This window comes from Ammospiza nelsoni, chromosome 9 (genome assembly GCF_027579445.1).
Source record: "Ammospiza nelsoni isolate bAmmNel1 chromosome 9, bAmmNel1.pri, whole genome shotgun sequence".
NCBI lineage: Eukaryota > Metazoa > Chordata > Aves > Passeriformes > Passerellidae > Ammospiza > Ammospiza nelsoni.
In genome coordinates, this window is record NC_080641.1 from 3,082,103 (window position 1) to 3,154,191 (window position 72,089).

General features: G+C 46.9%; 1 pseudogene; it reads right to left on the reverse strand.

Annotated features, from left to right (window-relative positions):
- Positions 1-12,014: 12,014 nt before the first annotated feature.
- LOC132076958 (olfactory receptor 14I1-like) lies at positions 12,015-12,948 on the reverse strand (annotated as a pseudogene).
- Between the last annotated feature and the right edge of the window lie 59,141 nt (positions 12,949-72,089).

The window sequence follows — 72,089 nt, forward strand, 5'->3', positions numbered from 1 at the left end:
AGAAAGGTAAAGTAGGCTTAAGATTTTTAAATGGTAGAAAGAACATGTTATTAAAAGTAATTAAAAGAAAAAATATAGTAATAATTAAAATAAGCTCTTAAGAACACTTTTTTTTACAACTTTAGTTTTACTGACAATGTAAATAAACTAAACTTAAAATTTCTAGTTATTTACTATTTCTAGAATAGTCTTTTTTTAGTTTACTTTGGGAGAGAAGTTTTTCTTGTTAAAGTTATGGAGATTCTTTTGCAAGAGGAAAAAATAGCTTTTTTTCTGGTTCTTAATTTTGTCATGGATAACAGTGGTCTGCGGGACTTTGTTATTGTGAAGTTATTTTTATTACCAGAAGGTTTTTTACAGCTTGTTGATGGGCCATGTTGACTTATGGGGTATTGTTTTAAAAATAGTTCTTTAAAGGTAAAAGTGTTCATAATTTATTTTAAAATTATTTTTATCTCTTGGAATACAGATCTTCTCTTGGGAATACTGGATTACTTTTTTATCCCCTGTTTAAACTTTTTATGTTATTACAGTTATTTTAACAATTCTTTTCTTTTAGCATGGAGGTTTTTCTTTGATATTAATTTGAATTTTTTTATTAGTTTTATGTATTTTAATGAAAAATAGGTTTTTTGGGATTTAATTTCTTCTTTACTGACGTTGATGCTTTTATGTTTGTTTTTTATATGCTTGTATTTTGTTTTTCTTTTACCCAAGGGAAGACTGAAGTATTGAAAGGATTAACACCTGACCTGCCAGTAGCTTGTGGTTGAAGTTGTGGTTGGGTTAGGATTGGTTTTATGGTTCATTTTTGTGGGTTTTTATGTTTAACTTTAGTTCTAGGGTTGAATTTGTGTGCGTTGTAGGTTGTAGGAATTTTTTGTTTTAATTGTCTTGGGGAGAGGAGACTTGATGGTAAGATTTTAATAGCTGTGGCTGGCTTTGTTCTGGTTAGGGGTTTGTAGCCTCTCTTGTTTTCCTGTTTGGTAGTTGTTGACGTTTGGTTTGGTTAGAATGGGGCCGATGGGGGGGGCAGGGGGCAGCCTGGGGAGGTGGGAAGGGGCTCAGCCCGTGGCAGAGTTGCTTGGTTTGGTTTGGTTTGGTTTGGTTTGGTTTGGTTTGGTTTGGTTTGGTTGGGTTGGGTTGCTTTGGATTGGGTTGGTTTGGTTTGGTTTGGGTTGGGTTGGTTTGGTTTGGTTGGGTTGGGTTGGTTTGGGTTGGTTTGGGTTGGGTTGGTTTGGGTTGGTTTGGGTTGGTTTGGTTGAGATGGGGGCTGGGGCCACGGCCTGCTGCTTCTTTGTTGACTGGGAACAAAAGAGGAGGTTCCTGGGTTTTTGTCTTTAACATTTGTCTTTCACAGAGGCGTGTTCAGTATCTTAGTGGTTTAACAGATTTTCAGTTACACAAAAATTTTGTATTACTTTTTAAAATTCTTCTCATGTCAAACTACAACAGACATTCAACCAACAAAACTCTTCTCAAAGCATTGACTTGGCCCATTCAACTTCACAAACTCTAAGTCTGTTCAATTTAATGTTAATCAAAATTTGCAAGAGAAACAGAAGAAGAAGACACAGAAAGACAGAAAGACAAAAAGGATACAGAGAGGCAGAAACAGAGCTACCAACTCCTGGATTCCAGTGGTGTTCAGATGGAAATTCCAAGAGGACGTAGGGTCAAGATGGGTGCTTGCCTTGTGGTCAGCCACCAATACCCCTTGATCTTCCTGGGCTCTTCCCCCAGGTGGGACTTGGGCTCATTTGGTCCCTCAGGAGCTGGGCTGGGGCTGCAGAGGTGGCTGTGGAGCATTGCCTGTGCTGTGCCAGGGACTGGCAGCCACTGCTGGGCTGGGATAGAGGCTCTGGGGGGATTGGGGTTCCAGGGCAGGGCAGGGCTGGGGTCACAGGGCAGGGCAAGGCTGGACCTACCCCTTCTTCCTCCCCCACACATGAAATATTTCCAGCCAACAATGTCCTCCAGTCTGTCACAACAGGCAGTGTTGGAGGTGAAATCCCAATTCTGGGCATGGGCACCTGGCCAAGAAGTACAGTTCTTTCCCATAGGAAGGAAAGCACAGAGCCCCAGTGTTTGGAAGGCAGGTGAGAGCCTCAGTAGGCCAAAGCCATCCAGACTTTTCAGAAATGACATTTTTTGTCTGGGAGCTATCTTTGGATTTAGGGAATTTTGGAGGTGGAAGTCCAATCTCAGCCATGGGCACCTGGAGAAGCAGGACAATTCTTTCCCATGGGAAGGAAAGCACGGAGCCTTCCCCAATGTTTTGGAGACAGATGGGAGGTGACCCTTGTAAAACCAATGCAAGATAGACTTGTCCAACAATATTCCTATGGGAACAATCCCTGGATATAAGGAAATTTGGAGGTGAAATCCCAATTCTGGCCATGGGTGCCTGGAGGAGAAGGAGAGTTCTTTTCCGTTGGGAAGGAAGGCATGGAGCCCCAGTGTTTCATTAGCAGATGAGAAGTGACCCTCAACATGCCAAGGTCAGTTGGACCAGTCAGGCAGTCCATGGGAGGCCAAACCAGTCAGACATGCTCTGTGTCTCCTTGTTTTTAAGAGAACCCATAATGTCACAATGGTGCCTTGATTCCATGGGGTCCAGCAGTGTCATAATGGACCCTTGGTTCAGTGGAGTTGCACAATGTCAAAGTGGCCCCCAGGTTCCAGAAGGCCCCAAGTGTCAGAATGGTCCAAATGATTCCATGAGGCCTCGCAGTGTCACAATGGTCTCTGTGGTTCCCCAGGCCCCACAATAACATGTGACTCTTCTGTTCCATGAGGCCTGAATGTCACAATGGACCTTTGGACCTTGGGGGTTTGCAGAGTCACAATGGTCTCCTTTGACTCGAGAGTGTCACAACGGACGATTGATGAGAGGAGGCCCCTCTGTGTCACCCTGCAGCTTTGGTTGGACTGTGGGAACTGTGAGGGGGGCGGGGCAGAGTGACCTCCCCAGGGACCTCACACAGACCCTGTGATGTCACACAGTCCCATGTGCTGTCACACAGCCATCTCTGATGGAACACACCCCCTGTGATGTCATACAACAGCCTTTGATGTCATACAACAGCCTGTGATGTCACACAGTCATCTGAGACGTCACCCTGTGATGTGATACAGCCATCTCTATGATGTCACAGACGACACTGTGATGTCATAAAGTCACCATGTGATGTCACTTTCTTTTCTGTGATGTCACAGTTCTGTTCTGTGAGTTCACAGCCTGATCTCTGATGTTGCACACCCATCTGGTGATGTCACAAACCAATATTTGATGCCAGAGATTAACACTTTATGATGACAGAGTCGGCTCTATTGCCTCACATCCTACTCTGTGATGTCACAGCCAGCTCTGTGATGTCACAACTGCCTCAGTGATTTCACAAAACACTCATGAACTCAGTTACATTGAAATGCTGAAGTTTCTTGCACTTTGAAGAGATTCCTGTCAGGGACACAACTGAGAAAGTGTCCTCAGGTTCCAGTTAGAGCAGAACACTGGAGGCAGTGATGGCAGCTGGGGAAAAACGGCAAAGGTGTCTCTGGTGCTGAGCACACCTGGATGCGTTGGAGGAATGCAAAGGGCCAAGGCCTGAGCCCCAGCCCCTGGCCAGGCAGATTCTGTCCCTCCCTCCTTGCTCAGGACACTTCCCGGGATGGGCACTGGCATGTATGGATGTGCAATGCCAAGAGCGGGAGCATGGGGCGGCCCCTGCCAGGCTGCTGAGCAGGGACAAGGAGGCAATGAGGCCCCAGGCCTGCAAGGGTCACTTGTCTCCTGCTCCTGCCTCAGTCCCAGGCCCAGCAGCCATGGCCAAATTGCTGCCCAAGTTGGCTCTGGAAGGGCTGTCTTGCAGCTGCTGCCCATCCCTGTGCCCTGTGCAGCCCAGGCTGTCCTACGGTGTCTCTGCCCTGCGTTTCTGTCCCTGCAGGCTGTCGTCCCTGGCACAGTACAGGCAATGCTCCACAGCCATCTCTACAGCCCCCAGCCCAGCTCCTGAGGGACCAAATGAGCCCAAGGCCCACCTGGGGGAAGGGCTCATGAAGACCAAGGGATATTGAAGGCTGACCACAAGACAAGCACACATCTTGACCCTACCTCTTCTTGGAATTTCCATCTGAACAGCACTGAAATCCAGGAGTTGGTAGCTCTGTGTGTGCCTCTCTATATCTTTTTTGTCTTTCTCTCTTTCTGAGTCTTCTGTTTCTGTGCTCCTGCAAATTTTGAATTACATTAAATTGAAGAGGCTTAGAGTTTGTGAAGTTGAATGGGCCAAGTCAATGCTTTGAGAAGTGTTTTTTTTTTGATTGAAAGTCTGTCATAGTTTGACATGAGAAGAATTTTAAAAAGCAATTCAAAATTTTTTGTGCAACTGACAATATGTTAAACTACTAAGAAGGTGAACATGCTCTGGGAAACACATTTGTTAAAGATGAAAAAACGCAGGAACCTCCTCTTTCTTTTCCAGTCAATAAAAAAGCAGCGGGGCCTGGCCCTGGCTCCCATCTCAACCAAACCAAACTAACCCTGCTGTGGCCTGAGCCCCTTCCCCCCAATCCCCCAGGCTGCCCCCCCATTGGCCCCATTCTAACCAAACTAAACCCCAACAACTACCAAACAGGAAAAAGAAAGGTTCTACAAAACCCTAACCACAACAAAGGTAGCCACACCTATTAAAATCTTACCATCAAGTCCCCTTCCCCCAACACCTTTCAAATCATAAACCTCTACAACCTGCAACCCATACAAAATAACCCTACAACTAAAATTAAACACAAAAACCCCAAAAACAAACCATAAAACCAATCCTAACAGAGTCCAAACACAATTTCCATCATAAGTTACTGGCAGGTGAGGTATTAGTCCTTTCAATACTTCAATCCTCCATCAAGTATAAGAAAACCCCAAAATAGAAGCATATAAAAACAAATATTAAATTATGAAAACCAGTAGAGAAGAAATTACCACTCAAATAAAAAAGGAGAAAAAAAAACCTTAATCTTAAAACTAAAACTCTCTTATAAACTCTAAAGAAAAAACTCTTTTCTTTTATTACACATAAAACTAAAAACAAGAATTCAAATTAATATCAAACAAAAACTTCCATACTAAAGTAAACAAATGTTAAAATAACTGTAGTTTCATCAGATGATTAGGCAAGGGAAAAAAGTAATCCAGTATCCCCAAGAGAAGACCTCTATTCCCAGAGGAAAATAAAAATTTTAGAAGTAAATAATAAAAACTGTTACCTTTAAACAACTCATCTTTACAACATTTTAGAATTAAACTAAAAACAAAAAGTATTCTACAAACAGTAAATTAAGTAGAAATTTTAAGTTTACATTCTTTACATTGTCAGTAAAAAGAAAAAGTTGTGGAGAATAAAAAAGTGCTCTAAAGAGTTTATTTTAATTCTTACTACCTTTTGCTGTTAAATTTATTTTTAATACAATTTTCCTTTAAACCCTTTTAAATTTTTCAGCATACTTTACCTTTCTCATAATCCAATCTCACAAGAAATAAATACATAAAGAATTAAATGACACTAAAACCCACCACACTCATCAATGCAATAACTAGGAAATCTCACAATTAGAAAAATCTTAAATTAACAAACCAAAACCACTACAATGTCATAATAAATTTTCTGCCAAAGTTTCTCTGATTTTCTAAAGTTCCCAGTAAAGGCTGTTTGGTGGTTTTGAGTGCCTGAGAACCTCTTGTTGGTATTTTCCAAGGAGTCCAACTCAGAGGAAGCAAACAATTGTAATTCCTTTTAAATGTCTCCTTGAGAGAGTAATCTAGGGGATGGGAGTCAGGGCTTGTGTGTCCTGCTTGGCCCAGCCCAGGCAGGGCTTTCCCAGCCACATTCCACACTCCATTTCCCAGCTGGAGCTGCTGGTGCCTCTGAGTTGTGCTGCCCCAGCCCCAGGGATGCTCTCCTTTTCTGCTCATTCCCCCACGGTCTCTGGGCAGGGATGGCCTCAGTGGGGGCTGCTGACATCCTCAGCACCTTGGAGGCTGCTGCTGAATTTTCCTGCTCCAGAGGCTTGTTCAGCCTTCAGCTCTTGAGTGCAGGAATTCAGTGTCTCAGGGCTCATTAACATCAGAACATCTTAAAAAGCCAAGCCTCTGGGAATCATTTGATTTCAGTTGTCTAATAATTTGTAGTTAAGCAGATCTCAGAAGTGTATTCAAAAACATGATATTTAAAAAGACAGCGAGAAAAGATTTTTTAGGTCCAGTTTAGTTTTGTTTTCCTGTTAATTCATTGACATGTGCAATCTCCAATTGACACTGAATCCAAATACCTCCTCATGCAGTTTGAATAGATATGAAAATCAAGACCCTTTATATCAGACCATCAATCAGACTCTATCCCTACCCCCACCACACCATTTCCCCCATCCAAGCCCTGGCACTCAGAGCAGCCTTGTGCAAATCTGAGCTTCCTCCAGCCCAGGCTGCACCTGCAGCTTTCAGCTCCTTGGCTCCAACTCTCACCAGCTGTCCTTGGAGAAGGAGCTGCCCGAGACACAGAGGGATGTGGAGAGCTTTGTCAAAGAGTGGCTTGAGGAGAGAGGACACAGCCAAATTAATTTGGTAAAGATGTCCCAACTAGGGCAGAGGCTTTTTGCAGGCAGGGTGTCTGTTGGGAATGTAGCTGACTAGAGAATGGAAAAGTACAAGACCGTGGTTAATTCCAAATCTTGCACCTGCAAGATAAGGTGTCCTTGGGCCGAGCAGAGTATGATAAAGAAATGGACAGCGAGACGTGAGAAGTAGAGAACGTAGGCCCAAAGGAATGTGGATGAGTTAATGGTATAATTTAACCAATAGATTGCTTGGCTTACAGAATATTCATGAGCTTATTATTTGCTGTATTAGTGTTTGATGCTTTCTTCAATAAACTGGACCTGTGATGAACCATCTGGTGTCCTGGTCTCCTTATCTCTACAGAGGGATGTTCATTTGTTGTCAGCCAAAAAAGCCAAGGGAAGGCACAGCTCCATCAGATGCAAAAGCCATTCTTCTCCCTGGCTCTGCCTTGCACCTGATCCACACAGCCTGTCCTGTTTCCTTCATCCCTCCTTTGCCAGGGACTTTCTGGGACAAGGGAGCTCTGCTCTGGGGATGGAGGGAGATGCAAGTGCCACCACTGGGATGGGAGCCACAACTCATCAGGTTTGTGTCCTTTGGGGGTCAGGAACTGATGAGACTCAGAGGCACAGAAAGTTTCAATTCATGGCCAACAGACCATAGTTGAACAGGACACAGTTTAACAACAATCACGCTCTTCCCTGAGCTAGGGGCAACATCCCAGCAGTGTCTGATGATTCTGCCATCCACAGGTGATTTCCATACTAAAATTACTTTCAGACAAACATGGTTTTATGATAGATAAAAGCACAATTCAGTTCTTGCATCAGGATGCTCATCCTGGTGTGGTGCAAAACAGCTCAACAATTCCTGATTTGGAAAGCTGTCAGTGGTAGATGGAGAAGGGAAGTCAGGCTGCTTTTGGTGTTGTGGAAATGCTGAAACCAGCCTGACTCATTTCATCTCCTCCTGTCCTGGCTGATCTCTCCTTTCCTCTTCGACCGATTGGCTTTTGTCTCCCCCCAGCCCCATGGTGAAGAGCCTGGCTCTGTGTTCTCCATCCCCTCCTCGCTGGCACTGCCAGGCTGGGATGAGGAGCCCCTCAGCCTTCCCTGCTCCAGGCTGGACAAGCCCAGCTCCCTCAGCCTCTGCTCACAGCCCAAGGGCTCCAGCCCCACTTTGGAGGCCCTTCCCAGATCCTGCTCCAGCTGCCAGACATCTTTCCTGCCTTGGGGAAGCAAAACCAGGCCACAGTGACTGGATAATCCCTGTCCTTGATGTCCTGGTCACACAGCCCTGGCCCCTTTTCCCCATGTCAGGCTCTGGGGTGGATCCTGTGGAACATCCTTTGGTGGAGGCTGTGGCTCCAGCTGGGCCGGGGGGATCCCGGAGGACCCTGCTGGGAATGAACAGCATTGGACTTGTTGGGAGAAACTGTGAGGAGCTGGGGCGGAGTGACCAACCCAGTGACCTGACAGAGCCCTGCTGGGATGTCACACTGCCCCTCTGGGATGTCACAGACTGCTCTGTGATGTCACAGCCCATTACCTAATGTCACACAACTGGTCTCTGATATCACAGCCAACTCTGTGATGTCATATTCTGCTCTGTGATGTCAGATCTCTGCCCTGTGGTGTCATGGTGTCACAGTCGGCTCTGTGATGATGTCTGTGATGTCATACCTGCTCAATAACCTTACATACTGCACTCTGTGATGTCATAGCCCACTCTGTGACCTCATCTAACCAGATGATAAATTGTCTACACCAGGTGAGCTGACACCTGGAGCTTGTTCTCCAAAATCCCAGGCCTATGGAAACCACACAATGCCCATTGTGTGAGAAGGGGAACAGCAAGTTCACCAGCCTCAGTGTCCTGCCAGCTCAGCCAGGCCCACTGGAACATTGGGGTCCATGACCACCAGGGACCACCAGAGAGACCCCTAGGACAGGAGAACACATGAGTTAAGGGGAGGGGAAATATGTTAATGATTTTGGGAAATGATTATCAAAATATGTTTAGTCCAGGAAAATCAATGAATATGTGTGTAAAATACAGAAAATAGACAGAAACTTTCCTGTGGTCAGCATGCAGGGCTTTGGGAGGAGCTCTCCCCTGTGCATCTGGCCAAATAAAGAATGCTGCTTCTTAATGCTACATTGGCGTTAAGGAGTTTTCTGTTTCACCGAATTTTTCGTAGCACTCCCAATGCCAAGGAAAGCTCTGTCTGCTGCTGTTCACAAACAGAGAAGGGCTGGTGGCAGATGTGGGGCTCGGAGGTTGCCTGGAGCACAGTGACCATGAAATAATCAAGTTTTCAATGTTCTGTGAAAGAAGGAAGGACAGCAACAAAACTTCTACACTGGAATTAGGAAGGGCAGGCTTTGGCCTATTTAGGATGTAGATTTGGGGAGTACAGAATCAGGCACTGATTTTTTTTAAGGAAAACATCCCTTAAAAACAAAGGGGTCCAGGAAGGATGGACACATTTCAAGGAAGTAATCTTAAGGGGAAAGGAGCAGCCTGTCCCAGTGTGGCAAAAGATGAGCTAGTGAGGAAAATGACTGGCCTGGCTGGCCGTGGAGATTTTGTGGGAACTCAAGGGTAACAAGAGGTGCATCAGGTTTGGACAGAAGGTCAAGCAGCTTAGGAAATGTTTAAGGATGTTGTGAAGTCGTGCAGAAAAAAAGTCAAGAGGTGAAAGCTCAATTAGAGTTTAACCTGACCACTTCTGTGAAAAAAAAATAGACAATGTTTCCACAATTAAATTAATAGCAAAACATGGGATAAGGAGAACCTCTACTTTTTATTGGATGCAGTGGGCAATATAGAAACTAAAGTTAAGGAGAAGGCAGAGCTACTTAACATCTTGTTTCTCTCAATTTTCAATATTAGGCTGTCCTCAGGACAAGTGCTCTGCTGAGCTGCTGGATGGGCACAGGGAGCAGAACAGCCCCCTGTAATCCAGGAGGGAGCAGTTGGTGACCTGCTGAGCCACTCAGATGCTCACAGGTGTGTGGGATCAGTTGGGATCCGTCCCAGGGGGATGTGGGAGCTGGTGGATGAGCTCCCAAGCTGCTCTCCATCATTTACCATCAGTGCTGGCTCAGCAGGGAGGGCCCAGAGGACTGGAGGTGCCAGTGTGAGCCCATCCACAAGAAGGGCTGGAAGGAGGATCTGGGGAGCTCCAGGCCTGTCAGCCTGACCTGGGTGCCCGGCAAGGTTATGGAACAGATCACCTGGAGTGCCATCACAGGGCACCCACAGGATGGCCGAGGGATCAGAGCCAGCCAGTGTGGATTTCAATATCTGCATTGATGATCTGCATGAGGGGACTGAGTCCAGCATCAGCAAATTGGCAGATTACACCAAGCTGGGTGTGAGTGTGGATCTGCTGGAGGGTAGGAGGGCTCTGCACAGGAAAGGCTGGATCCAGGGCCCAAATCCAACAAGGTGAGGTTTAAAAAGTCCAAGTGCTGGGCCCTGCATGTTGGCCACAACAACCCCTGCAGTGCTACAGGCTGGGGACAGAGTGGCTGGACAGCAGCCAGGCAGAAAGTAACCTGCAGGGACTGATGGACAGCAGGCTGGGCATGGGCCAACAGTGTGCCTAGGGGGCCAAGAAGGCCAATGGCTCCTGGCCTGGCTCAGGAATGGTGCGGCCAGCAGGAGCAGGGCAGGGATTGTTCCCCTGTGCTCAGCACTGCTTGGGCAGCACCTCGAGTGCTGTGTCCAGTCGTGGGCCCCCCAATATAGGAAGGCTATGGAGGGGCTGGAGCATGTCCAGAGAAGGACAACAAGGCTAGGAAGGGGTCTGGAACACAAGCTACCAACTCCTGTGAAGAGCAGCTGGGGGACCTGCAGTTGTTTATCCTGGAGAAGAGGAGGCTCAGGGGAGACAAGGCAGTGTCACGGCACAGGTTGGACTTGATGATCTCCAAGGTCTTATCCAACATTTCTGCTTCTGTGATTTTCTGGAAACACCCTTGGAGCAGTTGCAGGAGGAGCCCTGGGCCTCCTCTTCAGCAGCTCCAGCAGCCCAGGTCCCTCAGCTTCTCCTGCCAGCCCCAAAGCCCATCCTGTCAGTCCTGCAGAGCCTCTGCAGCTCCTCCTCATTGCCCAGAACAGGGAGCCCCAGAGCCAGACGCAGCAGCCCAGATGTGCCTTCCTGGCCTGGGGTGCCTCTGGCAAGGGAGAAGCACCAGGCACTGCAGGAGCCTGCAGACAATTCCTGCAGCACTTGTAGGATGATCCTGCTGCCCAAAGGACATTCCCATGGTGCCAAGTCAGGAACTGCAATGGGGAGTGGGGACAGAGAGGAAAGGGCAAACAGGGATGGGCTTTCTGCAGGGGAGGGGACAGGGGTGGGAAATAAGAAGAAATGTGTAGCAGGAAGCGTAAAGAAAGCAAAGAAATTTGTAGCAGGAAGAGTAAAGAAAGCAAAGAGTAAAGAAAGTAAAGGAAAGTGAAGCCAAGGTAATGCTGAGGGCAGTTTGGGGGGGGCTGCCAGGCTGCCCTGGCTCTGAGCAACAGCATCTCCAGTGGGACAGGAAACTCCCAGCTGATGGGAACAAACTTTCTGGCTGACTGCAGTGGCCAGGACAAAGCTGAGTGGTTTCCCTGGTGTCCCCCAGCCCTTGCTGGCCCCAGGGGCTGATGGCATTTGTGCTCCCTCAGGTTCATGTCCCCACACCAACAGCATGGTGGTGCTCCCCCTGCTGTGTGCAATGCAAACAGGGGCTGCTGAGCCAGTGCTGCCGTGTCTGTGCCTGCAAGGATGGGGCACCTGTGTGAGCTGGGGGAGAGGCCAGGGCTGCAGAGGGGGGATGTTGCTGGCAGCTCCATCAGGACGCTCTGGGACACTGCCCTGGGCTGTGCAGCGCACTGGGAATGGATCAGCCCCTGCTCTGCTGCTCCTTCCCGTCTCCCCCAGGGCCCTTGCAGAGCCCCAGCCTTGCTGTTTGCCCCCAGCCTGGGGCTGCCCACGGTCAGCCTGGGGCTGCTCACGGGGCTTTTCTGTGCTGAGCATTGGCCTGGCCATGTTCTTGAGAGAGCATGGGCAAGGAGCCTGGAGCCCCCAGAGCCTGGGCTGAGCCGTCAGCACTGCCCCAGCAGTGCCCATGGCCTGTCCCTGCTGCAGCCCCGGCACTGCCACCCCCAAGGCTGTGCCCAGCCCTGAGAGCACTCAGATCCTGCAGCAATACCAGGGCCACCAGGGCAGTGGGGCAGGGCCACGGCAGCAGCACTGGCAACACCAAGTTGGCAGAAACAATGACATCACTTTGTAGAAAATATTTAAAATTTTAAACAAGGACAAAGAACCTCCAAAATGGAACTAACAAGAAGTATTAAAGGTTACTTTTATTACAAGTGATTTGCAAATACTGGCCAGCAGTTAATGTTCCTGAAACCATCCAGTCCTCAGTCTCCACACTGCAGCCTTGAGCTCCTGGTTCCTCAGGCTGTAGATGAGGGGGTTCAGGGCTGGAGGCACCACTGAGTACAGAACAGACAGGGCCAGATCCAGGGATGGGGAGGAGATGGATGGGGGCTTCAGGTAGGCAAATGTGCCAGTGCTATAGAAAAGAGAGACCACGGCCAGGTGAGGGAGGCAGGTGGAAAAGGCTTTGTGCCGTCCCTGCTCAGAAGGGATCCTCAGCACAGCCCTGAAGATCTGCACATAGGAGAAAACAATGAACACAAAACAACCAAATGATAAACAGGCACTAACAGCAAGCAGCCCAAAATCCCTAAGGTAGGATTTGGAGCAGGAGAGTTTGAGGATCTGTGGGATTTCACAGAAGAACTGGCCCAGGGCATTGCCACGGCACAGGGGCAGGGAAAATGTATTGGCTGTGTGCACCAGAGCATTGAGAAAGGCACTGCCCCAGGCAGCTGCTGCCATGTGGGCACAAGCTCTGCTGCCCAGGTGGGTCCCGTAGTGCAAGGGTTTGCAGATGGAAACGTAGCGGTCATAGGACATGATGGTGAGGAGGCAAATCTCTGTTGCAAGAAAAAAAAAAAAAAAGAAAGACTTGGGCAGCACATCCTGTGTAGGAGATGTCCCTGGTGTCCCAGAGGGAATTGTGCATGGCTTTGGGGACAGTGGTGCAGATCATGCCGAGGTCGCCGAGGGCCAGGTTGAGCAGGAAGAAGAACATGGGTGTGTGCAGGTGGTGGCTGCAGGCTACGGCGCTGATGATGAGGCCATTGCCCAGGAGGGCAGCCAGGGAGATGCCCAGCAAGAGGCAGAAGTGCAGGAGCTGCAGCTGCCGCGTGTCTGCCAATGCCAGCAGGAGGAAGTGCCTGATGGAGCTGCTGTTGGACATTTGCTGTGGCTGGGCACGGGGACCTGTTCATGAAGAAAGGACAGCAAAGCTTTAGAGGAGATACCTGTCACCAAAATAAAAGCCGTTTCCCATATACCCTCCTCTGGAATAGACAGACACACTCTTTTTTTTTTTTTTTTTTTGGCGTTCTGAGGTTCCTTTAAAAAGCTTCTCCCTTTCTCTGCTGCTGTTCTTGGATATCAGAAAGCCTCAGAATTTCTGCTGCCCCAGGGAAACAGAGTGCTTTCTGTGACACAAAGTGATGAATGGAAAGTGAGGGTAGATGGTCTCTCATTCTGACCTGTTCAGAGTTTCTCTGGGCTTTAACCTTTCTCAGGTGGAGGGGTGTCACATTCCAATGATTCCCCTATAATGTCACCAGGTCCTGGTGAGAGCAGATGGATCCAACACAGCCCAGCTCCACATTTGAAGCCAAAATCTCATATTGCTCATTTCTCCAACCCAGCAGCATTTTCAGTGTCAGAACACCTCTGAATCTCCTCATTAATCTTATAACTCAGAGATGCTCTAGGACAGGTTTGCACCCTGGATTGGAGCTCCCAGCTTGGACTGAAATCTCAGGGACACTTCCAAGTGTCCTTATGATGGCATTGGATGAAGGGAGATGCAGCTCCTTCCCTGGCTGCACTGACAGCATTGCCCAGAGCCGGGCAGTGGGGACAGCGTCACCCTGAGCCAGCTGTGCCCCCTGCCAGAGCCTCCAGGGCCAGGCAGCTGCTCCCAGCCCTGCGCTCTGCAGAGGGAACTGGGCCCAGGGCTGCAGAGCTGCCCCACGGCTCTGCTGCAGCTCTGCCTGCACAGGAGGGGCTGCACGCCTTGGAGACCCAGCCCTGAGAGCAGAGGCTTGGCTGGGGGCACAGGAGGGAAGGGGCTTGTTCAGAGGGAGGGTCTGCACTGGAGGGGGTCCTGTGGGCATCTCTAAACTCTCCCTGCCACAGCATTGCTGGATATTGTTTTCTCTCCTTGCCTGATCTTCCCTCTGCTTCCTGCAGATTTTCCTCCTGCAGGTGTTTCCCTGTGCCTGATCTCTCCCTGCCAACACTCACAGACCCCAAATCTCTGTGCACTCTCCTTGGCCTGACAGAACCCTGCCTGTTTGCAGGGCACTGGCTGGGGCAGGTTCTGTTTGCAGCTGGGAGAAACGACAGCACAGACTGAGTCTGTTGGCTCCAGCAAAGGTGATGCTGGTACTGTCCATGGGCAGAGTGGCTGAAAGCACATTAAGGATCTCCTGTGACCCTACAATCACCAAAAGTAACAGTTCAGATGTCTCAGACACTTGTCAAAATTCATAATTAATAATTCATAACCTACCTTTAATATTTATCCCCCCTCCCTGCCATTCTCCAAAAGCAAGAAACTGATTTCAAAGTCTTAGGAAATTTTCTCATTTTTGTTAAAATCCTTGACTTGGAAATATTCTATGACTGATTAGAACCCCTCATCATATCAGAGTTTCATGAGCATTTCACCTACCCTGCACCAGAAATACTCAGAGTTGTACTCACAGAGTCTGTAGGCACTGGGATGTTCCAGCTTTAGAAGATGGCTCCAGGAGCTGCAGCTGCATTGTCCTGCAGCCAGAGGTTCCTGTGCCAAGGGCTGGCAGTGATTGTGCCCCAGGCACTTCTCAGCACCTTCCCAGCCCTGACTGATTGAAGCTCTCTGTGCCTCTGTGCTGTGCCCGGGGTGGCTGCAGGCAGTGCCCAAGCCCTGCTGGACTGGCAGAAGAGCTGCTCATCAAGAGAAATGTGCTTTTGAAGCTCTTCTTGGTTACCAGGAGCTGCCTCTGTGCCAGGAGCCCAGCCCAACTCAGCAGCACAGACACAGCACAAAGACTTTAATGAGCCCCTGGGGCTTTGTGTTCAGGCGCTGAACATGAGTCCCTGAGAGGGAGCTGAAGAAACCTCTCCAGAACTCCAAGTCAGAATCCAACTCAAAAATTTCTTGGACTTTTAATGGGTCCCACTGAGGGACAGGACAGAGAAAGTGTCCCCAGGCCCAAGGCAGAGCAGAGAACTGGAGGAAGTGCTGACAGGTGGAGACAAAGAAAAGCCAAGTCTTGGTGTCCTGGGGCACAGCAGGGTCTGTGCCATCAAAGGCTGGGAGGGGAAACCTTGTCCTGAGGCCCTGGGGCTCCTGGCACAGCTCAAGCCAGGCTGGGCACTGTCAGCCTCTTGTCCTGCCCTCAGCATCCCCCCCTAGCCCACATCCCAGTGGCCTCAAGGATCTGCTGGAAGGAGTCCCTGGGGAGCCTTGCTCAGCAATGGCCCTGGAAGCTTCTGAATGCTCACAGAGTTTTTCAAAGGACTTTGAGTTTGGCTTTTGCCTTTGAGTCTCTGAGAGGTTTGTGCAATCATGGCCTCCAATTATTTGCTGCAATGAGTCCCTGGAGAGGCTTTGTCTTTTGCAACATTCAGTGGGCTCATTAATGATTCAAGGTACTTCAGTTATTTTAAGGTACTTGGTGTTTCCCTTTTGATACAGACTCTAAGAGAGGTTTCTGCAATCAAGGCCCTAATTATCTGCTTTAACGAGTCCCTTGAGAGCTTTGCACTTACATGTAGTGGGGCTCATTAATACTTTGAGTTACTCAAGATTTTTAAGGTACTCTGGATTTTCCTTTCCACACTGAATCTCTGAGAAGTTTTTGTGCCATCCTGGCCTCCACTTCTCTCCTCCAAGGAGTCCACGAGGAGCCTGTCTAGGGGATTGACCTCAGTGGAATGCATCCATGATTTGAGACACTTTGGGGTTTTCTTCTGACTTTGACTCCTAGAAATGTTTCTGCAATCTCCTCTCAGACCCTGAGGTTCCAGGGCTCAGCTCCAAATGCACCACAGGGCTCATTAGGATCAAACAAGTCCTGACAAACCATGGCTCTGCCTTGATTTCCCTCTGCTCTAGTGCAGTTCATCAGTAATATTTCTGTAGTGATTTTGGTTCACCAATTTGAGATTTCTTGGAGAATGCAGCAATTATTGTGGTGGCTTCAGTGTTGGCTAATTACCAGTGCACTCACTAGAATATACTTACTCATTTCCTCCTGTGTGATAAGATTAGGAGAACGGCAAATCAGGCTCAAACTTTAAGAGGGTATAAGGAAAAGTTCATTAATAGCAACTAAAAGAAAGAGTAATAACAACAAAACTTTCAGAAAACTTCTCGTCTCCCTAAAACCTTTTCTTTCTTACTGACAATATAAAGAGACAAACCTAGAATTTTCAGTCAGTTTACCCCAACTAGAATAGTCTTTCTTGAGTTCTCTTAAGGAGAAGAGTCTCTCTTTCATGCTATGGAGACTTTTCCAGAAGAGACACTTCTCTTGTTGCTCTCAATTTCCATGAATAGCAACTGCCCAGAAAAATCTGCAACTGTGACATCCCTCCCAGTTGTTCAAAGCTCTTTTACAGTTTTGTTTATGGTCCATATCAACTTATGGAGTATTAGTTAAAAGATGAGCTGTGTAAGAGCAAAGGTTCTCCTCATCTATTTCTGAAATCATCTTCATCTCTGAGGACATCTTTTTCTTCTCCCTGTGAAGGCACAGGATCTCATCATGCTATCCTTTTTCCATGTTCAAACTTCTCATGGGATCACAGCTACTTTGACATTTGCTACTTTAGCATGGAGGCCTTTGCTGAACAAGTCATCTCCCCAAATTTTCAATGTGATACTGGGAAAAAGAGAGTATGATGTATCAGTTATATCCTTCTCCATAGCTTTACTAGAGGATTGCAGCCCCAAGATGAGGACATCTCCTCATCCCTCCCATCTGGGACTCAACTTCCTCTTTGTTGCCTTCGGTGTCTTCATGTTACTCCTCTATGTGCCTGCACTTTGTCCTTTTCTCTCACTCGAGGGAGGATGGAAGCACTGAAAGAGTTCATATCTCACCCAGGGCCTGCAGATGGTTCCGTGACCCCGGCTGGGCTCAGTGCTTGCAGCCAGACATGCTCCATGTTCCCTTGGTTCCATGGGGCCCCACAGTGTCCCAGTGGTCCCTTGCTTCCATGAGGACTTGAGGTGTCATAATGCCCCCTTGGTGACACAAGGCCCTGAAGGGTCACAATGGTCTCCATGGTTCCATCAGGCCCCACAGAGTCATAATGGTCTCTGTGTTCCATGAAGCTTTGATGTGTCACCATGGCCCCTTGGTTCCATGGGCTCCAGTGGTGCCACAATGATCCCCTTGGTTCCATGAGGTCCCCACAGTGTCCCAGGGATCTTCCTTCTTTCCCAAGGAAAGAACCCAGCCCCAGTGTTGCAGGGGCATCCACCAGAGGCCAGCCAGACTTGATGGTACTGACAGATTTACCTGGGAGCTACCCTTGGATATACAAAATTTTGGAGGTGGAATCCTATGGAGAGTTTTGTCAAAGAGTGGCTCAAGGAGAGGGGACACAGCCGAATCAATTTGGTAAAGATGTCCTAACTAGGGCAGAGGCCCTTTCGCGGGCAGGGTGTCCTTGTTCACAAAGAAGATGCTGAAGTTATACAAGAACGGAGTGTGGAATGCACAAGTTGCTATTCTTGCTAACCAAAGGAATGTAGCTAAAGACTATATTAGGCGGGGTTGACATGTAGCTGAATAGCCAACCCTGAGCTCAGCTTTTGCAATATGTATGATGCTCATTATGTACTGTATTTAGGTTGCCAAATCAATCAATAAATTAGACCTGTTGATGACCATCCAGTGTCCTGGTCTCCTTCTTTCAAAAAATGGTGACCCCGACATCTGCCTCCGTGTCTTGCTGAAAAATAAAACGGGGGAGGGCATGCCATGGTCGAGGGAAGTTGGAGTTGGGTCCTGATCGCAGCTGGAACGGTGCCAGAATTTTGAAGCACCCTCGAAGTTCACATCGGTGACTTGGGCCAGACGTGTCTGCCGGAGCCTGGAAAGCCGCAACAGTGCTGACGTATACAAATCGGTATGGATAGGCAAGCAGCATATGATCTTTTCGCCGCGTATTTAGAAACGCGAGGAGTAAAGGGGATAGATCTAAAAAAGGAGCTACCAGGGCACAGTTAGCCTATGGCTATGATAAGGGGGTTTTCCTTAACCCACATACGGTCCATGAGCTCATAGAATGGAGAAAATTTGGGGATATACTGTGGGAAGCGGTGTTAGGAGATGATAAGACAGCAAAGAAATTGGGCAAGCTATGGCGGGTGGTGCACAATACACTGCTTCAACATGTCTCTGAGCACAAGGCAGCAGAAAAGGCGACAGAAGCTCATAAGAGAAATATAGGGTATGGTCGTGAGGACGATCCTCTTGCGCCTTCGGTAAACAAGGTGTTAATACCAAAGGGTTCACAACAGTGTGGTATGGAGGATCTTGTTACAGGCGCAGGGGGGCCATCTGCACGTCCTCTGTCGGAGGAGGAGGACGAGTTGGAGGATGGCAGAGAGAGCGAGCTAAGCCCGCCGCCCCCCCACAGAGAGGGCGAGCTGAGCCTGTTGCCTCCCCCACCCGAATGGCCTGTGCAGAAGCGCCAACAGCGCAGAACTCTCGGAGATTCAGATCCTATCCCGGGGCACTCAGTGACCTGTGGGAGGAGATGGCTAAACAGAGGAGGGAGGCTTGGGCTACTCTGGCAAAAGAGGCAATGCAAATGGGAGATGGTGATGCTATGGAGGCCGCTTCTGCTCTTGGCTGTCCGGTTACATCCATGCCACAGTAGGATGCTCAGGGGAACCACACACAGGATCTGGCGGAGTATACCCCTTTAGACTGGAAGTTGTTATCCCAGTTGTGGTCCACAGTTAGTCAGTTTTGTGTAAAAAGCAAACCTGTTAGGCAGATGCTGGATTATCTCTTTAATATGTAGATTGTGTGCCCAAATGATTTGACGGGAATAGTACGGTTAATATTTACTCAGCATCAGCAATTGTTGTTTAATGCGCATTGGCAAGCCTTGGTTTATGAGTTGGTCACGACACAGCGAGCTCAGGGGGATCCGCTGCATGGAGTGACGATAGATGAGCTCATGGGCTTAGGGGCATATTTGCGCACGGAGGCACAGATGATATCAGGAGCAGATAAGCTTAGAGAAGCCATGCGGTTGGTATGTGCTGCTATAGAGAGGGTTAAAGAGCCAGGAGGGCTGCCGGCGTACATGGGCATAAAACAAGGCAGAGAGGAATAATTTGGGAGTTTTATTGACAAAGCAGCTGCGGCCATAGACCAGGCGGGTGTTGCAGAATACATGAAGGGGGCACTATTAAAGCAGTGCACCTTACAAAATAGTTATCTGGCCACGCAAAGGGTGCTAGCCACTCTGTGAGCAAATTGGACCATTGAGGAAGCACTAGAGCGAATGGCATTACAGCCAACAGCCTCACAGGCATTTTTAGTAGATGCCTTAAAGGAATTAGGATTAGGGCTGCAAAAGCAAGCAGAATCCACTCAAAATCAGGTGTTAGCTGCTCTTGCTCCTCTCCAAAACGGCCCAATGGCAGTCACGCAGGGAGGCTCGAGATCACACCTCATGTGCTACCGATGCGGCAATGGAGGACACATGCGCCGAGAATGCAGAGCGACTGGCGTGTGGTGCCAAAACTGCCAATCCAGCTCCCAAAACACCACGGCTTGCCGGCGCCGATCGGGAAACGGGCGGTGGAGCGCAATTGCTGGCCGTGCCCAGACACAAGTTGCCGCCGTGACAACAGCGCCACCTCCTGTCTGCAGCCAGCAACAGCAGGGAGCCTCGGCTTGGACATAGCAGCAGCAGTAGATATCAAGTTAATGACGAACCGGCCTGAAAGGATACCAACTGGAGTAAACGGTCCTCTCTCGCTACAAGGACAAAAATGTGGAGCATTATTACTAGGACGCTCCTCAACATCCATGCTGGGACTATTTTTATTGCCAGGGGTCATAGATGCAGACTATACAGGAGAAATACAAATCATGGCTTACACCCCTTATCCACCACTAAAGATAACAAAAGGTCAACGCGTTGCTCAATTGGTACCATTACCGCAGATGACATCGGGTATTCCATCGCTTACTGGACAGAAGCGTGATGGAAAGGGTTTTGGCTCCACCGGCATTACAGTCCTGACTGTAGATCTACAGGAGAGGCCAAAACAGAGAGATGAGATCACCCATGGACATCAGAGTATAACCCTTTATGGACTATTGGATACAGGAGCAGACACCATCATCATATCGCCAGAAGCATGGCCACAGCATTAGTCCCTGCTCCCATCAACAAACATGCTCACGGGAGTAGGAGGACTTACCTTGGCAAGCAGAACACCGCCTGTGTCAGTGTGCATTAATGGGCAGCAGGTATCTGTTGTGTTTTCAGTTGTTCAGTTGCCTCCTACAGTCTCTTGCCTCATAGGCAGGGACATTTTAACACAGCTGGGGGTGGCGTTGACCAATCACCACCCTTTGGGGTAATTGCCATTGCTTGGACTTTCCCCATTCCACTCACCTGGAAAACAGATACATCGGTGATGGTTAAGCAATGGCCCTTGAAAGGGGAGAGTCTTATGCATGCCCATGAATTGGTGAAGGAACAATACGAGCAAGGACATTTACGACTCTCAACGAGTCCATGGAACACGCCCATTTTTGTGATTAAGAAGAAATCAGGAAAATACCGCCTGGTACATGATCTACGAGCTGTGAATGACCAGATGGAACCGATGGGGGCCTTGCAGCCTGGTCTTCCGAATCCAGCCATGATCCCACAAGATTGGCCACTTCTAATCATCGACTTAAAGGATTTTTTTTTCACTATTGGCCTGCATCCCGATGACATGAAGAGGTTTGCCTTTACCCTACCAGCAATAAATCTTGGGGAACCAGACAAAAGATTTGAGTGGACGTCATTGTCGCAGGGCATGCGCAATTCCCCCACGCTGTGCCAGCTTTATGTTGATGCTGCATTACAGCTATTGGGTCAGCAGTGGCCAGCTACCATAATATATCATTACATGGATGATATTTTGTTTGCACAGCAACAGCCATTTTCCCCTTTACAGGTTGACAGCATCAGAGACACTCTTGCAGCATCTTCACTTGTTATTGCCACAGAGAAAATTCAGACCACGAAACCATGGAAGTATTTGGGATGGACTCTAATGGACCAAACAGTGGTACCCCAAAAATTAGAACTGCACTTGGACATTAAGACTTTACATGATGCTCAAAAGTTACTAGGAGACTTACAGTGGCTAAAACCCATTGTGGGAGTACCAAATCACTTGTTGGAGACCCTACGACCCTTGTTAAAGGGCACTGATCCCTCTACCCCTGTGTGCCTCACGAAGGAACAGCATACCGCCCTACAGCAAATCAGTAATTGTGTACAACAAGGATACGTGTCCTGTCGACAGCTAGATTGCCCTATTGACCTCACCATTTGGAATAGCCCTTGTCACCTGCTTGGCGCTCTCTCCCAATATGAGAACAAAACGGGGGAGATACGGGTATTGGAATGGCTTTCACCACTTCTACAACATGAAAGAACAATATTCTCAAAAATCGAATAATTGGCTGCGTTGATCAAAAAAGGCCATCTCCGAGTTACTGAAGTGGACGGTCAAGAACCTGCCACCATTAGGCTGCCCGTGGAAAAAGAGACGCTGGACTGGTACCTGGTTAAATCAATGGACTTACAGGAAGCATTATTGACATCGTCTGCAAAGGTGGAGACAAGCAAGTCAGTGCCCAGGGTCCTGCAATGGATGACAGAATGGGAGTGGATCACTCGGCCGCTGAGAAGAGAGCGCCCCATAGAAGGAGCCAAAAATATTCAAAATTATCCTAAAGTCCCCAAAATCCACCCTAAAATATCCTTAATCCTTCCTAACATATTTTCAAAATATCCTTAAAATGTCCCAAATCCATCTTAAATTATCCAAAATCCATCCTAAAATATCCCTAAAACATCCCAAAATAACCTAAAATGTCCCAAATCCATCCTAAAATATCCCAAAATCCCCAAGTTTGTTCCCAAATTCAGCCCCAAAATTGGACCCAAATTTGGCCCCCAAATCCCCAAGTTTGGCCCCAAAATCTGGTCCCAAAATCCCCAAAATTTGGCCACAAATTCTCCAGGTTTAGCCCTAAAATCAGCCCCAAAATTGGCTCTAAAACCCCCAAAATCAGCCCCAAAATTGGCTCTAAAATCCCCAAAATCAGCCTCAAAATCAGCTCTAAAATCCCAAAATAACCCCCAAAATCCGCTCTAACATCCCCCTAAATCAGCCCAATATTTGACTCCAAAATCCCCAAATTTGGCTCTAAAATCCCCAAAATTTGGCTCCAAAATCCCCAAGAGTCTGTCCCAAAACCCCAAAATTTGGCTCTAAAATCCTCAAATTCCACCCCAAAAGCCGGCCCCAAATTCTGCTCGAAAATCCCCAAAATTGGGTCCCAAAATCCCCAAATTTGGCCCCAAAACCCCCAAGTTTGTCTCCAAATTCAGCCCCAAAATCGGCCCCAAATTGACCCCCCAAAATACCAAAATTTGACCCCAAAATCAGCTCCAAAGTCCCTGAATTCATCCCCAAAATCCCCACGTTTGGCCCCAAATTTGACCCCAAAATTGGCTCTCAAATCCCCAAAATCAGCCCCAAAATCGGCCTCAAAATCACCAAAATTTGGCCACAAATCCTCCAGGTTTAGCCCTAAAATCAGCCCTAAAATCAGCTCTAAAATCCCAAAATCAGCCCCAAAATAGGCTCCAGAGTCCCTGAATTCAGCCCCAAATCCCCTTTTTTAGGTTTTTTTTTTCTATTTGTTTTTAGGGTTTTTTAGGTTTTTTTAGGACTTTTTAGGGTTTTTTAGTTTTTTTTTTTTCTGCTTTTTTTTTTTTTTTTTTTTTTTTAGGATTTTTTTGAGGGTTTTGGGGTATTTTTAGGGTTTTTTAAGGTTTTTATGAGGCGTTATTGTGGTTGTTTTTAGGCCTTTTATGGCATTTTTTAGGTTTCTTTTTCGATTTTTAGGGTTTTTTGGGGTTTTTTTGTGGGTTTTTTTTAGGTCTTTTCAAGGTGGTTTTTAGAGTTTTTTTCCATTGGTTTTTTAGGATTTTTGTGGGGTTTTTTTAGGAGTTTTTAGGGTTTTTTCCATTTATTTTTTAGGTTTTTTTTTTTTTTTTTTTTTTTTTTTTTTTTTTTCTTTTTAGGGTTTTTGTGTTTTTTTAGGACTTTTCCAGGTGTTTTAGAGGGTTCTTTTCTGTTTCTTTTTAGGATTTTTTTTTTTTGAGGTTTTTGGGTCGTTTTGGGGGTTTTCTTGGCTTTTTTTAAGGCCTTTTAAAGGTGTTTTTCAGGAGCTTTTAGGTTTTATTTTCTGTTTATTTTAGGGGTTTTTTTGGAGGCTATTTTAGGGTTTTTTTGAGGGGGCTTTGGGTTCTTTGGGGTTTTCTTTATTTTAAATTTTTTGGAGTTTTTGGTTTTTTTTTCTGGACTGTTTTAGGGGATTTTTTGTATTTTTGGGGGTTTTTGAGTTTTTGGTGGAGATTTTTGGGCATTTTTTGTGGGTTTTGGGCGTTTTTTGTTTGGTTGTATTTAGGATTTTTTGGGTATTTTGTGGGTTTTGTGAGAATTTTTTGATTTTTAAATTCTTAATTTTCTGGGCATTTTGGGGAAGTTTTCAGGGTTAATTTTTAATTTTTTTTTTTTTTTGTAATTTTTGGGGTTTTCAGGGGAATTTTTCCAGATTTTTAATGGGAGTTGGAGCCCCAAATTTGGGGTTTTTTGTGAAACTTTTTGGATTTTTTGGGGGATTTTGGGGGAATTTTTGAGGGATTTTTGGGAAATTTTTAGGATTTTTGGGGGAGATTGTTTTTAATTTCCCAGGAATTTTGGGGGATTTTTTGTGGCTTTTTTGTGGATTTTTTCCAGATTTTTTTTTTAATATTTTGGGGAATTTGTTGGCGAATTTTTGAGGGGATTTTTTGGGATTTTTTTTTATTTTTGGGGAAGATTTTGAAAGAACTTTTGGGTTATTTTCTGGGATTCTTTTGAGGTTTTGGGGGGGATTTTAAAGGTTATTTTTTGGAATTTTGAGGGGAATTTTTTAGGGTTTTTTTATTTTTGGGGGATTTTTTTGGAATTTTTTTGGATTGTTTTTTGGATTATTTAAGACATTTTGGGGAATTTTTTGGGGTTATATTTTCCCATTTTTGGGGTGTATTCGATATTAATTTTTTGGGACTTTTTAGGAGATTTTGAGGTATTTTTCTCCATTTTTTGGGGTTTTTTTTTTAGATTTTTCTGGGTTATTTTTTGAGATATTTTTGGTTATATTTCCCAATTTTTTAAGGGGATTAAAAAATAATTTGGGGAATTTTTAGGATATTTTGGGGTATTTGTTTCGATTTTTTGGGTTTTTTTTTTAAATATTTTTCTGGGTTATTTTTTGAAAATTTTTTGTGTTACATTTTCCAATTTTTTAGGGGATTTTAAAAAACATTGGAATTTTTTTAGGATATTGTGGGGTATTTTTTTCGATTTTTTTTTTCTGGGTTATTTTTTGAGATTTTTTTGGTTCTATTTTCCGATTTTTTGGGGGTTATAATTTCACTTTTTGGGGGGATTTTTTATTTTAATTTTTGGGGGATTTTTTAGGATATTTTGGGGTATTTTTGCAATATTTTTTAATATTTTTCTGGGTTATTTTGGGGGGGGATTTTTTGGGTTATATTTTCCAATATTTTTAGGGGATTTAAAAACATTTTTGGGATTCTTTTGGGATATTTTGGGGTATTTTTCTTGATTTTTTTGAGATTTTTCTGGGTTATTTTTTGGGGATTTTTTTTAGGTTATATGTTCCGATTTTTTGGGGGTTATAGTTTCGTATTTTTGGGGGAAATATTTTATTTCAATTTTTTTGGGATTTTTTCGGATATTTTGGGGTATTCTGGCCATTGTTTTGATCTTTTTTTTACTTTTTTTTGAGATTTTTTGGGTTATTTTTTGGGTTATATTTTCCGATTTTTTGGGGGATATTTTTTAAACTTTGTGACCCCAAAACCCCCAAATCTCTCAGATTTGGGACCCCCCAAAACCCCCCTACGACCCCCAAAATCCCCAAATTTGAGACCCAAAAATCCCAAAATCCCCCAAATTTGGGACCCCAAAACTCAAAAATTCCCCCAAATTTGGGACCCCCCCCAAAACCCCAAAATCCCCCAAATTTCAGACCCCAAAATTCCCCAAAATTGGGACCCCAAAACCCCAAATCCCCCCAAATCTTGGACCCCAAATCCCCTCTTTGAACCCCAAATTTGGCATCCCCCGGACCCCCCAAAATCGCCCCAAAATTGGCACCCCAAAACCCCAAATACCCCCAAAATCCCCCGCCAAAAACTGCCTGGAACCCCAAATTTGGGACCCCAAAATCCTCTTGGGACCCCCAAAATTCCCCAAAATTTGAAACCCCCAAACCTCCCCGGGACCCCCCAAAATCCCCAAATTTGGGACTCTCCAAAATCCCAAAATTGCCCAAATTTGAGGTGCCAAAATCCAAAAATTCCCCCAAATTTGGTATCTCCCAAACCCCCAAAATTCCCCAAAATCGGGACCTCAAAATCCCCCCCTTGAACCCCAAATTTGGGACCCCAAACCCCAATGGTTCCTTCCAGCCCCGCCCCAATGACGTCACCCCTATGGCCCCACCCTCTTCACGGCCTGAGGGCAACTGGAACCAGTTTGGACCAATTTGGACTAATTTGATCCCAGTTTAAACCAGTTTAGACCAGTTTGGACCAGTTTGGTCCCAGTTTCTCCCAGTTCCCCTCCCATTTTTCCCAATTTTCCCATTTTCCCCCAAATTCAAAAATATTCCCCAAATTTCCCTCTCAAATTCCCAAAAAAATCCCCAAATTTCCCAAATTCCCCCCAAATTTCCCCTAAAATTCCCCAAAATCCCCAAATTTCCCCCATTTCTCCCCCAAATTTTCTAAACTTCATAAATTTTCCCCCTTTCCCTCCAAATTTCCCCCATTCTTCCCCAAAATTCCCCCATTTTTCCCATTTTCCCCAAAATTCCACCCAAAAGTTCCAAATTTTTCCATTTTCCCCAAAATTTCCCCCAAAATTCCCAAATTTTCCCCATTTCCCTCCAAATTCTCCCAATTTTCCCTCAATTTCTGCCCAAAATTTGTCCAAAATTACCAAATTTTTTCCAAATTTCACCCAATTTTCCCATTTCCCTCCAAATTCCCCCAAAATTCTCCCAGTTTTTTTCCCAAAATTCCCCCAATTTTCCCAAAATTCCCCCAATTTCCCCCAAAATCCATAAATTTTCCCATTTTACGCCAAATTGCCCCAAATTCCTCAAAATTGCCCCAAATTTCTTCAAATTTCTCAAATTCCCCAAATTCCTCATTTAAAAAAAAATCCCCCAAATTCCCCCCAATTTTTTCCATTTTCCCAATTTTGCCCCCAAAAATCCCCAAAATTTCCCCCAAAATCCCCCAAATTTCCCCCCGAAATTTACCCCACAAATTCCCCATTTTCTTCCCAAAATTGCCCTCAATTTCCCCAAAATTCTCATTTCCTCCACAAATTTCCTCAAGATTTCCCATTTTCTCCCCGATTCCCCTCAAATTCCTCCAAAATCTCCCAAATTCCCTGAAATTTTTCCCCAATTTCCCCCAAATTCTCCCAAATTTCCCTCAGATTTTCCTCCCCAAAAATCCCCAATTTTATTCCCCCAAAATCCCCCAAATTTCCCATTTCCCTACAAAATTCCCCATTTTCTCCCCAAATTTCCCTCAAAATTTCCCTAATTTTCCCATTTTCTCTCACATTCCCAATTTTTCCTCAATTTTCATCCAAAATTCCCCAATTTTTTCCCCATTTTTCCCATTTTCCTGGTTTTTGCCCCATTCCAGCTCCCTGATCCCAATTTCACCTCAGAATTTACCCCAAAATGTCCCAAAATGTTTCAAATTCACCCCAAAATCCAACCCAAAAATGGCCCAACTTTACCCCAAAATCCACCCTAAAAATCCCCAAATTACCCCAAAAATTACCCCAAAATATCCCAAATTCACCCCGAAATTACCCCCCAAAAATCCCAAATTCCCCCAAAATTATCTCAAAAAAATCCCAACATTCACCCCAAGACTTACCCCAAAATTCCCAAATTCACCTCCCAATGCTGAACCTGCTGTGAGTGACCAAAAACCCCAAAATTCACTCCAAAATATCCCCAAAACCCTCAAAATTTCCCCAAAAATTCACCCCAAGATTCACCCCAAAAATCCCAAATTTACCCTGAAATTCACCCCAAAATTACCCCAAAAAATCTGAATTTCACCCCAAAATTTACCCCAAAATTATCTCCAAAATATCCCAAATTCACCCCAAAATTCACCCCAAAAATCCCAAATTCACCCCAAATTCACCTCCCAGCGCTGACCGTGCTGTGAGTGACCCAAAAACCCCAAAATTCACTCCAAAAACCCCCAAATTCACCCCAAAATTTCTCAAATTCACCCCCATAAAACCCCAAAATTTACCCAAAAATTCACCCCAAAAATGTCATAAAACATCCCAAAATTCACCCCAAAATATCTGAAAATTCACCCCAAAATTTACCCCAAAATATCCCAAATTCACCCCAAATTGCCCCCCTGATGCTGAACCTGTGGGGAGTGACCCAAAAATGTCCTCAAATGACCCCCAAACCCCCAAGATTTACCCCAAAAAGTCCCAGAATTTCTCCAAAAATCCCAAATTGAACTCCTGGCACTGACCCTGCATTGAGTGAACCCAAAAAATCCCAAAATTCCCCCCAAAAATCCCAAATGTCCCAAAATGACCCAAACTCACCCCGAATTCCTCCAAATGACCCCAAAAGGCCCCGAAGTTTCCCCAAAATTAACCCCAAAATGTCCCCAATTGACCCCAAAATATCCCAAAATTGCCCCTCAAATGTCCTCAATTGTCCCCAAACGCCCCCAAATCCCCAAAACTGTCCCCAAAATTTCCCCAAATGTCCCCAAAATGACCCAAATTTGTCCCAAAATTGCCTCAAATTGACCCTGAATTGTCCCCAAATGTCCCAAAATGCCCCCAAAGTTGACCCCAAGTTTTCCCCATAATTGTCCCCAAATTGTCCCCAAAATTTCCCCAATTTGTCCCCAAATTTTGCCGCAAGTTTGCCCCAATTTCCCCCCAGAATTGTCCCTAAAATGTCCCAATTTTCCCCTTAATTTTACCCCAAAATTGACCCCAAATGTCCCCAAAATGTCCCCAAATGTCCCAAATTTGCCCCAAATGTCCCAAATTGACCCCAACAGTCCCAGAATTGGCCCCAAATGGCCCAAAAATGCCCCAAATTTGTCCCCACAATTGACCCCAAAATGTCTGAAAATTGTCCCCAAATGTCCCCAAATATTCTTAAAATTGACCCCAAACTGTCCCCAAGTTTTCCCCCAAATAACCAAGAATTGTCCCCAAGATTGTCCCCAAATTTGCCAAAAATTCAACTCCAAAATTGTCCCGAAAATGTCCCCAAATATCCTGAAAATGTCCCCAAATTGCCCCCAAAATTGTCCCCAAATTTTCCTCAAATTCCCCCAATTTGTCCCCAAAATGTCCCAAAAATTGTCCCCAAATGTCCCCAAATCTCCCAAATTTGCCCCAACTTTTACCCCAAAATTGGTCCTGAAATGTCCCCAAATGTCCTGAAAATGTCCCCAAAATTGTCCCTAAAATTTGGCGGCTATTTTGGGACACTTTGGTGACACTTTGGGGACATTGGGGGGGGTTGGTGCCACTCTTTGTGCCTTTGGTGCCACCTGGTGTCACTTTGGTGCCAACTTTTGTCACTCGGTGCCACTCTGATGCCATTCAGTGCCACCCGGTGCCATTTTTGTCCCTTTAGTGCCATTCAGTGCCACCTGGTGCCACTTTGGCGCCACTTTGGTGCCGCTTATTGCCACTTTGGTGCCATTTTTGTCCCTTTTATGCCACTTTGGTGCCACTCAGGTGACACCTGGCACCACTCAGTGCCCCTCTGGTGCCATTTGGTGCCACCTGGTGCCACTTGATGTCCCTTTAGTGCCACCTTAGTGCCATTTGGTGCCATCTGGTGCCACTTTGGTGCCACTTGGTGCCATCTGGTGCCACTTTGGTGCCATTTGGTGCCATCTGGTGCCACTTTGCTGCCATCTGGTGCCACTCAGTGCCACTCAGTGCCACTCTGATGCACTTTGGTGCCACCTGGTGCCATTTGGTGCCATTTTTGTCACTTTGGGGCCACCTGATGTCCCTTTAGTGCCACTCTGTGCCATTCAGTGCCACCTGGTGCCACCTGGTGCCGTTTTTTGTCACTTTGATGCCATTTGGTGCCACTTTGGTGCCATTTGATGTCCCTTTAGTGCCACTTTGGTGCCACTTTTTGTCACTTTGGCACCATCTGGTGCCACTCTGGTGCCACCTGGTGCAATTTTTGTCCCTTTAGTGCCACTCAGTGCCGCCTGACGCCACTTTGGTGCCACTTTGGTGCCCCCCGGTGCAATTTCGGTGCCATTCTACCCCCGTTTGTTGCCCCTCCCCCAGCTGGGCGTGGCCCTGGCGAGGCCCCGCCCCCCGCGGCTGCAGTGCGCAGGCGCGGGAACTGGGATGAACTGAGAGGGACTGGGGGGAAGAATCCGGGGATTTAACGGTTAAAAATGGGGATTTTCGAGGGAAAAATGGGGATTTTAGGGGTAAAAATGGGGATTTTACAGGGGAAAATAGGACTGGGTTATACTGGTTTATACTGGGAGGGACTGGGGGGAAAAATCCGGGGATTTTTGGGTTAAAAATGGGGATTTAAGGGTTAAAAATGGGGATTTTATAGGGGGAAAATGGGACTGGGTTATACTGGGAGGGACTGGGAGGGACTGGGGAATGAAAATTTGGTGGTTTTAGGTCAAAGTTTGGGGATTTTTGGGTTAAAAATGGGGGTTTTATAGGGGGAAAATAGGACTGGGTTATACTGGTTTGTACTGGGAGGGACTGGGGGGGAAAGTCCGGGGATTTTTGGGTTAAAAATGGGGATTTTAGAGGGGAAAACGGGACTGGGAGGGGCTGGGAGTGTCCCCAAATTTTCTGATTTTTCCCCCATTTTGTGTCCCCAGAGCTGCGGCCGTTCCAGACTCTCAAAAATCCCAAATTTTCCCCAAATTGCCCCAAATTTTCCCTTTTTTACCCAAATTTTGGTGTGAAAAACTCCAAATTTTCCCATTTTCCCCCCATTTTGTGTCCCCAGAGCTGCGGCCATTCCAGCCTCTCAAGAATCCAAAATTTTTGTCAAATTTCCCCAAATTTTCCCTTTTTTACACAAATTTTGGTGTGAAAAACTCCAAATTTTCCCATTTTTCCCCCATTTTGTGTCCCCAGAGCTGTGGCCATTCCAGCCTCCCAAAAATCCCAAATTTCCCCAAATTTTCCTATTTTTAACCAAATTTGAGGTGAAAAACTCCAAATTTTCCCCTTTTTGTCCCCATTTTGTGTCCCCAGAGCTGCGGCTGTTCCAGCCTCTCAAGAATCCCAAATTTTCCCATATTTCTCAAATTTTCCCATTTTTAACAAAATTTTGGTATGAAAAACTCCAAATTTTCCCATTTTAAACCAAATTTTGGTATGAAAATTTCCAAATTTCCCCATTTTTAACCAAATTTTCCCATTTTTGTCCCCATTTTGTGTCCCCAGAGCTGCAGCCGTTCCAGACTCTCAGGAATCACAAATTTTCCCCAAATTTCCCAAAATGCTCCCCAAATTTCCCCATTTTTAACCAAATTTTGATGTGAAAAACTCCAAATTTTCTGGGTTTTTTCCCCATTTCATGTACCCAGAGCTGAGGCCGTTCCAGTCTCTCAAAAATCCCAAATTTTCCCAAATTTCCCAATTTTTAACCAAATTTTTCCCGTTTTGGACCAAGTTTCCCACTTTTCCCCCCATTTTTAACCAAATTTTCCAATTTCAGTCCCCGTTTTGTGTCCCCAGAGCTGCGGGGAAATTGGGAAAAATGGGGAAAGAATTGAAAAAAATGGAAAAAAGGGGGAAAATCGGATAAAATTGGAAAAAATGGGGAAAAATGGGGAAATAATGGGAAAAACAAAAAAAAATGAAGGGGAGGTTCTGGCTCAGAACGTGGTCAACGGGGAGAGAAATTGGGGGAAAAATGGGGAAATTGGGAAAAATGGGGAAAATTTAAAAATTGGGGGGAAAAATCGGTAAAAAACCAAAAAAATGGGGGGAAAAAAGGAAAAAAATGTGGTAAAACAAATGAAAAATGGGGAAAAAATAGGATAAAAACAGGGAAAAATGGGGGTAAAATGTGAGGAAAAAAGTGGGAAATATGTGGGAAAAATAAGAAAACAACAGGAACAAATGGGGAAAAAAACCGAAAAAAAACAGGAAAAAATGGGGGGAAAATGGGAGGAAAAAACAGGAAAAATGTGGGGAAAATGGGGAAAAAATAGGAAAAATGAGGGGACAATGGGGGAAATGGGGAAAAAAAAACAGGGAAAAATGGGTGGGAAAAATGTGGGAAAAATGGGGGGAAAAATAGGAAAAAAACCAGGGAAAACACAGGAGAAATGTGGGAAAAATAGGAAAAAAACAGGGGAAAATGGGAGGAATAAACAGGAAAAAATGTGGGAAAAGTGGGGGAAAAATAGGAAAAAAAACAGGAAAAAATGTGGGAAAAATTGGGGAAAATGGGGAAAAAATAGAAAAAATATGGGAAAAAATGGGGGGGAATGGGGAAAAATAGGGAAAAAAAACAGGGAAAAATGGGGGAAAAATAGGGAAAAAAAGGGGGAAAATGTGGGGAAAATGTGAGGGAAAAATGTGGGGAAAATGTGAGGGAAAAATGTGGGAAAAATGTGGGAAAAAATAGGAAAAATGGGGGAAAATGGGGGAAAAATAGGAAAAAAATAAACAGGGAAAAATGGGGGGAAATGGGAGGAAAAAACAGGAAAAAATGTGGGAAAAATGGGGTGGAAATGGGGAAAAATAGGAAAAAGAGAGGGAAAAATGGGGAAAATTGGAGGAAAAAACAGGAAAAATGTGGGAAAAATGGGGAAAAATAGGAAAAACCCAGGGGAAAATGGGAGGAAAAAATAGGGAAAAATGGGGAAAAATAGGAAAAAATGTGGGAAAAATGGGGGGGGGGAATGGGAGGAAAAAACAGGAAAAAATGTGTGGAAAATGGGGAAAAAATAAGAAAAACCCAGGGGAAAATGGGGAAAAATGGAGGGAAATTGGAAAAAATGGTGAAGAAATGGAAAGAACTGCAGAGAAATGGGAAAATCGGGGGGAAATGGAAAAATTGGGGAAATGGGAAAAAAAATAGGGGAAAAAAAGGGGGGAAAGGGAGGGGAAAAGAGGGAAAAATAGAAAAAAAATGGTGAAAATGGAAAAAGAGTGGAAAAATGGGGAAAATTGGGTGGAAAGTGGTGAAAATATTGGGGGGAAATGGTGAAAAATGGGTTAAAAAAGGGTGAAAATTGGGTTAAAAATGGTGAAAATTAGGGTGGGAAATGGTGAAAATATTGGGGTGGGAAATGGTGAAAATGGGTTTAAAATGGTGAAAATTGGGGGGAAATGGTGAAAATTGGTGAAAAATGGGAAAAGTTGGGTGGGAAATGGTGAAAATGGGTTAAAATGGTGAAAAATGGGGGGAAATGGTGAAAAATGGGTTAAAAATGGTGAAATTGGGTTGAAAATGGTGAAAATGGGGGAAATGGTTAAAATGGTGAAAAATGGGTTGAAAATGATAAAAATGGGTTTAAAATGGTGAAAATGGGTTAAAATGGTGGAAAATGGTGAAAATTGTGAAAATTGGGTTTAAAATGGTGGAAAATGGTGAAAATTGTGAAAAATGGGTTAAAAATGGTGAAAATTGTGGAAATGGTGAAAATTAGGTTAAAAATGGGTTAAAATGGTGAAAATTTGGTTAAAAATGGTGAAAATTGGGTTAGAAATGGTGAACATGGGTGAAAATGGGTTAAAAATGGTAAAAATGGGTTAAAATGGTGAAAATGGGTTAAAATGGTGAAAATTTGGTTAAAAATGGTGAAAATTGGGGTGGGAAATGGTGAAAATGGGTGAAAAATGGGTTAAAATGGTAAAAATGGGTTAAAATGGTGAAAATGGGTTAAAAATGATGAAAATGGGTTTAAAATGGTGAAAAATTGGTTAAAATGGTGAAAACATTGGGGGGAAATGGTGAAAACATTGGGGGGAAATGGTGAAAAATGGGGTGGGAAATGGTTAAAATGGTGAAAAATGGGTTTAAAATGGTAAAATATTGGGTTAAAATGGTGAAAATTGGGTTAAAAATGGTGAAAAATGGGTTAAAATGGTGAAAAATGGGTTAAAATGGTGAAAATTGGGTTAAAAATGGTGACAATGGGTGAGGGACATCAAGATGGAGCCCGAGGACACCGAGGGTGGCAATGCCAGCCCAGGAGTGGCCTTGGGGACACCGAGGGTGGCAATGCCACCCCAGGAACGGCCCCGGGGACACCGAGGGTGGCAATGCCAGCCCAGGAATGGCCTTGGGGACACCAGGATGGGCTGAGGGACACCAAAGTGGCCTCGGGGAGAACGATGGCCCCGAGGTCTCCTCAGATGTCCCCAAGGTCTCCAATGTCCCCAGATGTCCCCAGATGTCCCCAAGGTCCCCAAGGTCTTCAGATGTCCCCAGTGTCCCATCACCCCAACATTTCCAGTGTCCCCAATGTCCCCAATGTCCAAACATCTCCAATGTCCCCAAGGTTTTCCAATGTCCCCAAGATCCCCATCACCCCAACATCTCCAACATCTCCAAGGTCCCCAAGGTCTCCAAGGTCTCCTCACTCGTGTCCCCTCTCCCCCAGGCTCGTCCCCGGTGTCCTGCCACCCCATCCTGGCGAGTGATGCTCTGCTCCTGGTGGTGGCCCAGCTGCCCCGGGTGTTCCTGTGGGGGGCTGGTGGCTTCGCACCGCACGCGGGCATCCCGCACAGGGACATCCCGCACGTGGACATCCCGCACGTGGACATCCCGCATGGGGACATGTGGTTATGGGGGTCCATCAGGGTTATGGGGTCATGTGGTTATGGGGGTCCATCAAGATCATGGGAGTAACCAGGGTGATGGGGTTATGGGGTTCCATCAGGGCCATGTGGTTATGGGGGTCCATCAGGGCCATGTGGTTATGGGGTTATGGAGGTCCATCAAGGCTATGGGGTTATGGGGGTCCATCAGGGTCATGGGGGTCCATCAGGGTCATGAGGGTCCATCAGGGTCATGAGGGTCCATCAAGGTCATGGTGGGTCAGCAGGATCATGGGGTTATGGAATTCCATCAGGGTCATGGGGTTATGGGGGTCCATCAAGGTTTTGTGGTTATGGGGGTCAATCAGGGTCATGGGGGTCCATCAAGGTCCTCGAGGTCCATCATGGTCCTCGGGGTCCATCAAGGTCATGGGGTTATGGAGGTCCATCAAGGTCATTGGGTTATGGGGGTCCATCAAGGCCATGTGGTTATGGAGGTCCATCAAGGTTATGGGGTTATGGAGGTCCATCACGGTCATGTGGTTATGGGGTTCTGTCGTAGGAAGGGGACCAGGACACCAGATGGTTCATCACAGGTCCAATTTATTGAAGAAAGTATCAAACACTTATACAGCAAATAATAAGCTCATGAATATTCTGTAAGCCAAGCAATCTATTGGTTAAACTATACCATGAACTCTTCCTCATTCCTTAGGGGTTACATCTCTCTTTTCTCATGTCTCTTTCACTATTTGTTATCCTACTGCAGCTAGGCCCAAGGACACGCTATCTCACAGGTGCAGGACTTGGAATTAGCCACGGCTTTGTACTTTTCCAGCCTTCAGCAGCTAAATTCCCAACACATCCTAACCTGGACTATTGCAATGCAGCTGTGAAACATGGGAGCTGCCTGTCTATTCAACTGGGGATACAGAGAGTAACTCTGGTCCAGTTTTGCCCTGTCACATTTAATCCAGAATCTTCAACTTCCATTTGAATTTCCTTCACACCTGAGATGTCTAATGCAAAACAAGACAGCTCCTACTGCGTAATACAAAATGATGGCAAACATTGTTCCTGCAGCAATTGGTATTTCTAATCTGAGAAAATTTCTACTTGGCCAACAGCAATTCTGAATAGTTTCTGTTTAGCTATGTAATCTAAAAAAACATGAATCAAAAAATCCCAGAAAGCAGCATTTGAACAGAAAAAACTGAGTCTACTTCCTTTTACAATATCAGTTATTATTATTTGTTTTTACTTGCCTTAGCTGGCTATTTGCCTCTTCTAGGTTTTCAACTAACTGCTTTGTATTTTCTTCTTTTTTCTTACTATCCTAAATAAAGACCCATGTGTCAGCAAAGAAATAAAATTCAAAGTGACTTCTTAAACAATTCAAAGACATCCAAAGCACACTGGCCTGCCTTGTTCACAAGTGTAAATACACTTCCTTTCCAATTCAAACACAAAAAATATCTCAGGTGCTCTAAAGAGCCAAGTCATGTTGCAGCTCATCATCTAATTTGTGAAACTGAGTCATTTGTCAAATTGAATGTTGTCCTTTCAAAAAAGCTGGAAGTTTACAACTTGCCTCTTGTTGTTCATGCAGCTTCTGGAGTTCTGAAGCCACAGCATTTTTCTCTTGTGCTGTTTGTTCTTTCTCTAGTGAAAGCTTACTGAGATACACTGTTAGCTGTTCATTCTTTAACTTAATTTAAACCAAATGGCCAAGAAGGATAGTAAGATGCATTTTGAAACCTCCTTTTAAATTAAACTTACCCATTATCAAATGTTATTCCATGCTGAAAAAAAGTCCAGGCCTTTATCTACAAATATAAGCTTTGCAGCAGAGTCAAAGAGATGTAAAAACGTGACAGAAGAAGGAAAGAAAATCAGAGTCAATTTTTATATAAATATAATGGTTAGTGAAGGTGATGTAGTTCAAAGCAAGATTAACAATGAATTCAGAAACTTTTTCTTCTTGTTAAATAAGTTAGAGAGATATGGAACAACTACATATGCCATAGAATATACACAAATAGAGAAAGTGGAATTTAGAAATGTAAGTATATAATTAATGGCATATATGTGGTTCAAAACTTCCATTAGAAAACAATCATAGTTCATTTCACTGTGGATTAAAGCAACTTCTATATTACACCAAAACTAATTCAATATTATATTTTCAAAATGGTCATACGCCTCTTTTTCAAGATCTGTTTTCAGAGTCACAAGCTTTAAATAATCTTGTTCCTTCTCAGCTGTACTTGTCAGCTGTGCTTTCTAACCATGGAATTCTTTCTGCAAAATGAAAAGGAAGAGTTTTGAGTATCCATGTGCAAACTCCAGGTTTTCAGACATGAACTAAGAGCACAAGGCTTTCAGAAGAACCAAACAACATCCATGCCATGGATTATCCAGATTGGACCTTTCCAGACTCTGCTGGGATCTGGAAGTGGTGTGAGACAGTGAATTGTGACACCAGTGCTGTTCATGTCTGTCCCCTGCTGTGAGTTTCATTACCTGGGCTGCAAAATTAGGGTGGGACCCTGCTCTGGGTGCTGTTTCTCATGTATAAACTTGAATCCAAGTCATGATGTGTAACTTCACTGTTTCTAAAAACATGTTACTATTGCCCTGGTTCAGACCTCTCTCATCTGGAGAGCATTTCCATTTCTCTCTCCGCATTTTTTTCTCTCTGCAAATTTTCTACAGTAGCCTCAAGATTCTTCTGCAGTCAAAGTCCTCCAATTTACCCATTTTAGAAAATGAGTGAAACTCAGTTCAGAACACTCAATGCACAGATTATAACAACAAGCAGACACAGTAAAATGCACACATGATTTCAGACTATCTTAAGTTTAGTTGATATAGATTTTTGTTAGGCTTGTAAATATAAAATCATAATGAAAATAAACCTCTATTAAGAGTGTATTTCATATAGCTTAGACTTCTGTGACAGAAAATGGGCCTGTGTCACAGCACAGCAGGGTTCACAGAGGCCAGAGCTAATTACCTTCCTGGAAGGAATAAAAAATGGGAAAACTTTTTATCCAGAGGGAGTGGCATTTGAATGGGCATGAACAAAGAAGGAAATAACCAAAAACCTTAAGAAGGAAAACCAAAAACAAGGGAGACAAGAAAAACGAAAAGCACAGGAGACAAGAAAAACAGAGGCAATAAAGAAGTTCTTCAAGGAAAACACTGAAATTGTGTGTGAGAAAGTTTAATAGAAATGTTAAGGTAGACTAGATGGAGTTTATTTATGGCATTTAAGATAATTACAAAGCAAGAGGAATTTCATATGAAGAGCATGCCATGAGATGATTAAAATGAACATTTACCAGAGTTTCTGACAGCTCTTCAAGTTGCACTTCTTTATCACATTTTACTTTAGTCATCTCTTCTACAGCACATGGAATGTAAAATGAATGGAACAGAAATGATTTTTCATATTTAGCAGGCAGTATAAAACATTAACCCTTTTGCAATACCCAGTTCTCAAAACTTGTTGGATTAAGTTAAGAAACTGAAAAGCTCATTTAGGACCTAATCTAAATGTAGACTTGAAAAAATGATTCAGACATTAGCAAATCTATATCTGAAGAGAAACGAAATATTTATCTTAAATAAAATTTACAGCCTATTATGTTTTCCACAGTTATAACTTCAAATACACCATGGACTGTAAGACTAGAGTATTCTCCAAGTATTGATGCACCTGCATTGTTCCAGTAAAAAACCCTGAACTGCTGGATATGGTATCACATGGACATGCTGAGAAAAAAACAGTTGTTACTAACTTCCAAATGGTTTCTATGTGCACTTGCACAATTCTGGTATTTTTTGCAAGTATTCAACAGCAAGGCAGAGCTCTGAGTCTGGGGACTAAGGAGCACATCCCTAGAAACCACAGATATCAAACTGATGATATTTAAAAACAACCCCTGCCAGCATCATTCCAGTTCCAGCATGGGGAGGGTCACAGAAACCTCCATGGGAGGGTTTTATCTCTGCTGCAGAAGTCACCCCTGGCACCTGCAGTGCGGCTGCTCTGAGCTGCAAACCAAAATGACCTGCAGAGGAATTCTTGCATGAATGGTCTGACTATTGGAGCTGTGCACAGCACTGCCCTGTGGCTGCTGCCAGCACCAATGAGCCCCAAAGAAAAGGGATAAGCTGAGTAAAAATAAATCCAGGCATTCCTGACAGGTACAGGCACTGTAAAATCATTTCTCCAACTACCAGAGACAGTCCATTTCCAGAAAAGAGCAGAAAACATTTTTATTACTGCCTAGCTCATTTTCTGCCTTTCTACAAGCCTTACCCAGTTCAGCAGATTTATTCTGGAGCTCCAAGGTAAGCAGCTTTGAATTGTCTTCAGCTTTCTTTAATCTAAGAAAATGGTAAATTAAAAATCCCAAATGTAGAGTACAAAGCACTGCATTTGAAACTTACAGGACAATAAGACAAAGTCTTACCACAAGCACTTTAAGAACATTTACTTTTCACCAGGCAGATGATAGATCTGCCTGCAACACACATCAAATTTCACTTTTACAACCTCAGAACAGCAGACATAAAAGTAAACAAATATATACCTACAGAAATCTGTATTTCTTAAAAAGAGAATTATGAAAGTTGGAGGGGGCAAAAGATTACTTTTTATACAGTATCAACTATCACAAACAAAAAAAAATACATTAAATTCTCTGCATTTAGACCACTGTGTGAAAAAAATTTCAGCTTCATTTCCAATTGTTATTGATTTCGTCATAGACTACAATCTGTAAGACCACTCTTGGAATTTAAACTCATTAATTTACCTATTTTGCTCTTCTTGCAGCAAGCTTTTCAAATTGGCAACAGAAGTCTCAAACTCCTCTGTCAGGGCTGCAAGCAAAGCCTTCAGTTTTTAACATTCTTCCTCCTGCTCTTCCTTTTCTCCAGTGACCTGAATTAATGTTTTCACTGTAGTCTGGAATTCAGTTTCCAAGTTCTTCTGAGTAACCTTCAAGACATGATATCATTTCTAAACATGTTTTGCAACAAACAGCTACAGCTGTTTCATGTCCAAAGTATCCATTACATTATTTATGCAAATACTCATCTAGTCTATTTGTACTGTAAAACTATAAGCAAGGGGTACCTCTGCCTTTTGCAATGAAATTTTAGCCTCTTCCAGCTCTGCCCTCAAATGTTCTTTACTGCCCTGGGATTCCTTTACATTTCTTCATTATGCACTAAACAAAAAAAAGTTTATATTTTAAAAAATAGGATTATTTACTAAAAATGCTGCTAAAAATGGAAAATTACACACATTTAAAGAACATAACAAAGACCAATGGTACTGACATCATATACTAAAAAATAATAGATGAAATTTGAATATAGATGGCTTAAAAATATTGAAAATCAACTTCTGAAAAGTTTCCTCAGTGACATCTGCCTGATTGTACATTTGCAAAACTGAAGCAACATATTTTCCCCTTGCAATTTTCAAAAACTCTCACTGCTTGACTCACCCTAAAAACTGCCCTGCCAGTCCTGCTCCCACATGAGCAGCTCCTGTTCCAAACAAAAATAAGGCCTTCAAGGCCCCAAAATTCTGCTGCCAACCAGCAACAGAATAGACTATCATGGCCCTGTTTCCTATGCTTCTATAAACAATTACATATAATAAATAAACAATCATAAACAATCACATTTAAATTCTATAAGCAATTACATTTAAACACAGCAGGCAGAACTCTTACATTTTGCTTCCATTAAGTCAGCAATCTTATTTTGTGATGTCTGCAGCTGAGCCTTGATGTCTTTTATGACATCATCATTTTCATCTCTCTGTATGGTAAGAGCTGAAATCTAGAAAAGTGCAAGAAATATCATCATGAAGTCTGGAGAAGGGTCAGATATTAATTTCCATTTGTACCCAGGTATGATAAGCAGACATTTTGCTGTCATTCAAGTTAGATTAGATAGATAGATAGATAGATAGATAGATAGATAGATAGATAGATAGATAGATAGATAGATAGACAGACAGATAGAAAATATTTGCTAGATATAATCTTAGCTAAATATTGATCAAGTCACATTACTCTAAACAAAAAAGATCTCCAATTCAAAATCAAACCATATATTCCAGTAGACTAAAGGGACTGAAACATCACTAAACTTAGCAGAATTTGACTTAAATGCAGCTTCAGATGTTATTTTGTCTTTTTTACTAATACCCAGAAACACCTCTTGGCTCTTGCATTGCCCCTTTAGGCACAAACAAAGCTCTACATATTAGATGGTAAAATGAGCAAACCTGCTTTTCCTTTTGACTTCCAGTTTGCAATCTTTCTCAAACTTGTCCACTTTTTCTGCTTCTTCTTTTCCTTTGGAGATACAGTAACATCCATATTTAACATTCTAGCTGAAATGTACTCCAAGTTCAATACAACTTCCACTTTAAGATTGCTTGGAATTGTACAGCTGTACCATTTGTTTCCCCAGAGTAATTGTTGAGGCAATGTTTGATTTTATAATCAAAATACAAACAGAAAAGAGCATGTGAAAATGAAACAGGAACACACCAGACTATACATACGCAGAGAGAGCATTTAGCTAAAGTTTCTGTAGTTATACACTAGTGCATTGTCATTTAAATAAACAAACTATGGGAAGTAAGTATTGATCTCTAGACTGTACTTCACAGAAAAAACTTCATTTTTGAGTGACTGTTTGAGAAATAAAGTTCCAGCTTTGGCCCAGTGGAACAGCAACAGAAGGGGCCAGGCAGTGACCAAAGGCAGCATGAATAAAAGAAAGGTCCCAGTGTCTCAGTGTGAGCTGCTCACCATTCCAGCCCTTCACATCTGCCTGCCCTGACACTGCATGTGTAACACAAGCTATGAAGTACAAAACTGAGCCAGCTGCATAAACTAAATAAACAGAATTCTCACATTTGAAACTAATTTCCAATCTGTCGTTCTCTGCTTGCACACGAAGCTCTTCAAATGCCACTGTCATTCTCTAAAAACAAAATTTAATATTTGAAGTTCAATATCGGAAACCCTGGAACTTCTCCAGGGGCTGCTGCCCACCTCAGCCATTCTGAGGAACCAGCAGGGAGGTGAAACAGAGCCCAAAGAGAAGCCAGAAGTTGTGGCAGTGACCCAGCACTAAGCACACATCACCCAGACCATAGCACATATCACCCAGACCACAGGATCTACATCCCACACACTGCTGCACCTTCTCCATTGAATGTGTTTGATATAACGCAAAAATAGCTCTTGAAAAGGGATTGAAAACCCAACTTCCTGCATCACACATGACATGAGACCCACACATGATAGATACAAACAGTATCCCAATATAAACATGGAACTCAGCTCAGCTCACATAACTCACATTCCTTTCATCAAGCTTGCTCACTTACTTCTATGTTGCTGCGAAGTTCCTCATACAATTGTAGTGTTGCTTCCTTTTCCTGTTCATCTATCAAAGCAAGAACATATGAGAAAGTTTTTCTTTTGAACAAGAACGCCAGCTGTCCAAATCATTATACTTAATCAGCATAATGAATTAACAAAGGAATTATCAGCTCCATTCTTACTAAATAAGTCATTATGAAACATGGTGCCAAAAGTTACAAACTCTAGGGAAAATGTGTATTTCATTGAAACGTTAAGCAAGTTCAGCTTTTAAATTTCCTTCCTAAGATATTTTTTTCTGTGAAAAGTGTAATTCTGGATCAGTTTATGCAACCATATTAATTACTATAGTATTAATGCTGTTGAATAATAATGTATCAAAACTGTTAGTATTTATAAACTGTAATCTAGGGTTTAGCACGGAATTTCTTCTTATCAGCAGATACCTATAACCACAGAGCTGTCATTATAAAATTACAACACTCCATGTCCAAATTTTCCTTCTTTCCTTTCACTTTTGTAATTGATACTATTTTTTCCTAAGAAAACAATTAAAAAGAGAACAGTAAAAGAAACAGCTATCAAAAAAGAACAGTACAACTATATACGAGTGTTTCTAGAATTAAGGCTAAAAAGAAGGAGACACTTCTTAAGTATCCAGGATCAAGTTAATAAAATTCTAATGATTATAATAACAATTCTAAATTGCATATTGAATAGAATTTCCAATCAAGAAGATATTTTAAAACCTCAAGAATTTAAACTTCATTAAATTATCCAACTGCCTTGGCTTGTTCAGTTTCATGAGAAGAATTCCAGTTACTCATTATACCTTGGGGCTCAGACCTTTTTTCCCCATAAATGTGTGATGGCTGAAAACAGGAAATGTCAGCTCTGGAAATTTGTTCCAGAGTGCTGGGAATTTAGAGCAGATTCTACTGCCTAAAATCAGGCATGAAGTGTCACTTCTTATGTCTGAATATATTCCCAGACTGTGGCTGGGACTGCAAAGCTTCAATGGGCTGAGCAGCCTTGAGGAGCCCTGCCCTGCTCTGCAGTGGCTGCCAGTGCCAATCGGGGCTGTGGGCACTGCCTCAAACCTGGAGCACTCTTTGGGCACCCAAAGAGCTCCCAGGCTGGCAACCTTGCAGCAAGCAATCTCAGTGCCTTCAAAAGCCGTCTGCCTTCAGCATTACAAACCACAAGTCTGTTAGACCTGGGGCTTCACTTCCAATTTTGTGAGCCACTTAAAAGTCACTTCTCATTCTGAGAGCCACATCCAGTCAATCTCAACTGGAGAACTTTTCTGAACAGTACGAGAAATTTCTTTTTCTTGCTTCTGTTTGTGAATTTAGAGCAAGCTAGAAGTACATTTACTCTGATAAATAAAAACTAAAAAAGCATTTACATTTGCTGGTCTTCTCTGTGAAGCGAGTGCAGGTTTCCTTGAGCAGATTACACAGATGCCTCGAAGCAGCAGCTCTAAAGGAGGGAAAAATATCATGTTTGCACAGGAGTGCACAGTGCTTTGTGCACCTAAAGAGTAGCAATGGAAATGACCTTCAAAATTTAACAGCTACATAAAACTGCCCACGTGAAAACTGAGTATTTCCACCACAAAAATATATCCTTGGTTCTATTACTTACTCTTTCAAGAGATCTTTATTTTCACATATTTCATCTTCCAGTTTCAAATGGAGTTTCTCATTTTCAAACTGATTTCATGGAGAACAGATGCAAAAAGACACTGTTATTGAAAAATATATTAGAAATGCACTTGAACTTCTCAAATCCCTCATGAAAAAGTCATTTGGGGCATCAGTAGACAGAAGTCTGTTTTATCTGGTATTACATGCTGAGTCATCTTTTGCATGAAAGATGCAATAATTAATGAACAATAATTTACCAGCAAATGAGACACTTACAGGTATATTCTTCATACACACCCTCACACAGGACAGGTGCCTGCAACTTCTCAAAATAATCATTTTCTCAAGGCACAAACCAAACTGCAACAGTCTTTAATATTTAACTGTATCAATAATAGTGTCATACTGAATCAGGAAGCACTGAACTTCATCTATTCAATGTACACTATACAATACTGGCCTGCAGCTCTTGAATGGCTTTCTTCTGTGCTTCAATAATCTTTCTATTCTCTTGGAGTTTTCTTTCTTTCTGGTTTAGTTCAGTTTCCACAGTCAGTTTCCAGTGCTTGATCTTCTCAGCCTCTTTGTAGAGTTTTGAGAACAATTCATTCGTTGTTTCTGGATTCTATTAAAACAGGTTCCACAAGTTAATCTCAAATACTATCTAATTAATAGTATATAATATCTAATTAATACTGTTGTAGATAATGTATTTATCTCTTAGAAACATCCCAAGAGTAATATTTTTTCCACAGATGGTGATATAAGCTTACATATGATCAGGAGCCCAAGTTTGAATCTTTGTGCATCCTCTGTGTATGTATCAAAAGGCATTACAGGGCACATAGGAGATACAAATACAATGAAATATCCCAAACCCCCTTCAGACAACACCAAATAGATGGGCTTAAAGACATGGATAACTGCAGTCCACCAAAATCAATAAAAATTTTGCCAGAATTATCAGTGAAGCAAAAATTCCTTCTAGCAGGTTCTTCACCCCATTTCTGTCCTCTCCTTCTGACAGACACTGCTGAGTTAAGTAAAAGCAGCTTCAGAGACTTTGCCCAGGAGTACCTGTGATATTGCCATGAACACACACAGAATCACAGAATAATGAGGCTGGAAGAGACCTCTCAGATCATCGAGTCCAACCTATGCCCTGACACCCCAACTACAGCACCGAGTGCCATGTCCAGCTTTTTTAAACACATCCAGAGATGGTGATTCTACCACCTCCCTGGGAAGAGCATTCCAGTGCTTCATTATTCTTTTGGTGAAATTTTTTTCCTAATATCCAACCTATCCCTTCCCTGCTAGAGCTTGAGACTGTGTCCTCTGGTTCTGTCAGTGCTGCCCTGTGGAAGAGACCGACCCCACCTGGCTCCAACCTTCCTGCAGGAAGCTGTAGAGAGCAATAAGGTCACCCCTGAGCCTCCTCTTCTCCAGGCTAAACAGCCCCAGCTCCTTCAAACGTTCCTCACAGGACTTGTGTTCCAAACCCCTCACCAGCCTTGCTGCCCTCCTCTGGATGTGCTCCAGCATCTCAACGTCCTTGCTAAGCTGAGGGCCCAGAACTGGACACAGCACTCAAGGTGCAGCCTAGCAGTGCCCAGTACAGGGGCAGAATGAGCTCCCTGCTCCTGCTGGCCACACCATTCCTGAGCCAGACCAGGATGCCATTGGCCTTCCTGGCCACCAGGGCACACTACTGGCTCATATTCAACCGGCTGTCCCCAGCATCCCCAGGGCCTTTTCTGCCTGAGCACTATCCAGCCACACTGTCCCCAGTTTGGAACGTTGTAGGTGATTTTTGTGGCCAAAATGTGGAATTCAGCTCTTGGACTTATTGAACTTCATGCTGCTGGACTCTGCCCATCCATCCCACTGATCTAAGTCTCTCTGCAGAGCCCTCCTTTGTCAAAGGAAGGAGACCAGGACACCAGATTGTCATCAACAGGTATAATTTATTGATTGATTCGGCAACCTAAATACAGTACATAATGAGCCTCATACATATTGCAAAAGCTGAACTCAGGGTTGGCTATTCAGCTACATGTCAACCCCGTGTGATTTAGCCTTTAGCTACATTCCTGTGGTTAGCCAGAATAGCAACTTCTGCATTCCACACCCTGTTCTTGTATAACTTCAGCATCTTCTTTGTGAACAAGGACACCCTGCCCGCAAAAGGGCCTCTGCCCCTAGTTAGGACATCTTTACCAAATTGATTCAGCTGTGTCCTCTCTCCTCGAGCCACTCTTTGACAAAACTCTCCACACTTCCCCCGTTTTGTTCTTGGGCAAGAAGGCTAGTCTGCCAGGTTCTTTCTATCATTCGGCTAACCATATTTTGAATACAATTAAAGATACAAGGCAAAAGAGGCAAAAGCATCAAAATCACACCCAGTATCCCTATAGCATATGTCACAAGGTTTCTCAGCCACGGTCCAAGTCCTAAGCTTTTAAGCCATTCGTCGATTCCTAAACCCTCTTCTTCTTTAAGATTGTGAAGTCCCTGCTGTAATTCTTTTATCTTCGCATGAATAGATACAGAGTGATCAGACAAATTCATGCAGCACATTCCCTCAAACTCTTCACATCCATGCCCTTGTGCTAAAAGCAAAAAATCTATAGCAGCTCTATTTTGCAAAACAGCATGATTAACACTTTGCACATCTGCGGTTAGCATATCTAAAATTTGTGACATCTTGTTTAGCTCATCCTTGGCCCAGCATCCCAATTGCTTTGCTAAGTTCATAGCTTTATTAGCAGCTCCTCCTGGCAAGACAGTTGAAACTATCACTTGCTTTAACTCATTCCAAAACTGTGGGTCTCCTATCTGGCTGCAGTCTAAGTCCATGCAGGCTACATCTCTTCCTCCTTGAATTTTGACTGAGTTGCATTAATGAAAACACACTGGGGTGAAACAATGACAATTTCCCCAAATAGCAAGGTCCACCTTGTGGCCTGACTGGTATACCATTCCAAGCTATGTCTCCACTAATTAGAAATATTCCTGTGGGTATTTTCATCGGTGCCGTGATGTTAGTGCCGTTACATTGACTATAAATCTGTTTAGACACTGTATCCGAACTAAGGGATGAATCCAGGGTAGCCCATGTGTCTCTAGGCCAATGTAAATTCTGTGGATCTAAGGGCTCAAAACTGAACCATCTGCCATTTGAGGTGTTAGTTATACTGGCATTTGCACTTCCGAAGAGATCCAGTTCCTCTGGAGGAGAATGCAGGGTAGTATTAAGCGATAAGGTTATTAGGCATTGGCGGTAACCGTCACTTTGACCTGCGGTGTAACCTGGCGTGGGTGGTTTAATGTTTGTCATATTGCTCATGCATAGAGTTTGATTATTGATCAGACGGCAAAATTCCCGAGGAGACCACACTGGAAGACCCACCAAGCATGTTCAAAATGGATTAGTAACCCCCCCAAGGCTAAGACAAAACAATGATTGGTTAGTTTGATTAGCAAGCGTTATCCACGTTATCTCTTGGCTGATTAAAGTGCATTACTCCTACTGCCCCATCCATCACAGCACTGAGCAGTATAACAAAAATAAGCCTCATTTTTCTGTTTTCTTTCTCGCTTTCCTTTTCTTATCTGTCTTTAACCTCATCAATCCTAACTCTTGCAATCTCCATCTCTGTAGGGCCTTGATGCAGGAGCCCAATGCCTGATTGGGATCTCCTGTGATGGGTCCTACAACCGAATGCTGTGTTAAAGGCACCAATTTTCTACACCTAGCAGAGGCTATGTATGACTTACTTTGAGCTTTAACTCTTTTCACAATACACTGTACCTCCCACCGGCAATAGGACAAGATTTTCTGCTCAGGAGACTCATAAAGATTTAAAGCTAGAGCCGTACCTAGCCCCGTCTGCCTCCTTAGTTCCCTTTGCCAGTCTTCCCCCCATGTGTAGTCATGCTTGCAGGTGTTACACCATAAACCCCAGATCCCGCACTGTTCTAACCAAAAGGTTTTACCACAACCCCCACAATACCGAGCTACCCACACAGCACAACAGGGGCTGTGACACTCAAGGCAGAGCTCCCTCACTGGTCCTTTTATGTGGAAGGTTGATAGTGCTTCAACCGTGTCAATCAGCTCCCTGGCCGTCCGGTAGCGGCGTGTTACTGCTCTGTCCACTGCTTTCGAGTGTCCCCTCAGTTGCAGCAATAAGGGTCATAAGATCAGCGGCAGCTTCTTCTTCAGACGCTCCTTGTCCGCCTCTGTAAGATTGTCCACCAGATGCTGCATCAAAGACAGGTTTAGTCCACTTGGCAGGCACCCACAAAGGCCCTGTTGGTGAGGAAACACAAAGATACCCCCAACCCCAGTATAGCACTTTTGTGGGCTTTTCCCATATCCCTGTGCTTGGGTTCTTATACTACACCCAGACCTCTGTTTCCTTAAGCGTTTCCTGACTTGATCTTGGGGGATGTTTAACTGCAGTGGGGGGGGGGGGACGACATCGTCCTCCCCAAAAATGCATAAATGATTGATAAAATACAAAACCTTAACCAGGCATGCTTGTGGGTCCTTTAAATCCTGGTGTTTGTCAATATATTGTTTGAGGGTACCATTTGCTCTTTCTACTATCGCCTGTCCTGTGGGGGAATGTGGAACACCTGTCACATGCTTGACAGACCATTGGTCCAAAAACTTTCGGACCCTAGCACTTGTGTAAGCCAGACCATTATCCATTTTGATACCTTTTGGGACTCCCATGACAGCAAAGCAGCTCAATAAGTGCCTGATCACATGTATTGCTTTCTCTCCTCCCTGAGCTGTAGCCCATATGTAGTGGCTATATCTATCTATAGTAACATGCACATACTTGAGCCTACGAAACCTAGCTACATGTGTGACATCCATTTGCCATTTCTCATTCATTTCTAAACCTCGAGGATTAACTCCGCAGCCCAGACCTATTCCCCCATTATGATAACTGCATATTGGACATGCCCTGACAATGGCCTTAGCTTCTGATAAGCCCAGATCAAAGTTCCTCGCCAACCCTTTCGCATTTTGATGATATCTACTATGGGCTTCTCTTGCCAATGTATGCTTATCAACAGGACAAGAGTTATCAATGGGTAAAGTAACCAATTTATCTGCATTCTCATTCCCTTCTCCTAGGCCCTCGGACCATTTATGGCTCCTGATATTGATTACAGAGTACACTGCACTTCTATCCTGGAGAGCTTTCCTTAATTGAACCAGTAGCTCGTACAGCCGTTTGTTATTCACTTCCTTAATTGCTGCTCCTTCTATACGTCTGGCTACTCCCGCGACATACATAGAGTCTGTGACCACATTCAAGGGCTCATGCAGGTTGGACATTGCCCATACTACTGATAACAATTCTAAGGTTTGTAGGCTGTCTGCAGGGTCTGCTGTAAGAAGTTCGTGCTTCCATTGTCCTTTTTCTTGCCAAGTAACAGCAGCACATCTCGATTTCTTCCCTGTGTCTGTAAAGCCTGTGGTGGCTCCTTCTATGGGTCGTCCTCTTCTCAGCAGCCGAGTGATCCAGTCCCATTCTGTCATCCATTGCAGGACCCTGGGCACTAACTTGCTTGTCTCCACCTTTGCAGATGATGTCAATAATGCTTCCTGTAAGTCCATTGATTTAACCAGGTACCAGTCCAGCGTCTCTTTTTCCATGGGTAGCCTAATGGTGGCAGGTTCTCGACTGTCCACTTCAGTAATTCTGAGATGGCCTTTTTTAATCAACGCAGCCAATTGTTCAATTTTCAAAAATATTGTTCTTTTTTGTTGTAATGGTGGTGACAGCCATTCCAACACCCGTATCTCCCCCATTTTGTTCTCATATTGGAAGAGAGAGCCAAGCAGGTGACAAGGACTATTCCAAACAGTGAGGTCAATAGGGCAATCTAGCTGTTGATGGGGACACGTATCCTTGTTGTACACAATTATTGATTTGCTGTAGGGCAGTATGCTGTTCCTTAGTGAGGCATACAGGGGTAGTGGGATCAGTACCCTTTAACAAGGGTCATAGGGTCTCCAACAAGTGATTTAGTACTCCCACAATGGGTTTTAACCACTGTAAGTCTCCTAGCAACTTTTGAGCATCATGTAAAGTCTTAATGTCCAAGTGCAGTTCTAATTTTTGGGGTACCACTGTTTGGTCCATTAGAATCCATCCCAAATACTTCCATGGTTTCGTGGTTTGAATTTTCTCTGTGGCAATAACAAGTGAAGATGCTGCAAGAGTGTCTCTGATGCTGTCAACCTGTAAAGGGGAAAATGGCTGTTGCTGCGCAAACAAAATATCATCCATGTAATGATATATTGTGGTAGCTGGCCACTGCTGATGTAATGGCTGTAATGCAGCTGGCATAACATAAAGCTGGCACAACGTGGGGGAGTTCCGCATGCCCTGCAGAAGTGTCGTCCACTCAAATCTTTTGTCTGGTTCCCCACGATTTATTGCTGGTAGGGTAAAGGCAAACCTCTTCATGTCATCAGGATGCAGTCCAATAGTGAAAAAACCATCCTTTAAATCAATGATTAGAAGTGGCCAATCTTGAGGGATCATGGCTGGATTCGGAAGACCAGGCTGCAAGGCCCTCATCGGTTCCATCTGGTCATTCACAGCTCGTAGATCGTGTACCAGGCGGTATTTCCCTGACTTCTTCTTGATCACAAAGATGGGCGTGTTCCATGGACTCGTTGAGAGTCGTAAATGTCCTTGCTCGTATTATTCCTTCACCAATTCATGGGCATGCATAAGACTCTCCCCTTTCAAGGGCCATTGCTTAACCATCACCGGTGTATCTGTTTTCCAGGTGAGTGGAATGGGGAAAGTCCAAGCAATGGCAATTACCCCAAAGGGTGGTGATTGGTCAACACCACCACCAGCTGTGTGAAAACATCCCTGCCTATCAGGCAAGAGACTGTAGGAGGCAACTGAACAACTGAAAACACAACAGACACTTGTTCCCCATCAATGCGCACCGACAGGGGTGGTGTTTTACTTGCCAAAGTGAGTCCTCCTACTCCCGTGAGCATGTTTGTTGATGGGAGCAGGGGCCAATGCTGTGGCCATGCTTCTGGCGATATGATGCTGGTGTCTGCTCCCGTATCCAATAATCCAGAAAGGGTATGCTCTGATGTCCATGGGTAATTTCAACTTTTTGTTTTGGCCTCTCTTGAAGATTTACAGTCAGGAGTGCAACACCTGTAGAGCCAAAACCCTTTCCATCCTGCTTCTGTCAAGTAAATGATGGAATACCAGATGTCATCAGTGGTAGTGGTACCAATTGTGCGATGCGTTGTCCTTTGGTTATCTTTATCGGGGGATAAGGGGTGTAAGTCATGATTTGTATTTCTCCGGTATAGTCCGCATCTATGACCCCGGGTAATACAAATAGTCCCAGCATGGATGTTGAGGAGCGTCCCAGCAATAAGGCTCCACATTTTTGCCCTTGTAGTGAGAGAGGACCGTTTACTCCAGTTGGTATCCTTTCAGGCCAGTTCGTCATTAACGTGACATCTACTGCTGCTGATACGTCCAAGCCGAGGCTGCCTGCTGTTGCTGGCTTCAGACAGGAGGTGGCGCTGTTGTCACGGCGGCAACTTGTGTCTGGGCGCGGCCGGGAATCGCGCTTCGCCGCCTGTTTCCTGATCGGCGCCGGCAAGCCGAGGTGTTGTGGGAGCTGGATTGGCAGTTTTGGCACCACACGCCAGTCGCTCTGCATTCTCAGCGCATGTGTCCCCCACTGCCGCATCGGTAACATTTGGGGTATGTTCTCTAGCCTCCCTGCGTGACTGCCATTGAGCCGTTTTGGAGAGGAGCAAGAGCAGCTAACGCCTGATTTTGAGTGGATTCTGCTTGTTTTTGCAGCCCTACTCCTAATTCCTTTATTGCATCTACCAAGAATACTTGTGAGGCTGCTGGCTGTAACGCCATTCGTTCTAGCGCTTCCTCAATGGTCCAATTTGCTCCCAGAGTGGCTAGCACCCTTTGCGTGGCCAGATAGCTATTTTGTAAGGCACACTGCTTCAATAACGCCCCCTTCATGTATTCTGCAACTCCCGCCCGGTCTATGGTCACAGCTGCTTTGTCAATAAAACTCCCAAACGATTCCTCTCTGCCTTGTTTTACGCCCATGTACGCCGGCAGCCCTCCTGGCTCTTTAACTCTTTCTATGGCTGCACGTACCAACCACATGGCTTCTCTAAGCTTATCTGCTCCTGATATCAACTGTGCCTCCGTGTGCAAGTATGCCCCTAAGCCCATGAGCTCATCCATTGTCACTCCATGCAACGGGTCCCCCTGAGCTCGCTGTGTCGCGACCGACTCATTAACCAAAGCTTGCCAAGGCGCATTAGACAACAACTGTTGGTGCTGAGTAAATATTAGCCGCACTATTCCCCTCAAATCATTCGGGCACAAAATTTGCGTATTAAAGAGGTAATCTAGCATCTGCCTAAAAGGTTTGCTTTTCACCCCGAACTGACTAACCATGGACCGCAACTGGGATAGCAACTTCCAGTCTAAAGGGGTATAATCCACCAGATGCTGTGTGTGGTTCCCCTGAGCATCCTACTGTGGCGTGTATGTAACCGGACAGGCGAGAGCAGAAGTGGCCTCCATTGCCTCATGATCCCCCATTTGCATTGCCTCTTTTGCCAGAGCAGCCCAAGCCTCTCTCCTTTGTTTAGCCATCTCCCACCATGGGTCACTGAGTGCCCCTGAGATAGGATCTGACTCTCGGACAGTTTTGCGCTGTTACCGCCTCTGCGCGGGCCGTTTGGGTGGGGGAGGTGGCAAGCTCAGCTCACGCTCTCTGTGGGGGGGCAGCTGGCTTAGCCCACGTTCCCTGCGTGGGGGCAGCGGGCTCGGCTCGCTCTCTCTGCGGGGGGGGCAGCGGGCTTTGTCTGAGCTCTCCTCTATCCTCTAGCTCATCCTCCTCCTCCGACAGAGGAGGTGCAGATGGCCCCCCCGGGCTTGAAATCGGATCCTCCATCCCAGACTGTTGTTAACCCATCGGTATTAACACATTGTTTACCGAAGGCGCAAGAGGATCGTCCTTGCGACCATACCCTATATTTTTCTTATGAGCTTCTGTCGCCCTTTCTGCCGCCTTACGCTCAGAGACATGTTGAAGTAGTGTGTTATGAACCACACGCCATAGCTTGCCCAATTTCTTTGCTGTTTTATCATCTTCTAACACCGCCTCCCACAATATATCCCCAAACTTTCTCCATTCAGCGAGTTCATGAATTGTATGTGGGTTAAGGAAAACCCCTTTAGCATAGCCGTAGGCTAGCAACCCTGGGAGTTCCTTTTTTAAATCTATCCCCTTTACCCCTCGCCTTTCTAAATACGCGGCAAAGAGTTCGTAGGCTGCTTGCCTATCCATACTGTTTTTTCGTGAGCGCTCTTGCAGCTTTCCAGGCTCTGGCAGCACGTGGATGGCTTGATGTGAATCTGATGTGAATCTGATTCACTGATGTGAATCCCAAGGGTGCTTCAAAACTCTGGCACCGTCCCGGCTGTGAACAGGACCCAGCTCCAACTTCCTCGACCGTGGGAGATGTTCTCTCCCCCTTTTTCTTTTAGTCGAGACGAGGGGTCAGCAGAAGGGGTCACCATGTGTCATAGGAAGGAGACCAAGACACCAGATGGTTCATCACAGGTCCAGTTTATTAAAGAAAGCATCAAACACTTATACAGCAAATAATAAGCTCATGAATATTCTGTAAGCCAAGCAATCTATTGGTTAAACTATACCATTAACTCATCCACATTCTTTTGGGCCTACGTTCTCTACTTCTCACACCTCGCTGTCCATTTCGTTATCATCCTCCGCTAGGCCCAAGGACACGTTATCTTTGCAGGTGCAAGATTTGGAATTAACCACTGTCTTGTACTTTTCCATTCTTTGCCTGCTACTTTCTCAACAGACACCCTGCCTGCAAAAAGGCCTCTGCCCTAGTTAGGACATCTCTACCAAATCAATTCACCTGTGTCCTCTCTCCTCAAGCCACTCTTTGACAAAACTCTCCACATCCCCAAGGTCTCCAATGTCCTCAGTATCCCCAAGACCCCATCACCCCAACATCTCCAGTGTCCCAAAGGTCCCCAATATCTCCAGTTTCTCCAAGGTCAGCAATGTCCCAAGGTGCCCAACATCTCCAAGGTTCCCAAGGTCCCAACATCTCCAACATCTCCAACATCTCCAGCATCTCCAAGGTCTCCAAGGTCTCCTCACTCGTGTCCCCTTTTCCCCAGGCTTGTCCCCAGTGTCCTGCCACCCCGTCCTGGTGGGTGACACGCTGTTCCTGGTGGTGGCCCAGCTGCGCAGTGGCTCCTGGATGTGGTCCCATCACCCCAACATCTCCAATGTCCCCAATGTCCCCAAGGTCCCCATCACCCCAACATCTCCAATGTCCCGAATGTCTCCAATGTCCTCAAGGCTTCCAGTGTCCCCAAGGTCTCCATCACCCCAACATCTCCAGTGTCCCCAGTGTCCCATCACCCCAACATCTCCAATGTCCAAACATCTCCAATGTCCCCCACGTTTCCAATGTCCCCAGTGTCCCCATCACCCCAACATCTCCAGTGTCCCCAGTGTCCTATCACCCCAAAATCTCCAATGTCCCCAAAGCCCTCCACCATCACCATGTCCCCAGGGTCCTCAAGGTCCCCATCACCCCAAAATCTCCAATGTCCCAAGGTCTCCAATGTCCCCAGTATCCCCAAGGTTCCATCACCCCAACATCTCCAATGTCCCAAGGTCCCCATCACCCCAACATCACCAAGGTTCCCAATGTCCCCAAGATCCCAAAGGTCCCCAACATCTCCAATGTCCCCAAGCTCCCCAAGGTCCCCAAGATAGCCATCACCCCAACATCTCCAATGTCCCAAAGGTCCCCAACATCTCCATGATTCCCAAGGTCCCCATCAGGCCAACATGCCCAATGTCCCCAAGTTCTCTAAGGTCCCCAACATCTCCAATGTCCCCAGTGTCCCCAAGGTCCCCATCACCCCAACATCTCCAATGTCCCCATCACCCCAACATCTCCAGTGTGCCCAAGGTCCCCATCATCCCAATGTCCCCAAGGTCTCCAGTGTCCCCATCACCCCAACATTCCCAGTGTCCTCAAGGTCCCAATCACCCCAACATCTCCAACATCTCCAAGGTCCCCAAGGTCTCCAAGGTCTCCTCACTCGTGTCCCCTCTCCCCAAGGCTCATCCCCGGTGTCCTTCCACCACGTCCTGGCGGGTGATGAGCTGTTCCTGGTGGTGGCCCAGCTGCCCCGGGTGTTCCTGTGGGGCGCCGGTGGCTTCGCGCCGCACGCGGACATCCTGCACAGAGACATCCTGCACGGGGACATCCCGCACGTGGACAGCCCGCATGTGGACAGCCCGCACGTGGACATCCCGCACGCGAACATCCCGCACAGGGACATCCCGCACGCGGCCGAGCCCTTCAGGGTGGGGGGGAGCGCATTCTTCTGTCTCACCAGGTTCCTGGGGGACGCCAAGGTGAGGAACAGGGTGGGAGGGGTTGTGGGGGTTGGTGATGGGGGCTGTTGTGGGGTTTGGGGGGTCCATCGAGGTTGTGGGGGTCCATCAGGGACGTGTGGTTATGGGGTTCCATCAGGGTCATGGAGATATGGGGTTATGGGGTTCCATTAAGGCCATGTGGTTGTGGGGGTCCATCAGGGTCATGGGGGTCCATCACGGTTATGGGATCAGGGGTTTATGGGGGTCCATCAGAGTCATGGGGTTATGGGTGTCCATCAGGGTTATGGGGTCATGTGGTTATGGGGGTCCATCATGGTTATGGAGTTATGGAGGCCCATCAAGGTCATGGGGCCATGTGGTTATGAGGGTCCATCATAGTTATGGGGTTATGGACGTCCATCAAAGTAATGGGGTTATGGGGGGTCCATCAAGGTCATGTGGTCATGGGGGTCCATTATGGTTAAGGGGTAATGGGGTTATGGGGGGTCCATCAAGGTCATGTGGTCATGGGGGTCCATTATGGTTAAGGGGTTATGGGGTTCTATCAAGGTTATGGGTTTATGGAGGTCCATCAAGCCATGTCGTAATGGGGGTCAATCATGGTTATGGGATCATGGGGTTATGGGATATGGAGTCATGGGGTTATTGGGGTCGATCAAGGTCATGGAGTTATCGGGTTCCATCATGGTTATGGGGTTATGGAGGTCCATCAAGGTCATGGGGTCAGGGGGGGTTCATCATAGTTATGGGGTTATGGGGGTCCATCATGGTTATGGGGTCATGTGGTTATGGGGTTCCATCATGGTCATGGGGTTATGAAGGTCTATCAGGGTCATGGCGTTATGGAGGTCCATTGAGATTATGGGGTTATGGAGGTCCATCATGGTTATGGGGTCATGGGGTTATGGGGTTCCATCAAGGCCATGTGGTTATGGAGGTCCATCAGGGTCAAGTGGTTATGGGGGTCCATCAGGGTTATGGGGTTATGGAGGTCCATCAAGGTCATGGAGTTATGGGGTTATGGGGTTCCATCACGGTTATGGGGTTATGGAGTTCCATCATGGTTATGAGATCATGGAGTTATGGAGGTCCATCAAGGTCATGTGGTTATGGGGGTCCATCATGGTTATGGGATTATGGGGGTCCACCAGGATCATGGGGGTCCATCAAGGTCCTCAGAGTTCATCAAGGTCATGGAGTTATGGAGGTCCATCAGGGTCATGGTGGGTCAGCAGGGTCATGGAGTTATGGGGTTAATCAAGGTCACGTGGTCATGGCAGGTAACCAGGGTCATGGGGTTATGGAGCTCCATAAGGGTCATGGGGTCATGGGGTTACATGGAGATCATGGGGTTATGCAGTTCCATCAAGGTCATGGGGTCATGGGGTTCCATTAAGATCATGTGGTCAAGGGGGGTCACCAGGGTCATGCAGGGCCACCATGGTCATGATGGTCACCACATGGCCACGGGGGCCAACCGGCATCACGTGAGCCACCTCTGACCCCCTGACCCCATGTGCAGGTAGGTGATGGTGCTGGGAGGGCTCCAACCCCACCCAACCCAAACACCCCATGGTCCCACCACCCATCTCATGGGCCCACTGCTGACCCCATGGTCCCACCACCACCCCATGGTCCCACCACCCATTTCATGGTCCCACTGCTGACACCATGGTTCCACCACCATCCCATGGTCCCACCACCCATCTCATGGTCCCACTGCTGACCCCATGGTCCCACCACCAAATCAGCTCAACCCAAATCAACCCAACCCAACCAACCCAACCCACCCAACCCAACCCACCCAACCAATGCAACCTAACCTAACCCATCCCAACCCAATCCAACTCAACCCAACAAATCCCAACACCACCAACTCAACCCAACCAACCCAACTCAACTCAACTGAGCTCAACCCAACCCAACTCAATAAAACCCAACCCAACTCAACCCAACCCAATCAAACATAACCCAACCCTACTCAATCCAACTGAACCCAACCCAATCAACCCAACCCAACTTAACCCAACCAACCCAACCAACCCAACCTTACCTAACCCATCCCAACCAAACCCAACCCAACTCAACCCAACTCAATACAACCTAACCAACCCAACCAAACCCAACCCATCCAAAACAAACCCAACTCAACTCAACTCAACGCAACTCAACCCAACTGAACCCAACCCAACCATTTCAACCCACCCAACCCAACCCAACTCAACCCAACCCAACCAACCCAACCCAACCAACCCAACTCAACCCAACCACTGATCCCAACCCAACTCAACCCAACCCAACTCAACCTAACCCAACCAACCCAACCAACCCAACCCAACCCAACCCAACCCATGGTCCCACCACTGATGTCCTGACCCATGTCCAGGTGATGCGCTAGGAGGGCTCCAACCAAACCCAACCCAACTCAACCATCCCATGGTCCCACCACCCATCTCATGTCCCACCACCCATCCCATGGTCCCATCACCACCGCATGACCCATCATCCATTCCATGGTCCCACCACCATCTTGTGGTCCCACCTCACACCCAGGTGATGCGCTGAGAGGGCTCCAATGCCACCACCAGCTTCAGGGGCGCCACGCAGATCTACACCCACGTCACTGAGGACATCAGCACCTAGGGGACCTGTGGTGGTGGCATCTGGAGGGACGTGGGGGTGGTGGCCACAATGATCTTGTGGAGATGGGGACATCAGGGGACACCTGGGGACATCTGGAGGGACATGGGGATGGTGGCCACCACGGTGTTGTGGAGATGAGGACATCAGGGGACACCTGGGAACACATGGTGGCATCTGGAAGGACGTGGGGATGGTGGCCACCATGATCTTGTGGAGATGGGGACATCAGGAGACACCTGGGGACATCTGGAGGGACGTGGGCATGGTGGCCACCACGTCACCATGGAGATGGGGACATCAGGGGACATCAGGGGACACTTGGTGGTGGCATCTGGAGGGCCATGGGGATGGTGGCCACCACATCACCATGGAGATGGGGACACCAGGGGACACGTGGTGGTGGCTGGTGGGACGTGGGGATGGTGGCCACCACAACATCATGGAGATGGGGACATCAGGGGACATCAGGGGACATCAGGGAACATGTGGTGGTGGCATCTGGAGGGATGTGGGGATGGTGGCCACCACATCACCATGGAGATGGGTACAATCAGGAGACACTTGGTGGCATCTGGAGGGATGTGGGGACGGTGGCCACCATGATCTTGTGGAGATGGGGACAGCTGGGAACACATGGTGGTGGCATCTGGTGGGACGTGGGGATGGTGGCCACCAAATCATCATGGACATGGGGACATCAGGAGACACTTGGTGGCATCTGGAGGGACGTGGGGACGGTGGCCACCATGATGTTTTGGAGATGGGGACACCAGGGGACACGTGGTGGTGGCTGGAAGGATGTGGGGACGGTGGCCACCATGATCTCGTGGAGATGGGGACACCAGGGGAATCAGGAGACACATGGTGGTGGCATCTGGAGGGACGTGGGGATGGTGGCCACCATGTTGTTGTGGAGATGGGGACATTCTGGGGACACCACGGGGACACCGTGGGGATGTTGCTGCCGCCACCGCGGCCTCGTGCAGCTGCAGGGACCGGGGGACGTCCCCTGGGCTCGGTCACCCGAGGGACGCGGGGACATCGGGGAGTGGACACAGCCGGACCTGGGGCCACCCTCACCCCCTGTCCCCATGGCCACCGGTGACCCGATGTCCCCAAGGCCACCAATGACCCGATGTCCCCAAGGCCACCCTCACCCCCTGTCCCCACGGCCACCGGTGACCTGATGTCCCCAAGGCCACCAATGACCCAATGTCCCCACGGCCACCGGTGACCCGATGTCCCCAAGGCCACCAATGACCCAATGTCCCCACGGCCACTGGTGACCCGATGTCCCCAAGGCCACCCTCACCCCCTGTCCCCACGGCCACCACTGACCCGATGTCCCCAAGGCCAGCCTCACCCCCTGTCCCCACGGCCACCACTGACCCAATGTCCCCAGAGCCACCCTCACCCCGATGTCCCCAAGGCCACCAATGACCCAGTGTCCCCAGAGCCACTGTCACCTTGATGTCCCCTCCTGGTGTCACCATGGCCACAATGTCCCCAAGGCCACCATTTACTCAATGTCCCCTCCTGGTGCCACCATTGTCCTGATGTCCCCAAGGCCACCACCACTGACCCGATGTCCCCACAGTCACTGTCACCCCGATGTCACCCTTGGCTTTGTGTCCTCACCAATGACCCGATGTCCCCAAGGCCACCACTGACCCAAGGTCCCCTCCTGGTGCCACCATGGCCCCAGTGTCCCCAAATCCACTCATGTCCCAATGTCCCCAAGGCCACCATTGTCACTTCAGTGTCACCGCTGCTCTCATGTCCTGTTCTGTTGCCACCATGGCCTCAGTGTCCCCAAGGCCACCACTGCCCTGATGTCCCCAAGGCCACCATCATCTCAATGTCCCCACAGTCGCTGTCACCCCAATGTCACCCTTGGCTTTGTGTCCCCTCCTGGTGCCACCATGGCCTCAGTGTCCCCAAGGCCACCATCACTCAATGTCTCCAATGCCTTGTGTCACCTTCTGGTGCCACCAATGACCCGATGTCCCCAGGGCCACCATTGTCACTTCAGTGTCACCTCTGCCCTCGTGTCCTCTTCAGGTGCCACCATCGCCTCAGTGTCCCCAAGGCCACGATGGCCCCGATGTCCCCAAGACCACGATGGCCCCGATGTCCCCTCCCGGTGCCACCGCTGTCCCCGTGTCCCCTCCCCCAGTGACCAAAATCCCATTTTTTCATCCATTTTTATTCACTGCATTTGCTGGGGACATTTGGGGCCATTTGGGGACATTTTGGGGACATTTTGGGGGCATTTGGGGACATTTTGGGGGCATTTGGGGCCATTTTGGGGCCCTCCCAGTTTGTCCCACTTTGTCACTCACCGTACTGGAACGGACTGGAGGCACCTGGGGGGGAGGGGAGGGGTCAGAAACCAGTACGGCACAGTATGGACCAGTATAAACCAGTATGGACCAGTATGGACCAGTACAGACCAGTATGGACCAGTATGGACCCTCCCTCCCAGTATAAACCAGTATCCCCAGTTTGTCCCAGTCCCTCCCAGTATAACCCAGTCCCTCCCATTTAATCCCAGTTTATCCCAGTAACCCCAAAACCATCCCAGCTCAGACCAGTTTGTCCCAGTTCCACCCAGTAACCCCCCAATTCCCTCCCAGTGCCCTCCCAGTATAAACCAGTACCCCCAGTCCCTCCCAGTCCATCCCAGTTCCCTCCCAGTCCCTCCCAGTTCCCTCCCAGTTTGTCCCAGTTTGTCCCAGTATCACCAGTGCCCGCAGCCGCTCTTGCTCCATTCTGTGACCTTTGAGGGAACTGGGACAGACTGGGATGGACTGGGAGGGACTGGGAGGGACTGGGATGGAACTGGGAGGGAACTGGGACAGACTGGCGGATACTGGTTTATACTGGGAGGGACTGGGAGGGGATTGGGGGATACTGGGAGGAGGGAATGGGACAGACTGGGAGGGACTGGGGGGAACTGGGAGGGACTGAGGGAGAATTGGGAGTGATTGGGTTATACTGGGAGGGACTGGGATAAACTGGGAGGGACTGGGAGGGTATTGGGACAAACTGGGAGGGGACTGGTTTATACTGGGAGGGCACTGGGAGGGACTGGGGTGAACTGGGAGGGACTGGGGTGGACTGGGAGGGCACTGGGTCATACTGGGAGGGGACTGGGATGGTTTTGGGGTTACTGGGACAAACTGGAAGGGAACTGGGATGGACTGGGGGAGAATTTGGATGGACTGGTATATACTGGGAGGGGACTGGGGGATACTGGGAGGGAACTGGGATAAACTGGGAGGGAACTGGGACAGACTGGAGGGATACTGGGAGGGACTGGGCGGAACTGGGAATGGATGAAGGGGGAACTGGAGGGACAAACTGGGAGGGACTGGGAGGGACTGGTTTATACTGGGAGGGACTGGGAGGGGACTGGCAGATACTGGTTTATGCTGGGAGGGACTGGGAGGGACTGGGGGTGCACTGGGAGGGGATTGAGGGATACTGGGAGGAGGGAATGGGACAGACTGGGACAAACTGGGGGATACTGGGAAGGGACTGGGACAAACTGGGAGGGGACAGGAGGGGAACTGGGATGAACTGGGAGGGACTGGGAGGGAACTGGTTTATACTGGGAGTGACTGGGTTATAGTGGGAGGGGACTGGGGCCGGGGGAGTCACTGGGATTCCTGAGCAGGGCGGGACTGGAACAAACTGGGACAAACTGGGGGGGACTGGGATAGACTGGGAGTTACTGGGATGGACTGGGGAGCACTGGGGAGGTTACTGGGAATTACTGGGATGAACTGGGAGTTACTGGGAGTTACTGGGATGGACTGGGAGTTACTGGGGGGTTACTGGGATGAACTGGGAGTTACTGGGATGAACTGGGATGAACTGGGGCCCCACGCACCTTCCCAGAGCAGCTGCTGGAACTGGAAATGGGGGGGGGAGAACTGGGAGGGGGCGGGGCCAATGGAAGGGGCGTGGCAAAGGAAAGAAGGGGCGTGGTCATAGAAGGGGCGGGGGCAGAGCTGAGGAGGGGCCGGGGAGGGACTGGGACAAACTGGGGCATACTGGGATGGACTGGGAGGGACTGGGACATACTGGGAGGGGACTGGGGCAAACTCGGACATACTGGAAGTGATACTGGGATGAACTGGGAGGGACTGGGAGCGACTGGGAGTGATGCTGGGATGGACTGGTCTGTACTGGGATGTACTGGGAGTGATCAAAGAATGGACTGGGAGAGCCTGGAAGGGCACGGGGGCTGTACTGGGACAGACTGGGATGAACTGGGACAGACTGGGATGAACTGGGACAGACTGGGATGGACTGGGAGATACTGGGAGGCACTGGGGCAAACTGGGATGTACTAGGAGCGATACTGGGATGGACTGAGATGAACTGGGAGGGACTGAGAGGCACTGGAGGGTTAAAGGGGCTGTTCCCGCCGCCTGCCATTGGCTAACTCTCCCGCCCGTCACTTGCTGAGACCAATCAGTGCCTGGGAACACGACACTGGGGCGGGGCCTAGAGGCGGTGCCATTTTAGAAACTTTTAGCCTTCAACTCCCATCATGCACCGCGGCCCCATAGACGCCTAATGGAGCCGGGCCTACAGCTCCCGTCATGCCCCGTGGCCCAATAGACCCTAATGGAGCCGGGCCTACAGTTCCCGTCATGTCCCGGGCTCCCCACAGCGCCCGTTATCGCCTTCCCGTGCCCCATTGGTGCCCTCCAGAGCTCACCCAGGACCCCCAAACGCCTCCTGGGACCCCCAAATGCCCCAGAGCACACAGAGGCCTTCGAGAGCCGCTTTTGAGCCTACATCTCCCATCATCCCCCGCAGCCACAGAGCCCCCTCATAGACGAGTTCCGGCCCTGCCAGCCCCGACACGTCCCGCGCCCCAAGGAGACCCCTCAGAGCACCCCCAGGTGACCCCCAAGGGCGCCCCGAGGCCACAGGGTCCCCCCAGAGGCCCTCCCGGACCCCAAAACGCTCCGTCACAGCCACTTCCGGGATTACAGCTCCCATCGTGCCCCACGGCTCCATTAAGCGCCATTAAAGCAGGGCCTCTATCCCCCATGATGCCCCGCGGCCTGATTAAAACAAAGCCTTCATCTCCTGTGATGCACCGCGACTCTAATAAAGCAGCGCCTACAACTCCCATCATCCTCCGCGCCCCATAGATCCCTATTATATCCGTGCAAACACCTCCCATCATTCCTCGCGCCCTGTTGAGCCCCCTTATACACAGGCCTCCATAGAGCTCTATTATACCCACGCCTACATCTCCCATCATCCCCCGCGCTCCTTAGAGCCCCCTTATACACAGGCCTCCAACTCCCATCATGCCCCGTGCTCCATAGAGCTCATTATACCCGCGCCTCCAACTCCCATCATCACCTGCGCCCCATGGATCCCTATTATATCCATGCAAACAACTCCCATCATCCCCCGCGCCCCATAGAGCCCTATTATATCCGTGCATACAACTCCCATCATCCCCTAAGACCTCTAGAGCTCTATTATACCCGTGCATACAACTCCCATCATCCCTCACGCTCCACAGATCCCTATTATACCCGTGCCTACATCTCCAATCAACTCCCGCTCTCCGTTGAGCCCCATTATACCCGCGCCCACATCTCCATTATATCCGCGCATACAACTCCCATCATCCCCCGCGCCCCATAGAGCCTCATTATATCCATGCCTCCAACTCCCATCAGCCCCCGCGCCCCACAGATCGCCGTTAATTCCCTCCCACACCCCAAAAACCCCTCAAAACAACGAAAAAACCCCAAACTTCTTTGACCACCAACACTCAGACACCTCTGAGCTCCCAAATCCTTTAATATTCGCAATTTCCCCCTGTTTAACCCCTCCCTCCCATCGAGTTCAGCTCAGCGCGTTTGACTGAGCTCCATCTCCTCCACCGGGGATTTTTGGGGGGATTTGGGGTTTTTTGGGGGGTTTTTGGGGTCCCTCAGAGCAGGGCCCGGCCCCGCTGGGTGGGCAGGACCCTGAATCTGCGTTTCAGGGCCAGGCGGTGCTGCCAGAATTTGTCATCGGGGGAGAAGCGGGTGGGGTGGGCCAAGCGTGTGGGGAGCCCGGCCGGGGACACTTTCTGAGGGGAAAATTACACAGAATCCTATAAAATCCCACAAAATCCCACAAATTATCCCAAATCCCCCCTCAGGACAAGCGAACTCCCCCAAAATTCCCCCAAAATCCTTAAAATTCCCCCCCCCCCCCCCAAATTCCTCTCCTCTGGACACCTGAAGTTTCCCGCCAAATTCCCCCCTCAGGACACCCCAAAATTCCTCCAAAATCCCAACCTGCCACTTCAGGACACTCAAAATCCCCCAAATTCCCCCCAAATGCCCCAAATTCCCCCCAAAAATCCTCCAAACTTCCCCAAAATCGCCCAGCTTCCCCCTCAGAGTCCTTCCCAAATCCCCCTAATCTCCCCCTCAAATTCCCCCCAAAATCTCTCAAATTGCCCCTCAGGACACCCCAAATCCCACAGATTCCCCCAAAATCCCCAAATTTCCCCTCAGGACACCCAAAATCTCCCAAAATGCCCCAAATTTCCCCCAAATTCCCCAATTTCCCAAAAATCTCCCAAATTTCCCCCTCAGGATCCCCCAAATTGCCCCAAAATCCCCAAATTCCCCCTCAAGACACCCAAAGTGCCCCAAATTCCCCCAAATCCTCCAAATTTCCCCAGTTATCCCCTCAGGACACCCAAATTCCCCCAAATTTCTCCAAAATAACCCAAATTCCCCCTCAGGACAACAGAAATCTCCCAAATTCCTCTAAAATTCCCCAAATTTCCCCCAAATCCCCAAATTCCCCCCTCAGGACACCCAAAATGCCCCAGATTCTCCAAATTTCCCCAAATTCCTCCCTCAGGAAACAAAAAATCCCCCAAAATGCCCCCAAATTCTCCCTCAGGATGCCCCAAATTTTCCAAACTGCCCCAAATCCCTCAAAATCCCCAAAATCCTCTAAATTCCCTCAAATTCCCCCTCAGGACATCAAAAATCCTCCAAAATTCCCCAGATTCTTCCCCAAATTCCTCCAAACATCCCCAAATTCCCCCTCAGGACAGCCAAAAATCCACAAAAATCTCCCCAAAATTCCCCAAATTCCCCCAAAATCCCCTCTAAGGACACCTAAAATCCCCCAAAATGCTCCAAATCCCCCAATTTCCCCCAAATCTCCCAAATTCCCCCCTCAGGACACCCTAATTCCCCCTCCGGACACCTAAAATCCCCCAAATTCCACCCAAAATCTCCAAATTTTCCCAAATTCCCCCTCAGGAGAACAAAAATGCCACAATTTCCTCTCAAATTCTCCAAATTCCCCCTCAGGACACCCAAATTCCACCAAAATCCTCCAAAATGCCCCAAATTCCCCCAAAAATTCCCTCTCAGAATAATCAAATTCTCCCAAATCCCCTCAAATTCACCTCTCAGGACACCCCAAATCAAAAAAATCTCCACACGATCTCCCAAATTCCCCCATATTTTCTCAAAATCCCCCAAATTCCTCCAAAATTCCCCCAAAACTCTCTAAATTCCCTCAAATTCCCCCTCAGGACATCAAAAATCCTCCAAAATTCCCCAGATTCTCCCCCAAATTCCTCCAAAAATCCCCCAAATTCACCCTCAGGACACCCCAAAATCCCAAATTACCCCAAAATTCCTCAAATTCCCCCACAGGACACCCAAAATGCCCCCAAATTCCCCAAATCCCCCAATTTCCCCAAAATCTCCCAAAATTCCCCCTCAGGATCCCCCAAATCTCTCCAAAATCCACAAACTCCCCCTCAGGACACCCAAAATCCCCCAAATTCCCCCTTAAGACACCCAAATCCCATACATTCCCCCCAAAATCCCTCAAATTCCCCCTCAGGACACCCCAAATTTCCTCCTCAGGAAACCAAAAACTCCCCAGATGTCCCCCAAATTGCCTCGAAAATCCACACTCTGGACACCCAAAATCCCCAAAATGCCTCAAAAATCCCCCAAATTCCCTCCAAAATCCTTCAAATTGCCCCAAAATTCCCCAAATTTGCCCTTCAGGGCACTCAACTTCCTCCAAATTCCTTCCCCCAAATTCCCTCAAAATCCCCCCTCAGGACACCCAAAATCCTCCAAATTTCCCCAAAATTCCCTCTCAGAACACCCAAATTCTCCCAAATTCCTCAAATTCCCCCTCAGAACACCCCAAATCCCCCAAATTCCTCCCAAAATTCCACAAATTCCCTCAAAATCCTCGAAATTTCTCCCTAGATCCCCCAAATCCCTCAAAATTCCCCCAAATTCCCCCCTCAGGACACCCAAATTCCCCCAAACTTCCCCCTCAGGAAACCCAAAATTCCCCAAAATAACCCAAATTCCCCCATCCAGACAACAAAAATCCCCCAAATTCCTCTCAAATCCTCCAAAATTTCCTCTCAGAACCCCCAAATTCTCCCAAATCCCCCCCTCAGGACACCTAAAATCCCTCAAAATCCCCAAAGTCTCCAAATTTCCCCAAACTCCCCCTCAGAACATCCAAAATCGCCCAAATTCTCCCTCAGAACACCCAAACTCCCCAAAAATGCCCCAAATTTCCCCCTCAGGATGCCCAAATTCCCCCCAAAATCCCCCAAATTCCCATAAACTCCACCAAATTTCCCTAAAATTCCCCCAATTTCCCCAAAATTTCCCAAATTCCCTCCACAGGACAACCTGAATCCCACTAAAAAACCCCTTAGGACACCCAAATTTCCTCAAATTCCCCCCAAAATTCCCCCTCAGGATGCCCCAAATTCTTCCCCAAATTCCCCCCTCAAGACATCCAAACTCCCCCAAAATCCCCCTCAGGACACCCAAAGTCCCTCAAATTCCCCCAAAATCCCCTCAAATTCCCCCTCAGGACACCCCAAATCCCCCCCAAAATCCTCCAAAAACCCTCCCAAATTCCCCCAAATTCCCCAAAATCCCCCGTATTATCCCTCAGGACACCCCAAATCCCCCCCAAAATCCTCCAAATTTCCTCCTCAGGACACCCAAATTCCCATGAATTCCCCCCAAATTCCCCCAAAATTCCCCTCTCAGGAAACCCAAACTTCCCCAAAATGCCTCAAACTCCCCCAAATCCCCCCTCAGGACACCCCAAATCCCCCAAATTCTCCAAAATCCCCCAAATTCCCCCCTTGGGACACCCAAAATCCCCCAAATTCCCATTTTTGACCCCAAACTTTCCCTTCCTTGACACAAATTCTCCTTTTTCAGTCCCCAATTTCCCTTTTTGGCCCCAAATTCCCCTTCTTTGGTCCAATTTTTCCCTTTTTTAGACTAAAATTCCCCTTTTTTAGATCCAGACTTCTCACCTGAGCACCCAAATTCCCCTTTTAGACCCAAATTCTCCTTTTTGAGCCCAAATTTTCCCTTTTTTCAGCCCAAATTTCCCTTGTGGAGCCCAATCTTCCCACCTGAGCACCCAAATTCCCCTTTTAGACCCGAATTCTCCTTTTTTGGTACAAATTTCCCTCTTTTGGACCCAAATTCTCCCATTTTCAGCCCAAATTCTCCATTCTTGGCCCCAAATCCTCCATTTTTGAACCAAATTTTCCCTTTTTAGTCCCAAATTTCCCTTTTTTGGACCCAAATTCCCCCCCCCCTTTTTTTTTTTGTTACAAATTTCTCATTTTTGGACCCAAAACACTTGATTCCAGTGGGTGGGAGAACCCAGAGATTTTCAAAAAGGATGGATGGGAAAGAGTAGTTTTCTTCACTGTGTGTGTACTTGGAGGATTGCTCTTTTTACTGTGCTTATTTATCTGTTTCACTAAAACAGCATTTGCCGTGTAGACCAACCTAAAGAAACCAAGGAAAGTGACAAAGTTAAGTAACCGTGATTACCAAAGTGCACAAGAAATTTACAGCCGATTCAAGAAATTAAATGGGAAACCCACAAATCAAAAATTGTAAGTTGATACGAGCTTCAAATTTAAGCTCGATCAAAGAGAAAGAGGGGGGACTGTTATGCACAAAAATTCTGTTGATTTTTTTCTGTGAGAAAAAGGTTACCACTGTTGCTGCTGGGGTTCTGCCTGTGTTATGGTAGTTACGGGTCGCTGTTGTTAATGGTTGTTTCTGTATCACTGAAAGCCCTGGCTGGGGCGAGGTAATGGCCCTGCTCTGAGACAGTGAAGGGTGAGGACATCCCAAACAGCGAGGAGAAGAGACTTTGGAGGGGAGGGATGTGCAAAATACTCCAAGGACCAGCATGCTGTGTGGGACCCCTGCTCCGAATGCGCTGAGAAAACCCCAAAAACAACGAGCCAGCTAAGAGTTGAGAGATTGGAGTGATGTCTGGATGAGAGGAGCAGAGTGCTGGGCCTGCAGAGATGCTGAAAACCTTTGTTGTTCCTCACCCTGCGTTCGAGAGCCCCCGGGCCGGGTCTGGGAGGAAGTGAGACTGAGACCAATCCAACATTGGAGGGTGTTGATGCCCCAAAGGCTCCCACGGGGACCGGACCCCCAGCTCTGCCCCTGGTGGACAAAGCTGCGCATGTCGTCCTCCTCCTCTGACTCGCCCTGGGAGAGACGACGGGGGCTGCAGCCCCGCCGAGCTGCCCAATCCTGAGCTGATCACTTTTAATAAAGGCATTAAAAGGAGAAGAAGTCTCCTGGCCCTGTTTATTTCAAGCAGCACAAAGTTCCTTGGCAAGAGTCACTCTGCTCCTGAGGGGACATTTAAGGCACACCAAGGCAACAAAGCAACAACAAAACCAAACTAAATCCAGGCAATCAAACCAGAAATGAACCGAGAACAGTCCCTGTGTGTGTGTGAGACACAAGGACAGTGAGGGCAAGGATAAAAGGAATATGGCCTAAAAGCTTAACAGAGCTCAAACTTAACAGGACTTTACTAATACATTAACCTTAACTGATGCTTTCAACCTCACAGTTTAGCAAAAGAGCAGAGTATAACAGCATGTAACCAAACTTAAACCTATGACTTCGCATTTTAACAGAGGAATAACAATTAACAATATTGAACTTAACAAAAAACTTATATTAAAGGTAACCGCTTAGCAAAAGCAAACTTCTCAGCAGCATTTAACTTCATTTAGGCCTTGTGATTTAACCTTCCCTACAGGCCTGACTGACTCAGCTATCCAAGGCACTCAAGCCCCTCAGGGAGCAGCATTTCTGCCACATTTCCCCAGCACGGGCACTCCTGTGTGCACACAGACACCAAGAGTCAGTGCAAGGCACCTGTGAGAAATTCCCCTGAGGGAAGGGAATGCTCACTGTGGATCCTTTGCCATCTCCCCAGCGGGTGAAGGGCTGAGCCTGGAGGAGTGGGGGGATCGGCCCAGGCTCCGTCGTTGTTCAGGATCCCCAAGTGCAGCAAACGGGAGAGTTCCCGGCTGGGAGAGGCCCCACTCAGAGGGAGTGGCTGGCCCAGGAGAGCTCCAAGGGCTCCTTTTGGAGCGCTGTTTGCAGGGCCCCAAGAGAGGGGCTTCAGTCCCAGCAATGGCTCATCCTGGCCGCACTGGGCACCAACAGCTTTCTTTGGCAGTGTGAGAACAGGGATGTTGGGCCACTGAGGGAACAAAAACAGTTCCCAGGGCTGCTCCTCCAGAAAGCAGGAGCTGGTTGGGCAGCAGCAGTGCCTGGAGCAGACAGTGCTGGAGCTGCAGAGGAGCTGAGCCCAGGTGATGTTGGCCAAGGCTGAGGCCCATGGAACATTTCTCAGCTGGCAGGGTGGCCTGAGAAGGGGAGGGGAGAATGCAGCAGCACAGGGCCCATGGAACCAAGGGACCATTGTGACACTGTGGGGCCCTGTGAGACCACGGGACCATTGTGACACTGTGGGGCCCTGTGAGACCAAGGGACCTTTGTGACACTGTGGGGTCTCATGGAATCATGGTGACCACTCCATGACATTGCTGAGCCTCATGGAACCAAGGGGTCTGTCCTGACACGTTGTGGCTCCATGAAATGTAGGGTTCATTGTGACACTGAGAGGCCCCATCAAACCAAGGGTCCATTGTGACACTGCCGGGAGTCCTCAAACTGTGGAGACCATTATGACACTTTGGGGTGTCATGGAACCAAGGGACCATTGTGACACTGCAAGACTCCACGGAGCCAAGGGTCCAAACTGTGACATTGAAGGGCCTCATGGAACCGTGGAGAGATCATTAGGACACTTTACAGCCTCATGGAATGAAGGAGACCATTGTGACACCGAGGGGCACCATGGAATCATGGAGACCATTGTGACACTTTGAGGCCCCATGGAATAACAAAGCATTGTGTCACTGTGAGGCCTCATGGAACCAGTGAGGCCATTGTGACCCTGGACGTCACCAGAGAATCAAGGGGATGATTGTGATACTGTGGGGCCTCGTGAAAACAAGAGGCCTTTGTGACACTACAGGGCTGCCTGGAACCAAAGGTCCAGTGTGACATTGCAGGCCCTCATGTCATCAATGGTCCATTGTGACATTGCAGACCTCGTGGAACAGAGGAGTCACAAGACATTGTGGGGCCTGGGGAACCATGGAGACCTCTGTGACACTGCAAGGCCTCATGGAATCAGTGGGCCATTGTGAGACTTCAGGGCCGTGTGGAGCCGAAGGGACATTGTGACACTGCTGGACCCCATGGAAACAAGACACCAATATGCCACTGATATTTTTTCATAAAAATCCTTTCTTTGGGATTTTTCCTCTTCTGGGAAGCTGAGGCCCCAGAAGAAGAATGTAAACAATTGTTATCTGCTGTTGTGGAATGTAGCAGGTGCACCTATGATTGGCCCATGTTCCATGTTTACAATTAAGGGCCAATCAGGACCAAGCTCTCTGGGACAGGTTCACAAAGAGCTCTCTTGTTTATTGCTATTCCTATTCTTTTCTTAGCTTAGCAGCTTCTGAACTTTTCTCTCTATTCCTTTTAGTATAGTCATAATGTACTATATATCATGAACTAATAAATCCAGCCTTCTGATCATGAAGCCAAGATTCTTGTCCATCTCTTCACCCCTGAGGAACCCTTGCAAAGCCATGTAACACCATTATGGCACTGTGGGGCCTCATGGATCCAAGGCACCATTGTGACACTATGGGGCCCCACAAAACCAAGGGAAGATGGAACAGGTCTTGCTGGTTTGGCCTCCCAGGGGCCGCCTGACTGGTCCAGCTGACCTTGGAACATTAAGACTGTCTTGTCATCTGCTTCCGAAACACTGGTACTCCGTGCTTTCCTTCCCAATGGAAAAGAACTGTTGTTTTCCGTCAGGCACCCATGGCCAAAATTGAGATTTCACCTCCAAATTTCCCTATATCCAGAGATTGTTCCGATAGGAATATTGCCAGGACAAGTCTAGCTGCCAGTGGTTTCATGAGGCTCACTTCCCATCTGTCCCCAAAATACTGGGGAAGGCTCCATGCTTTCCTTCCTGTGGAAACAACTGTCCTGCTTCTCCAGGTGCCCATGGCCAAGACTGGCCTTCCACCTACAAAATTCCTTCAGTTCAAAGAGTGCTCCCAGACAAAATCTGCCCTTATTGACAAGTCTGCCAGGCGTTGGCCTTGTGAGGCTCTCAGCTGCCTTCCAAACACTGGAGCCCTGCGTTTCCCTTCCTGTGGAATAGAACTGTCCTTCTCCTCCAGGCACCCAAGGACAGAATTGGGATTTCACCTCCAACATTCCCTGTTGTGAGAGACTGGAGGAGACTGTTGGCTCAAAACATTTTTGCACAGGGGAGGAAGGGGCAGGTCCAGCCTTGCCCTGCCCTGGAACTCCAATGCTGCTGTGCCCTGGAGCCCCAATCCCCCCAGAGCCTCTATCCCAGCCCAGCAGTGGCTGCCAGTCCCTGGCACAGCACAGGCAATGCTCCACAGCCACCTCTGCAGCCCCCAGCCCAGCTCCTGAGGGAACAAATGACCCCAAGGCCCACCTGGGGGAAGGGCCCAGGAAGTCCAGGGATATTTAGGCTGACCACAAGACAAGCACACATCTTGACCCTACCTCCTCTTGGAATTTCCATCTGAACACTCCCGAAATCCAGGAGTTGGTAGCAGTGTGGGTGCTTCTGTATATGTTTTTTGTTTTTCTCTTTCTGTGTATATTTCTTCTATTTCTGTTCTCTTGCAAATCTTGAGTAACTTAAAACTGCACAGGCTTAGAGTTTGTGAAGGTGAATGGTCCAATTTAAAGCTTTGATAAGTGGGGTTTTTTTTTTTTCATTGAATGTCATATTAAACCATTTGCAAAGTTTCCATAATTTTCTAATAAAACTAGTAAAAGCTGTCTTGTTCTTTTGAGCTCCTGATGATCTCTTGTCAGAATTTCTGCACTGCGTCCAAGTCAGAGGAAACAAATAATTGCAATTCATTTAAAACTCTCATTGAGAAAGTTTTTTAGTGGATGAGAGTCAGGGCTTGTCTGTCCTGCTTGGCACAGCCCAGGCAGGGCTTTCCCAGCCACATTCCACACTCCATTTCCCAGCTGGAGCCGCTGCTGCCTCTGAGTTGTGCTGCCCCAGCCCCAGGGACGCTCTCCTTGTCTGCCCATTCCCCCACGGTCTTTGGGCAGGGGTGGCCTCAGTGGGGGCTGCTGACATCCTCAGCACCTTGGAGGCTGCTGCTGAATTTTCCTGCTGCAGAGGCTTGTTCAGCCTTCAGCTCTTGAGTGCAGGAATTCAGTGTCTCAGGGCTCATTAACATCCAGAACACCTTAACAAGCCAAGCGCCTGGGAATAATCTGATTTCAGTTTCCAAATCTGGTGTGTTTAAAAAGGGAGATTTCAGAAGTGCATTCAACTGAATATGTTTTTTTTTTTTTTAAATACTGTGAGAAAATATTTTTTAGGA